Raw genomic sequence first — 63,051 nt, forward strand, 5'->3', positions numbered from 1 at the left:
TCTTTATCCACAGGGTTCTGACTCTGATCCGACCATACACCAGATCAAATTCATTCTGAAACTGACATATTATCCGGATCTGATATTATGGGTCTTATCCGGATACTATGGGTCCGGTTTAGTTAAGAACCGGGTCTGAGATCCGATTCATTTGCAGCCCTGCCCGAATCACCGACTCTAGGTAAATAGCCCAATAGGAGGACACTTTTGTCATACCACAAAACGAGAGAGAGAGAGAGAGAGAAAACGACGACGCTAAAGTCAACGTTCTCTGACCGTGGTGGGGTCCACCGCCTCAACTGGGCCCCGGCGCGGGCCCCACCGAGACGTTTGCCACACGGTCAACTGTCTCAATTGTCTCTCGCCACCTCTCTATTAAGTCAGTTGCCAACACACGCGTCCATAGGCCATTGGTGCCACGTCTGCACAGGCGTGACGAGGTGCTCGGGGGCGTGGGGACCGCGTCGGGTTCCGAGGACGGCGAGCAGCTTCGGTGCTCTTTTTTTTTTTTGTCTTTTCTATATATTTATTTACTTTTGTGTGTTGATTTTGCCGAAGCATAAGTTAAGATAGCGTGACATTCTTCCATTTTCTCGTGGTTTTTTCAAATACATTTTCATTTGCTTCATTCTTTTTTTTTTTTTTGGGTAGAAAGCTGAGAATAATCCGAGCTCTCTCTCTCTCAATCAATTTCGTCAAAGGGGTAGTTGTGGAAGCAGACCTCTCTCTCTTTTATTATTTTGTTGTTGTATTAGTTTGGGAGTTTTTTTTGTTTTTCTTTCTGAACTATTCGGCTTTTGTTTTGAAGGTCTCTCTCTCTCTCAGGGGTCCTAGGGTTTCGCCATTAATATATGATGCCTTTAATCATCGATACCTGTAGGAATTGGCCCCAACGAATCTTGGGTTTCTCTTTTGTTATGTTAGATTTAGGTTTTGGGGAATACCCACTAAATCTTTTCCTTTAGATATATAGGAAACCCACCTAAGGAAATCTTTCATCTTTTTTTTTTTCTTTTGCCTTTTGTGTTGATGATAAGTTTTTGAGTGGACTGCTATTAGTAATGTATAAACGCTGATTTCATGATTTTATGGTTCGATCTTTGTGTTTGAGGCACACCCATTTTCAGATTCTGTGAGATTTCTGCTACTTTTCCCCTGGTTGTCTTTTGGGGTTTGCTGTATTAGGCGTATCTAGATTTTGGGGTCTCTATATTTATGTTGGCCTTTTGGAGAAAGATGGTGGTTTTGTGTTTCCTGAAGAAATAGTGTTGTGGGGAGGTATTCCCATGGTTGTTGTTGTGGGAATAGTGCTTTGAAGATTTTGGGTAGTTGGGATTTGCTGTATTTGGTGTGAGTGGGGAAATGATGGAGGAGGTGGAGGAAGCAAACAGGGCAGCAGTGGAGTGCTGCCACAGAGTGGTAGGTTTATTGGCCCAACCCCAAGAGAGTATGGAGTGGAAGAGTGTGATGGGGCTGACCGGGGAGGCTCTCATGAAGTTCAGGAGGGTGGTGTCCCTCCTCAACCACAAGATGGGCCATGCAAAGTTCAGGAGGGGCAGCACCCAGTCCCTATCCAGCCAAAGGATATGCATGGAGAACCCCAAGCTGAGCATGGACCCTGCTGCGCCCAGGGTCTACTCTGAGCCTGCCCAGTTCCCTCCTCACCCACAGGCACCAAGCGCCCATTTGCAGTTCCTCCAGCAGATGAAGCTCCAGGCTGATCTCATGTACAGGAGGAGCAACAGCGTCGTAAACTTGAAGTTTGACAACTCTAGCTGCACCCCAACCATGTCCTCAACCAGGTCCTTTATGTCATCCCTCAGCATGGATGGGAGTGTTGCCAATATGGATGAGAAGGTGTTTTGCCTCATCGGCGGCAGCGCGTCGTTGCAGGATCGGATCAGCCACAAGCAAAAGAGGAAGTGCTCTGGAAAGGGAGAAGATGGTACTGGTGGTAAATGTGGAGCTAATGGGAGGTGCCACTGTTCAAAGAGGAGGTAAGAATTGTTGGTGGTTGCTTAGTATTGGTTTTTGTTTATTAGTTTTGGTTGGTTTTGTGGGTCGTTGATGATGTGGTATTGGATTGAAGCATGCATTCATTTGCTTGCGTGCAGGAAGATGAGGCTTAAGAGATCCATCAAGGTGCCTGCTATAAGTAACAAGCTTGCTGATATCCCTCCTGATGAGTACTCGTGGAGGAAGTATGGGCAGAAACCAATCAAGGGTTCACCTCATCCAAGGTATTCATTTCTTCCTTGTTTTGCTTTTGTTGTTGGTTGTGTGCTGTTTTGTTAATTGGTCCTTGGACAAGGTTGGTGACTCTCTAGATGGTCTCTTTATTTGTGTTCAGTTGTTATTGCAACATGTTTTGGTCTTGACTAAGTTTTGGTGAATCCTTGATGGGTGGAATTATGGATTGCTTTCAAATAGTCTGTGATTGTTTGCTAATTTGTTATGGTTAACAGGAGTATATACAAGTATGGTTGCATGATATTTCAGATGATTTGGGCAGCTAAGCCAAGTGTTGCTGATGTTAGGATAGATGAACCCTTTCGGTAGATTTTGTTCCTAGTTTTATGTTGTTCCCAGGCATTTTCATTTTAGATATAAAGTGTGTTTGTGTGCTGACTCTGCTGAGAACACTGATTTGGCCAGTCTAATCTCCTCGTCTTCCACATGATCAACATGCATGCTCATTGCACTGATCTCTGGAGTTGAATATCTCATGGTTCAAAGCAGAGATTGATTGCTTTCTTTGACCTTAAATGTTGGAATACTCTTTCAATTGATTCAACTAAAAACCTTACATATTGTGAAGAAAAATGTTATTTGTCATATAAGATTCAGCACTACCTCATGTAATTCATACTCAGTCGATTAGGTTGTGCAAAGACTTGGAATCAACAGATGAACCCAAGTTTTTTAGAAAGTCCCATTTGCTTGAGATTCATATATGTTCTTTTGGGATTAAAACATTTCTTTTTCTATTATAAGGTCGTTTCTTTTGCAGCTGAAGTGGACAACTGATTTTTATCTGTGCAGGGGCTATTATAAGTGTAGCAGCATGAGAGGCTGCCCTGCAAGAAAACATGTAGAGAGGTGTTTGGAGGACCCATCAATGCTTGTTGTCACTTATGAGGGTGAACACAACCACTCCCGGTTATTGGCTCAGTCTGCCCATTCATAGGTCTTATCAGACGCACTTGGGTCGGTTCGAGGGATGTGCTTTCTGGTTCATAACTGGTGATGCTTGACCTTGTGTTGTAAATAATGTATTATTCAAACTGATCATACCGATGATGCAGCAGAGAGATTTCTGGGGAATTTTGAAGGTGGAGATAGATTGATGGATAGCTAATTGACCTTGGGATAAAAGAAACATGTAAGAATTCTTCATGGTTGTTGCATCTGTGGAGTGAGAACTGTACAAGTTCCAAATGAATTGCTTTGAAAAGTCTGTTTCTAACTTAAATATTCAACAATATGTTTTGCACCACTATAGTAAAATCACATGCTTATATGGTATGAAACCAAACAAAAGGAAGAGTGGTAGTCACTTACGAATCACTGAATCTGTGATTTAGAGCATGTAGGATCGATCAACATGCTGAAAGTTATAATTTAAAAGTATCCTCATGATTTGTTATATCCTAGTAATAATTATCTATTCTAGTTACATTCTTTGCCTTTTTTGTCGAGATGGTATGCTAAACAAATATGGTGAGTGTCAACTCATTGCTCTTTGTTGATGTCTGATATTGTTGAGGGTGGCAGCTTTCTTGAAATTTTCATGTGGGTTGTACTAGGAATTTCATCCATGCAGTCTGTCGTTGATCATTTGGCGGGTTTAAAACCTAGAACTTGTTTTGTAAGCTCACAGACCCTCCACTTCATTTTCTACAAACTATGCATAGTCATTTGATCCAGAGAACGAGTACTTTTATATCAAAAGCTAATTATAGGAGTTGATTCTGTTCATTTTTACATGGTCTATGTTGTACTAATTATTCACCATATCTGTTGTCCAGCTTAGGCATCCTTCTAATTTTTACTGTTTGGAATGGGTTGCAAAGCATTCCCCTGCTTTTATGTAATTTCAGGATTTTCAGGTAAGCATGATACTTAGCATATACTATCCTACATGCTCTGATAAAGTTGTTCATTTGACACTGACTAAGCAAATCAACTTATCATGAGAAAGCAACCAAAGTAGATTTGGTTAGTTCTAGGAATGTGGTATTCGATAGGCGTCCTGGTTCACACACAGGAAGAACTTTTAGCAGGACCTACACTGGGAAGTATGGGAGATGTCAGATTTGGATGCTCTAGGCATCTGCACACTGGCTTTTCTCAAGATCATTGTATATTCAAATGTAAACTAAAAAAAGCATCAAACCTCATGAAAGTATTGAGAGAATAAATCCCAAGTTACTAGAATGTGCCCTTTTGGTGCTTCTTCTCATCTTGTACCTGACTAGAAACTTGTATAACGACTTTCTAAAGGTGATTGGGGTCCATTCTAGAAACAACAGTAGAGGTCACTGTGGTAATTGGGAAACTTGCATTCTTAATTGTTTGGTAACTGTGGTTGTCATGTACATATAATGACTCAACCTTGAAGATGACTTGAGCATTGAGACGGTTATGAGGCATTACATAAGATTATGTGCAAGATGACGATACAATAGTGCCTAGGAGAGAATGCCCATGTGGAAACAAGTTGAGTGCAGCAAATGCTTTATGTTATAGTTGCATCATTCACATTGGAGTGTTTTTTGTCGCATCATTCACGCTAGAGAGCAGTTGCTTATAGGCGACTTATTGGATCAATAATATATATATATATATATATATATTTATATATATATTATTGAAGGTTTGTGAGAGCCAACCGTATTTTTTTTCTCTATCATGGTTCCCTCTTTTTATGGTTGTTTCTCTTCGAAGGCATAAAAATACAACAATCGGTGATTATCTTTTTTTACTGTATCACAGTGGACAGATTTGTAATTTGCTTCTGTCCCGTTTTTTCTTTTGTTTTTTCTGTCGAGAACACCAAAGGAAAAGTTCGTTTAAGTCAAAAGAAGACACAAAAATCAAAATGCTGATAAAGTCACTCTAGCGAAGAGACAAACAACTTGAAATTCAGATCTCTGCATGCAATGTATAGAGAAGATTAGAACTCCCTTTATGTTATTTTTTTCGTACTTTTTGAGTTTCTTTTGGGAATGCAAATTGACCATACATCACCAATGAGCTGGCACGGTGGGAAACTGGTGAACTACCTCAGGGCAAATTCAAGAGGGGCTGTATTTATCTTTTGTTTTTTCTTCAAAAGGGACTATTTTTCTTCGATAACAGGTGAAAACCACCTCGCCCATGAGTTCATTGGCATAAAACCCCAGGTGAAAGTACTCATTTTTTCGATGATAGAAGAACAAAGGTGATCCACGTCACAGAGGCATTCCATTTTGGTCGTATCCCTGTTGAGCACACTGATTGGGACACGGATTCTTACGATTACTGTTTTAATATCTTTAGTGCTTTTAATAATATTTTAATAAAAAATAGCATTTTTAAATATTAAAATATCCAAAAGAGTTTTATTTTGGGATTAACAATTAAAGAATTCTGTGTCCTCATGTCCCACTTATGAAAAAAATCTGGAACTCGCGAGTCTAACCTGCATTGTGTCTTTGTAACATAGAGGGTGATTTTCTTTTTACTTGAATTCTGAATTGCATTTTCAGGGGAAGTTGTTTCTCTTGGCTGCAATTTGATGTGGGGTTAAACTTTTACTCGACCATTCAGATTTTCTGGTTGAGTGGAAAACCTGCCTTCATCTTTTCTGGTTTCTGTGATCTCACTAGCTCTTTGTATTTTCCTTTGTACCATTTGTTTTCCAACATTGACCAAAGGATTCCCATTTCTCTTAAAATAACCCGTTTGATTGACCAGAAAAGCCAGAAAATCTAGATATTCGAACATGGTGCCATGATGGTCCAACTTAGCTGGAAATCATGGGTGTGGTGCATCGACTCAACACCACCGCACGGATGTGCTTAACATGGTCTGTTTGCGACAATCACCCTGTTTTTCCATGGACAGGGAAAACAACCTCTAGAGTCAAGAGACCCTGGTGGTGTAAACCCAGGCACACCCCTCAACCTCAGGGAACCCTTGCTTTGGCTTGTGCAAGGGGCATAACGTTCGCAAGAATTGGATCCCGACTACCCGTCTGACAGCCGAGGCCCGTTCCAACTATGCTAACCCCTCGGATTGTGCATTTTCAACATGAAAATATGATTTTTTGAAGCCGTAAAATTGTTGCATTATTGCGGGCTGTTTATTTTTCAAGGCATTGAAAAACTTGCTTAGATTTTATCGCACCATCCAAAACCTGTTTTGTACCAAGCTTAGTAGTTCACATCTTTAGGGTCTGATATGTAAACAAAAGAAAAAAAATGGTGAACAAATGGTGTTTTCAAAGAGAGAGAGAGAGAGAGAGAGAGAGAGAGAGAGAGAGAGAGAGTCTATTTTCATGTTTAATTTGGTTTTTCTGAATAATGACAAACCATCAGATTGGTCTCCTTTCAAATCATGAAATTAGTAATTGTAATATCATTGATATCTGGTCGGGGTCTGCCTAATCCCTGCTTCCTAATCCAAAGAAGAAAAAAAAACTTGTTTTGTTGGTGCAAATGAAACATGTTTATTATGCTTAGGCTTTCAATTCACCCTAATACATTTTAAACATCACAAAGTTTGTCATCGTTAAGTAATCAAAGTATAATTTCTGGACTTGGAAAAGTACACCCGAATGTGATTGCAAGATAAGGATTGAATCTTTTTAAAATGACCTCATACCACTTGGATGATTTTAAAATTAAATTCAAACTTCTTTTTTCAAGTTAAACTATAGAAGAATAGACTGACTAATGAAATCCCAGGTTGGTTGTTTCAATGCTTGTTATTAATTTCTTTTGCACCAGCATTATGTCATCCCATGACTTAAGTCAATCAAATTATGTTGCAGTTGGGTTAGGGATGGCAGTGGACGGGGGGAGGGTCCCTGCTCGCCCTGTTTGAACCGGGGATGGAGTACATGAAACAGAGAATGGATCAGGGATGGAGGTTAAAATAAAAACCCATGGGGTGATGGAGGCGGGGATGGACATACTCTTGCCCCTGTCCCGTCCCCCATCCCCGATCCCCATTAAAGAAATTACTATCATACCCTTATATATATATATATATATATGTAATGTAAAAATCTTTCTGGAATCTCTCCTCTCTTCTTTCTCTAACGAGCTGTGCGAGCTTTCATTTATCTCCTCTCCTTCCTCTAACAGCGAAAGACGACAACGATGGAAGGATCGAGAAAATGACTCCCCGTCCTGCCTCATCCAGTTTGAACCGGAGATGGAGAACATGAAACGAGGAATGGACAGAGGATGGAGGTTAAAATCAAAACCCGTGATGGGATGAAGGAGGAATGGAGGGCAAAATTTTGAGACCGGTTCACTGCCATCCCTAAGTTGAGTTTCAATTGATTATTAAACTTAAAAAGTTAAAATATTGTTAGATGCTTCACTATTTCAAAGCTGCACTGGAGCTTGGTGTTTTAACGCATAAATGCTTCCATCTGTTTCAAATGCCCTTTTAAGTTCCTAGTATGAAGTCAGCTGATAATTTTCAGTGCTGAACAAGTTAAAATTGCACATTATTAAATGCTAGAGTACCATTTTCTTTTTTCTTTTGTTTTTATAATATGTTGTTTGAGTATTTTACAAAAGCTGCTTAACTTATCAGCTACTTACAAGGAACTGCCTAATGTTTCAGTAATTACATTTTAACCTTCATCAGAATGCATTTCAAATACGTGCTTGAGGTATAAAATGACACTTATGTCCTTTTATAAAACAACTCAACCTGTGTCATCATCTTATTGTCTTTTGTTAAACAAATAAAAGACGAGGGCATTTAGTCACTTTCTTTGACTAAAACAATGGTCAACTGAATGCTTTAAAAAACCAAGCATGATTTTGAAACATAAATCATAAAATAAGGGAACTAAATGTAATTACTGAGATGTTAGGTGGCTAGTTGTAAATAGCAGATAAGTTACTCTGCTTTTACGCAAATATTCGGTTCAAATATTCGCTGACTTATGCTCATGATATTTGAACCTAGACCAACCTTCTAGCGGCCTAGGCCCCATCCCACTACACCAAGTAAATAAATTTACTATTTGAAGATACTATAGGTAGAGACAAAGCATACCAAATATGAGGATGCACAAGAATTTTTCCAGTTTGAAGAATGAAAGGAATCTTGTGATTTATGGGGGAAAATTGGCCAAACAGCTGAAGCTTGTATGTCCCTTAAGGCTTAAGCATTTCCTCCAAATAACATTTTATCAATAGTGCAGGTGGTGATAGATGGGATAGCATACCAAAATGTGTAATTGTTAAAAATAGGGGTGCAAATTGGTGCCTGCCTTTTTCAAGTTTTCTTGTTTTTTCCTTCCCAGTTGACTATATAGCTAGGTAGTGCTGTCACATTGACAAGAAGATATTGGCAAAAGATGTGGGGGTGCACAAGGGCATCTTCTTACTGTCATTTTCCTTGTGATGGTAACATAACCAAACCTAACTCCCTGTCTCTCTCTCTCTCTCATATGCAGGAAAGTTCCAAAGCTTGATTATCTATGGAAAACTGCCAATCAATGAAAAATAGGAATTAAATTGCAAAAAGTTGGATAAAAAAATCAAGATTCAATCGTTTCCCCTCTTAACAAAATTCTCTAAATCACTATTTATGTATAAAAAAAGGGATACCCCTAATTGTAGTCTGGACCCGAGATGGGTTCAATATCTCACCAAAAACCATAATCTAAACACCAAGATCTAAACATCATAAATAGAACTAGAAATCAAGAACAGATCCAAATGGCTCTGGCTGTTCTCTCTCTCTCATACGGAGAAAAGAATATGTGTTTTTGTTTAATAGATAATGGAGGACCATATATGCAAATGGGCGGCAAAGACACAACCTTGGACTCTGGCTCCACTAGCACAATGGTAGAAAAGAATAAGAATCAATTGCACATAAGGTGTTATTAGTTTAGGTGAGATTGGAAATTTGGCAACCAAATCATCACATGACCCCACCAGACAACCAGACTATTATTGCCATGGTTCACGCTTTGTGGTTAACGTTAAAAATCAGGCCTCAAGTGGTGTTTCTTTTAAGCTCTCTTCTTTTGCCTAGTTCTATTCAGGTTATTGTCTCACCACTTCTAAAATCATGTCTTATATATATATATATATATATATATATATATATATATATATATTTTGCTGTTGAGATTCTTTTTAGCTTTCTATTGCGATGAAGATCCGAATTTCCCCCCTCTTTTATCTCTATCATTTTTGCATTTTCTTTCTTTTTTCTTTTGATGGGTGTTCTCTAATTCTCTTCTGCTGATGGATTCCAATGTCCACTGTAGGGCAGCCTTGTTAGTTCTGAAATGGTGCAAAAGTTATATACATTTTTGTGAATACCAGGCTAGTAGCAGTTGCTTGGGGCATACACGTCTTCTTTTTCCCGTTCTCTTCTTGGTAAAAGATAAAAGGGTGTGTATTGTAGTCCATGTAAAGCTGATTTATAAATTGGGATGTTGAATCTAATATAGCTTCCAGGTGCATTAATTTCTCTCAGGGATGTTTCTAGTTCTCTCTTATTGGCTACTGTAATGTGGCATTCTGTATGGGATTCTGACAATGTTTTTTCTTTTTACAGAATTGTTGGATGATACTGAATAGCTTAAACTATTTGCATGACGGGCGTGGTACACAGGTGAGATGAAGCATGATTTATTTAAACTTTCCGCCTCCAAATGCCCATGAATTCAGACAACTGTATTTTATGCATCCTTTATTTAATGGTACTGGAGGAAGTGTTCAAAATGATTTATCGGTACACCTATATCAGTTAATGTGGTCTTCTGACAGCAAAAAATTGTCATTTTTTACCCATTAAATATTATCACTGGCACAGAAACTGTGCCAGTCAAACTTTATCACTGCCGGAGTTTTGCGCTATTAAAAACATTTTCACTGGCGCATTTTTTAGCCGGTGAGAATAGGTTTTACAGGCACTTAAATTGCAGTAGTAAAACTGATTTTCAGTGATGAATGTAAATCGCGCCAATAAAGACTTTTACTGGCGCAAAAGCTGCATCAGTAAAAATCGCCGAGAGCCAAATCTCTTATGGCACATTGTTGAAGGAAAAACAATGCTCATGCCATTGATCATGGTCAGACATGAAGACCCATATAAGGCACCGAGGCCCACATGAACGAATCCCGGTCTGCATCGATGGCACCCTTACAGTGTCGCAGCGCTAATAGGCTGTCCCCAGATGCTGCAACATGGCTCTTTCTGCAATAAGTTTGGTCAATGCTGCATAAAGAGGTCTTATATTATGAAACAGTGTTGGATGATGGATGATCCACACATGCAGCATAGCCCAATTCATGTGGTCTGTGGAAGCTACCCAGCTACATGCAGTAGTAGCATGTAACATGGTATCCTAAACAACTCAATAGCAAGAGAGGGTATATGCCCCCCCCCGGATGATTCACTGAATCCCACGTCTGTGTTCAGGGCTTTGAATGAGCACCACGTATACAAGCACATGTGACTCATATTCTCGTGTATGTTGACATAACTTTGCATCGGACTCTGGTGTTGTTGCAAAGACTTAATTACCCTTTTTTGCTATTTTTCTCATAAAGTGATGGTTTGAGAAAATGACAAAAATGCCATTCATTCAAAAAAGAAAAAACAAACAGTTCAAAAAAAGGACAAACATGTTCTCCATCCAGAAAGTCGAGGATGATGTTGACTCTTCAAAGTCTTCTTCTTCTTTCTCCGTTCAAAAAAAGGACAAACATGTCCTCCATCCAGAAAGTCGAGGATGATGTTGACTCTTTAAAGTCTTCTTCTTTTTTCTCCGTTCAAAAAAAGGACAAACATGTCCTCCATCCAGAAAGTCAAGGATGATGTTGACTCTTCAAAGTCTTCTTCTTCTTTCTCCGTAAAACACTGTAAAACCCTCTCTCTCTCTCTTTCTCTAGAAAAGAAATCAAGAGAGGCAAAGAGTTCTCCCTGAAGAAGGCCATGAACATCAACCATCTCACTCTCTCTCCCTTCTCTCTCTACTTCCGTGCACATCCAACAAACGATCCTACATTGCTCCATCAAACACCGACTGACCTGCACACTGACTGTAGCATCGTTCAACTTGAAGAGTTGTGGAGTCTGATTCAGAGTTTTTGCCCTTACAGGAGAAGGGTTTGGGGGCTCCTCCCAGCGTGGGTAGCATCGTTCAACTTAATTCGTTGTGGAGCCTGATTTAGAGTTTTTGTCCTTACAGAAGGGGGGTCCGGGGGCTCCCCCCCGGCGCGGATCCCGGACCAAATTTTTTTGGGGCCTTATATAATTTTTTTATTTTCTTTCTCTCTTTTAACTATCGAAAAAGAGCAATAAAGCATTTTGTTTAATCGTGGGGCTCATGTTTCCTTCGGTTGTTTCTTGCTTGAGGTTTTCGTAACACCGCTTTCCATGATTTTTCTATTTTTTTGGGGCCTTCCAACAGCGATTTGTAGTGTTATCGGGCTTTCCTACAGCAATTTGTAGTATTTTCGGGTCTCTAACGAGCCCCACAATGATTTATAGTGTTATTCGGCTTTTCAACAGCGATTTGTAGTGTCTTTCGCAAATCGCTATAGCGATTTATAGTGTTTTTGGATCTCACTATAGCGATTTGTAGTATCTTCCGTAAATCGCTATAGCAATTTATAGTGTTATTCAGTAAGCAAATCACTGTAAATCGCTACCCGAATTAGGACCAACTTGTCAGGGCCATATCTCCCTAACCGGAGGTCATATTCCAAATCCGTAAAAAGTGGTGTCTTCGTTATTGAGTCTAGTTTATTCATGTAAATTTTAAGCAATTTATATTGTAATTTCATTCTCCATTTTAACTAAAAACCAGACCCTTATTATTTTATGTTATTTGAGTTGCACAATACCATTCTCGCTTGACATCCACATCTTGATTCTGGCATGCTCCCTGTTGGATTTTCCATTGATTTCTTTCAACCTTACTTGGAACAAACATATGTCTTTCTCACCACGACACTCTGTGCATTTTTTGACCATGACACCCGAGACCCGTGCCGGGGGGAGCCCCCAGACCTTCCTCCTGTAAGGGCAAAAACTCTAAATCAGGCTCCACAACGAATCAAGTTGAACGATGCTACCCACACTGGGAGGAGCCCCCAAACCCTTCTCCTGTAAGGGCAAAAACTCTGAATCAGGCTCCACAACGAATCAAGTTGAACGATGCTATCCACGTTGGGAGGAGCCCCCAAACCCTTCTCCTATAAGGGCAAAAACTCTAAATCAAGTTTCACAACTCATCAAGTTGAATGATGCTACCCACGCTGGGAAGAGCCCTCACACCCCCCTTCTGTAAGGGTAAAAACTATGAATCAGACTCCATAACTCTTCAAGTTGAATGATGCTACCTACGCTGGGAGGAGCCCTTAGACCCCCCTTTCTATAAGGGTAAAAACTCTAAATCAGACTCCACAACTCTTCAAGTTGAATGATGCTACCCACGCTGGGAGGAGCCCCCAGACCCCTCTTCTGTAAGGGTAAAAACTCTGAATCAGTATCTACAACTCATTTAGTTGAATGATGCTACCCACGTTGGGATGAGCCCCCAAACCCTTCTCCTGTAAGGGTAAAAACTCTGAATCAGGCTCCACAACAGTCAATGTGCAGGTCAGTCGGTGCTTGATGGAGCAATGTAGGATCTTCTGCTGGATGTGCACAGAAGCAGAAATAGAAGGGAGAGAGAGTGAGAGGGTTGATGTTCATGGCCTCCTCCAGGGGAGATTTCTTTCTCGGATAATCCTGCAGTGCAGAGACTGGGTCTTAAATAATCATCTTCGGGGCACTTAAGTCTTTACAACCACTCCTTTTCAAGAATCGTCATTTTTTTTGCACCAATGGAGGAGAGGGTACTTAAGTCTTTGCAATCACATCAAACTTCAATGCTAATTAATGCTGACAAACATGGAGATACGAGACGCACATGCTTACATACGTGGTGCTCTTTGGGACCCCCGAACATGAGATGTAGCTAACTGCCCTGTTCGGGGGGGGGGGGGGGGGAACATATAACCTGCTTCGCAATAGCAAGCTTATCTCACCTGTGGATGTGAATAGTACAATTTTGAGTAGGATATCTAACCAAGCCGAAACCTGTCTAATCAGGTTAGTTAACCCTTACCAGATATATTATAAAAAAAATTAAAATAAACTTGCTAGATATGATTTAGGTAAATGATCAGCTTTGTTATGATGTTTTTGTACCCATATATGAAAATCTGATCAAGATGTTATGATGACAAACAATTAAAACAAAATAACGGTTGCTAAATACTCGTGAGGAACAGAAAAAAAATCATATTTCTCATGTTTTTATTCATAAAATATTAACAAAGATAAATAAATAAAAAATAGAAAATATATTAAAAAAACATAGAAAGTATATAAAAAATAAAACCACCATTTTTTCAAGAAAAATAGCCGATAGAAAAGCATAGACATTGTGATATTTACATTTTATCATGTATAACACCATAGGCTCCCAGGTAACTGCTTTTTGAAAGAGAGAGAGAGAGAGAGAGAGAGAGAGAGAGAGTTTCAATAACATTGCCAAAACAGAAGACCCCTGGACCAACAGAGAGTTGGACCCAGGACCAGCTGGAGAAACAAAGCATAAAAAAAACAAAAAAAGGAGTTAAGCTTAAACAATCGCAGCCAACAAACCATGGAACCCCCCACTTCCCCACTGAATGTGAATGACAACAAGGACATCATAGTTGATCTGGTGCACCAGCATCATCAAGACTACACGCCCACCCCTATAAATCACGTTGTTTCGTGTAGTCCAAATCACCCACCACAAGGTGAACAACAATGTTCTCCAGATGAATCTCCATTTTTTGCTGCACCTTATTTGAAGGGGACCCCGAATGAGATCTTTGAAAATGGAGTCATTTCTGACTTGCACCTCAGGAACCATCCACGTAGCTTGAAACATTTCTTGCGTGATGGGGCAGTACCAAAAGAGGTGCTTTGTGGATTCTTTTTGTGACCCACACAACATGCATTTACTAACCAATTGAAAGCCCCACGATTTTAGGTTGAGTTGGGTTTGTACACGATCATGCAATATAAGCCATGCCAAGATCCTAGATAGTGGACTGGGGCCATTTCCCCACAGTTGATCCCTGGAAACCAATCGACTCCAGGAGGATGCAGTGATCCATAAACCTTAGCAATGGTAATTGCGCCGGATGTGTCCCTTGCCCATTCAAAGAAATCTGGTGAAGTCTCCTTGAAATGTTTGCACTGTGTGAGGACTCGCTTCCATGCTCCATAAATGAGAAGTCAGCATGCTTATCATATTCAAACAATCGATTAAATCCCCTTGATGAAGGTGATATTTGCATCTAAGAAAAATAGCCCAGGGATTCGAGGAAGACTTCAAATCAGCCCACCATTTGAAAATATTGGCAATATTCTGAGCTTAAGGTTCAGAACACCCAAGCCTCCTCGCTGCGCAGGTTGTGTTATCAATGGTCATGCAATTAGGTGCTTCTTCTTTCCGCCAAGACATCCGTTCCATAGAAAGCTTTTTAAAATCTTATTGATCTCTTTGACAACCGAAGAAGGCATCTACAACACCGTTAAGAGATAAGAAGGCAACGAGGAAAGTATATACTTTATCATTGTAACCCGACGTGCTATGGATAGATATATGGCCCTCCAAGAGCTTAATCGATGATGAATTGTTTCAATAACTTTTGTCCATGCCGGGGCACGCGGTTGAGCTACTTGTAACGGCAACCCCAGGTAGGTGGTCGAAAACTCCTCCACCGGACAACCAAAAATCGTAGATGCTCCCGCTCGAGTGTCTTTGTCGGTGTTGAATAGATAGATGAAACTTTTTCTTTCATTTATGTGCAACCCTAAGATAGTAGCAAAAATCTTTAGAATGAGAAGCTTCATGGTCATTTGTGGTAAAGAAGCTTCTCCAAAAATGATAATATTATTTGCAAACTAAACCACATGCTCGGAAAAACCATCGAAGGGAATGGGGTTTAGAAGTCCTGCTTCGACTGCTCTGTGCATCAAAACGACAAGCCCCTCAGCTACAATATTAAAAAGCAATGGTGATAAGGAGCACCCTTGTTGGAGCCCGCGCTCCACCGAAAATGACCCTCTCCTTTTGTCATTCACCACTACCACTGCTTCATCCTTAGAGATAATCTCTTTGATCCATCATTGTCATCTTTGCCCAAATCGCATAGCTTCTAGAGTCTGAAAGAAATAGGTTCATGACACTGAATCGAAGGCCATAAAAATAACGAGCTTTAACATATTAAAAGGCCTTCGGCTACACTGCATAGAATGTGCCACCTCAGATGTAATGATGTATCCATGCATGATGCTTCTAGCTGGGATGAAGGCGAGCTGGGTGTGGGGAATAAGAGATGAGATGACACCTTTCAGTCTCATTGCCAATACCTTAGCAATGATTCTTCTTAAAGCACCCATTATTGAGATCGATTTGAAATGTGCTATGTTCGTCGATGCATCCTTCTTTGGGACCAGCACCATCATGAACTGATGGTAATCAAAGGACAATCTTGTGTTCTGGTGAAACTCTGCAAAAAGAGCGTGAAGGTCTCGATTGACTGTCTCCCAGTATAATTTGTAAAAGTCAATCGAGAAATTGTCCAATCTCGAAGATTTGAAATCGGATAGATTCCTAACAGCCTGCTTGATCTCCTCTAAAGAAAATGGTACATGCAATTATTGAGCACGGTGAGACGACAGAAAGCGAAAGTGGAGAGTGCCTATATCCCCACCTTCATTGGCAGGATGTGAGAAAATCTGAGCATAATAATTGCTGATGGCCGGTAACAGTTGATCCTCGATGAAAGTTCTTCCTTCGATTGATATAGATTGGATTATGCACAAACGATAGTGATCAGATATTGTTTGATGAAAGAAAGAGGTATTGGCATCACCTAATGCCAACCATCGGATCTTTGATCTCTGTCTCCATTTGATCTCCTCCCTAATTTTCCATTCAATGATCCGATTTGTAAGATCCCCCATGCTTTCTTTGATGGCCCACTGTTGTGTTTCAGGCGCATTGGGGTTAGAAGCCAGGTAATCCTCTAGATTTGATAGCTCTTATTCCCATTCCCCCAAATGAGAAAGATGAGATGCCCCTCTCTCTTTAATCCACTGAACAATTTCAGTCGTCAATCATTTCAATTTGACACATAATATGATTGCAGCCCTAGATGTCTGCACTGACTCCGACCAACTTCTTTAAATAGTAGAATTGAATTCAGCATCTTTGACCTACCATTGTTCAAATGAGAAGGGTCTCACCCTCGTGAACCCCATGCCTTAGGTGAGAATCAATGATGCATGATCCAAAATCGTACGTGGCATTAAACTGACTACAATGTCATGAATTTGCTCTATTAAGCTGACATTTTCCAAAACTCGGTCTAAAACCCTCAGACAGGGTTGTAAGCGCTTGCTGGACCAAGTGAAGCGCTCTCCAATATGATCAAGTACAAACAAGTTGTTATCTATGAAAGTTCGGAAACCCTGTATAAATGGATTCAGAGAAACCGGAGTGCTAGAGTCATTGCAACTAAGCAAACAATTGAAATCTCCTGCAAATAGCTATGGTTGGGGGAAAATCGTAATGATACGCTGAAGATCATTCCAAAAAGTAGGCCAGAAAGCCAAAGTGATAGGGCCATACACACAAGTGAGAACCACCTCTGAGACTGGATGGGGCAAGGGGAGGTGTATGGATATAGAGAAATGCCCCAAATCGACAAGCTATGCTGGAAGGCCAGGCTTCCACAATGCTAAAATGCCTCCTTTATGCCCTTCTACTAGCTTGTATGCATGTCCTGCACCTCTTCAAATAGAAGCCACATCTACTAAGGAGACAGTCTCCATCTTAGTCTCGATAATGACTGCAATGTCTGCCCTAGTCTCCTTGGGCCACTGGGATAAGAAGAGCCTTTTCTACAGGCAATTTATGCCTCGTAAATTCTAACATATGAGTTTCATGGCTATCAAACTTGAAAGGCCCTTGGCCTCTTGGGCCTAGAGGATCGTCTCGAAGGTGTGATACAATCGTAAACATCTGTGTTCTGCGCCATTTGCTTGGTTCTCTTGAAGCTATTCATGCGTCTCGCTGGTAGTTCAACACGTTCGTTCACCGTCTCTTCTAAAGCAACAATCTGCTCCTGTGGCATACGGACCTACAGTTTCAAGAGCACCTCTCCAATGGGCATCCCCAAAATTCTTTGTGCGGTCCTTCCAGATTGGCATTGAGCAAAGTCATCCCTCTCCCTCGAACGACTATAACTCGACTTCGAGTTTGTATCGAACTCTAGAGTAGGCACCCGATTATGAGGTATGAAATATTGATCGGAACCTGAAGTATGCAATGTGCTAAAAAAATCAGACAGGAAGCAAAAGTTTATTATTGTCCTTATAGGGCCAATAGATGTACGCAGCGAGAGTGATCTCAATCCGATATCCACTGAGAAGATTCCAGATGATCGATGTCGCATCGTCCGCTGAAGGCGGCCCTTGAGTGCTAAAAAAAGCCCCACTCCCAGTGGGAGATGGAGCGGAAATCTCAATGGGGGAGAGTACAGAAATCTCAGTAGGAGATGAAGCGGAAAGGAGGGAGCTTCCGGTGGGAGCGGATGAATGGCCCCCACCGGACAAAAGCAAAATCAGCAAAAGGAGCAGGAGATGGACGACATGATGGAAATGCAGAGATCCCTGCAAAGATAGTTTTGTGGGCCAATATTGTCGCCGAAGGAAGTTTTAAGCAGAATCCGACCTTGGAAGTGCTTTAGGCAAGTTAAGCCTGCATCCACCCAACGGTTAGAATCTCGGCTGGAAGATATTAGCAAAATCCTCATTATGATTCCTTTCAGCCTCTCTCATTGTGGGATAGCTCAAATTCATCGATGGAGCAGTTGGCAAATCAAAAGCTTCCCCATGCCATATTTGGGACTTTCCCTTTTTAAGGGTGCATTGAAAAGGACTATGTGTAAAGCTGATTGAGAGATTTCGCTCTAAACTTGAAACTTGGAATGGTAAACTATAATCATGGCAGCCTGAATTGTTCTAATCAGGTCGATTCTTCAATCCTTTTCGCTCTATTGGATGAGTTGATTCCAGCTTCCTAGTGCAACTATTCAAGATATAGCAAAACTTATTTGGAAAGTTTCTTCGGGATGATGATGAGTCCCGTAAGCATCAACATCTGTTAAGAGTTTGAGGGAGGGCTGGACATAAGGAAGATTGAGGAGTCAAATGTATCAACTCTTACAAAATTAGCTTGGATGTTGTGTCAATGGCAAGAGACCCCATGAACCTTACTAGTTAAGGCCAAATACTTGCAAAAAAAATCCTTATGGGTTCCGTGGAAAACTCAGACCTCGTCACGTGGATGGAGGGGGGTCAGAGTTGGGGCAAAGGCCTTAAGGAGGGTGTTATATAGGTAGTTGGGGAAGGGGATTTGATTGAGTTTTGGTTTGACCCTTGGATGCTGCGGGGTTCCCTCCTTCTGCATCTTCCTCAGAACTCACAACAGGTAATGTACCATACCCTGCGTACTCTCTCTCTTTCAGATATTATAGATAAAGGGTCTTCCCATGGAATCTATGAATGAAGTGGACAGGCAGATATGGCATCCTGTGGAGGAAGATGAGATGCAATGGGCATTATCCAAGAAATTTTCAATGAAAAGTGTGAGGGAGGGTATTCGAGAAAAAGGTCAGTAAGGTGTGGAATAATAAAGCTCCTCCAAGTGCATCTCATTAAGGAAATTGCTAACTCAAAAATGCTTACAACGGTTGGGTTCTCAAATGCCAAGCAGATGCACGCTTTGTAAATGAGAGGAAGAAACAGAACCATCTATTTTTGAGATGCTCTTAGACTATGCACATAGGGGAATCCATTTCAGGCCTATTTGGGACACACTGGAAACCGGGGGTGGACATCAAAGAAGATTTGATAAGATGGTCAGATAAAAAAATTAAGGATAATCAAATCCAAACATGCAGGGACATCACCCTTCGGATAATCATATGGGTAATATGGAGGGAAAGAAATAAAAGGATTTTTGGTATGTCATCCCAATCCTGGAAATAATAAGGCAACGCAAAAGGTGAAGGTGAGGCTACGAACATAGAATAGGATGTATTACATAAGGCCAAAACATGAAAATCCAATATCTTCCCAAAGATAAGAAGACAATAAAATGTAGATGGGAATTTAAAATCAAAACAAAGAGTAATGAATCTAGGTTAGTTGTCAAAAAGGTATTCTCATGAATACTGTATAGATTATGAGAACTTTTTCTCCAATACTCTATAAAATCACAATTAGGACTTTAGTTACAGTAACATTCATTAGAAATTGACCTATATATCAGTTAGATGTAAAGAATGTTTTTCTAAATAAAAATTTAAATGAAAGAAGTCTACATGAATCCATGCCCTAATCTAACTATTGAAAATGACATGATTCTTCGAGCATTCAGAACACCCAGTAACAATAGCTATCAAATTGTTGTTTTTTGCGATCATGAGATCATCCCCCATTAAGGTGAACCAAGATCAACATCCAAAGCATATACCAAGAGAGATGGTAAATTGGTTATACAGTGCCCAGTCCAAGTGGACAAATAATTGAAGCAGGCTGCTCTCCAAGAAAGGAAAGATAGAGGAAAGGGAGTGTCCTTAGTGACAGAAGATTCTTCTGAACACTGGCATAGATGGAAGGATTATTATTGAAACCAGCAGGGTGGACCCAGTCCATAGATTGTTGAAATCACTGGAAGGGAGGAATTCCAGGAGGCCTAATCAACACATTGTACAACTTTGATAGAGTCCATATTAGTCACAGCCATCGTAAAGGTTTTTTTTTTTGTGAGAGATTTAGCTAGAGGGGGCATGACAAAGTCAGAGAAAGATCACCCCAGATTGATAAAAGGGTGAAATTTTGTATAGTGGATACTTGAAGTTAGAATTAATGAACTGGTGGTGGTCTGCCTAACCCCAGCTTGCATATCAAAAAAAAATGTATAACACCATAGAACCCTAAGCCTCCATTTTGATAGTCAACTATCTATTCAGCTATACTAGATTACATTTTAGGATATATTATATAGGTAAAACTTATATTTATTTGAGCTCATGCGAGCTCCGTGATCAACTCGTTTAAGCTAAGCGAGCTGCCCGTGACTCGACCTACTAGCTACGCAAACAGAACACCAATAAGATTATGGTACTGCTGGGTTCATCTTCTACATCTAGTGCTCTCTGCTCACCATAGATACTAGAGATGGACCATTTGATCAGGACCCTTTGAAAAAAACTTAGAGAAAAAAAAAGGCAAAGCAACAATGATGAAGGAAGGGCCTACCTTTCATGACGTACGATTCTTAGCAGTTTTGAGCAGAGCATGATATATGCGACAACGTAATGACAGTTTTCAAACTTTTTTCTTTTTCTTTTTTCTTTTTTCTTTTTTCTTTTTTCTTTTTTCTTTTCTTCTTTTGCTTATTCCCGTTGCAGACTGCAGAAATTTTTTCAAATGTGAAGTAGCCGTTGAAACCTTTTCACCATAAAACAACAACAGTACATGGATCAAAGTTACATTGAATGCCAAGATTCCTAAAAAAAATGGATGGTAGTCCAACACATTTTGTCACTTAATAAGGACATAAATCTCCTTGAGTACCAAAATAGGTGAAGGTTGGGAAAGCAATGTTGTCAGTATCGTATCCTATGGAATTGGCAGAAAATTGATAGGCTTCACTCATGAATCGGCTATTTTTTAATGGCTTTATGTCCTGCGGAATCGAAATCAGAGCTTCCTTCCACAGGAAAAGTTCTAACCAAAAGATTGAAGGAACGTGGTGAGCGTGTCGATCGATAGACGAGCAATCACCCTATCAATTCAAGGGAAACAGGAGAGAAGCGAAACCGTGATTCTAAAACACTGGTTAACAAAGTCATTAAACCACTTAGATTCAATCTAGACGGTAAATCCTAGATCAGGACATTGAAATCCCCTACTCACATAATTAGCAATCCAGCAAGTTACTTAAGAGTTTACATTCAATATCTCTATTTTCCTTTCTCCTAGGTCTATGCAGCTTCTTTTACTCTTCATCACCAACTTGATAGGAGGTAGTGAGAAAAGACTTTGCTTAGGAGACTTAGAATATCAATTACTAACATAAAAAATAGAGGTCTGAAAATTTTTCCTAGTAGGGTGTCTGTTTCATGCCCTTTCCTATGAAAGAGGCTCTCTTTCATAGGAAATAGGGCATCTTTCCTATGAAACATGAACGAAAATGTCTATAAGAAATATATTGTGGATCCCACATAATAAATACCAAAAAACAGCTTTCCAGTCAAAATGGGTTCACACCTTCCTCCTAGAGAAGCACTTTCCCTCCAAAGTGACCCTTTCAAAGGAAAAGAGGGCTTCTCTTTAGTGGCAGTGTAACAAACTCCTACTAAAAGATTGTGGAGCGTTTATCTTTGCTGGTAGGACGTCGATGCAGTATTATTTTTAACAGCCAAGCATAGTGACAAAAGTTTTTATAGGCAATTTCTCGTTTTTAAAAAACTCGCAAGAAATTGAAAAAATTCCATAAATCTTGTGTTTTTTTCGGCAAAATCTCAGCAAAAAAAATAATTAAAAAATCTATAAAAGATTTTTTTATAAGAAAATATTAATAAAAATTATTTAAAAATAAAAATATAAGATTTTTTTGTGATAAATAGCCGTTTAAAAAGTAAATATCGTGTTTAAATAGCGGTATTTATGGTTTTTCATAAATCTCACGATATTTTGAAAATCTCACGACAAATTGCCGTTTAAAACTTTCAGGCAATTTCTCGTGATATTATAGCGAGATTTTCATAAATCTCGCGATATTTGTCACACTGCAGCCAAGAAGTAACCAACAGGGAGCTTCGCTTGTCTGGTAGGAGCATTGAGTGCAAGTAACCTTGTATGGGGACGTTGCAAGTTCAAATCCCAATGGTATGGTTTTATATCTGGTGGGGGGTCTCCCCAACTCCAGCTTACCTATCTGAAAAAAATCAGTCAAGAGTAGTGAATTTTATTTTATTTCATTTTATTTTTCTTGTTCCAATTTGATGCATCAGTGTCCTAGTCTCTATCCTGGGACGGTTTTCCTGGCTTGTCTTAATTTAAGCCAAAAAACAGCACCATATGTGTCACATAATCATGAATCTATTTAAGTACCTCCTACAATAGCTTAGAATTGGTTAGGGTGCCTAATTATGATAACCCATGACCATGATATTGTTGTTAAATCCTTACAATAAATGAAATTTTAGATTAAAAACATTGGTGCACTTTATATGACCATGTCAATAATTCTTACCAGGCAATTATAAGTTTACCATAGGCCAGATATTGCTAGAGTTGTATTATTTGGGTGGTTTTAAGTTTGAATATTGTTAGGGGCTACCTACTAGGTTAAAAAAAGGAAATATTTATACCCTTAAGATATTTCCAACGGCGTAATTAAATTAACTTATTGTTATCCAGACATTCTTCTAGAAGGTCAACCATGTTGAGAAAATTAACCCTGCTTAGTTCATACTCTGATGCCCTCCAAGCTAGGTTACACGAGATAGATTCATTACATAGATAAGCTTGCCCTTTAGGATGAGGGCATCATTCATACCCTAACATACAAATGAATGTTCTTTTCCTATTTTTTATCTATCTTTTTTTCTAATTCACATTTTCTCTCCATCTTTTTTTTCCCTTTTTGGATAAACCGGGAAAACCACCTCACTCACTACTGAGATCATTGGTGTAAAAACCTCAGGTCCTCTTTGCCCACCTGGGAGTATACTGAGCTTTAGTCTCATGACAATGGCCGCACACACCTGTGGGTTTGAACTCGTGATATCTCTTCAATTTGATGACATTCATGAGTGTCCCCTTACCAAATGAAACACACACACACACACACATATATATATATATAAGAGAGAGGAGTTGGTAGATTTGGCGATCCAAGAAGAATGCCAGGTTTATGGATGTAACTAAAATATGGGACAGATCCATCAGGGTTCGGATATAGGTCGGCATATGCTCAAACTGGGCCCTACCAAGTTCAAATTCAAGTGCCATCTTGTTGATCCATATACATGTGAAGGAGATCCAGTTGAGATCCTACTTGCCTAATACCACAATAGACAAAATTTGTGGGCCCCTATCAGTAAAAAATGGATATGGATCTGATCCAACCGAAGTAAAACTTGATCCATTTATAGCCTAGGTTCAACCACCAAGTACCCTACATATTACCTCTTTCAATGGAGATTGTTCTAGAGAAGACAAGGGATAGCCGACTACCAATTAAGGTGTTCTTTGGCAATAATGCAGCCGTATTTCCCTCCCTTTAGATATTATCCTGACCTGAGTCCTCACACATCTTCACCCTTTCCCTAGTCCTACACCATAATGCCCTATGCCCAAAACCTAAATCTATATCATGGATTCCTCTTACTAACCCTAACCCTAAGACTTGTTTTAAACTAGCCCTAGACTAGAGTCTAACCTCAATGATGCTTTGCCGTAAATGCTTGGCCTCCTCAACTAGTACAATTTTTTTACAACATAGGGCATGGAAATTCAACTTAAGGTTTAAAATATTATGGTCCTTATCTACTTAGATTCTGAACATGGACTATTTAAGAAAGTGATAAATGCACTAGAGGTAGATAGGTTTAGGTCTAGGGATGCCAGTGGATTTGGGGATTTCATCGAATCCTATGCACAAATTATGGTTATGGACACGAGTACGATACCACACTCAACACAAGATCATAAATTTATTGAAAAATATGACACAAGGACAGTTTTTTTTAATCGTTTAATCAATTTAAAATTATATTTGATATTTTAATATATTAAATATTTTTTATTAAAACATTATTAAATTTTACTAAAAAACTTTAAAATTAATAAAATAATGCTTGTACGTGTCTAATCATGTCACAGTTTATCTGGTCGTATCCCCTAAAAGCAGGACCTTAAATAGTGTGTCCCCGTGACAAACTTAACCAGTTCAGATTCGGGTTGGATCTAGCCATACCAAATCCGACTGATCCAATATCAGATAATCAGACTCTGATTCGGATGAGAAAAAGCTAATACTGAATCTGAAAAAATACATATAATGGGATTCAAATATTTGTCAGATTTGGTAATAAAATCCTAAACCAAATCCCAATCTGACTACTAATGAGATTCAGTTTCCTTAACCAAATCTGACTAATTGGATTCAAAATCAGGCTGGATATCAGATAAATCCAATCCATTGACATCCCTAGCTTAAACAAGGGGACGAGTGGTTCAGTATTTTGAGAAATCCATTTGATTCTATCAACATCTTTTGTCGAACTTAAGTTGTTTAAACACATGATACTTCGCACCTTGTCGGGTGATCAATGTGACTTGTAATGCAACATGAAGCGAAAGCAGGGAAGAGTGTTAAAAAAATAACTGGGACATGGTTGTGAAGTAATTATGCAAGTGCATGAAAAATTAAAGGAAAACATATAAAAAAATATAAAGCGCAAGTGGAAGCAAATAAGAAATGACATGAACACATGTATAAAACCATATAAAACCAACATGTAAGCTTGTTATAAAAAATTTATTACGAAAAACATATGAAGTTAGGGGGAAAGCGAGTGGGAAGTGATAAAATGTGAGAGAGAAACATAAAGTGAAAGAGAAAATGATTTTGGAATCGAGAAGGAAGTCAACTTTCCATTAAAGGGAATCGGGTTTCTCGTATTTCTGAAGCAAAATTTTCAAAGCTTTTTCTCCTTTGAAAAAGTGAGGAGTTTCCCAATTCTAAAGTGAGCTTTCTCGTGTAACAAGAAGCTTCTAGTAACTATGGTTTTAAGTGGTAGGAGGTTTGCTGGTTTAGATGCTAAAGGCACATAATCCTGGTCAACAAATATTAGGAGGGAAAAAAAAAAAGAGAATCCCAATTACATCATCATGGCTTCTCCCTCAACATATGTTGCAAATCACATCAAGCAAAACCCCTCTTAGTCCCACCAACATAACCTAGAGAAAAATAAGAAAGAGAAACCAAAACCTTTTTTGTTTTCATTTACCATTACTCTACAATCCCATCTAATTAGAAGTCAAATTAAAAATTAATGAAAAAGTTCACTTATTCGTTTCCTCTTCTTTAATACACTAGGGAAATATTGGCTACTCTTGTGGGTTCCAAATCCCTTAGTTGAAACTGATAGGGGAAGATTTTTTGACTAAATCTGACCCTATGGACGTGGGTAGAATGGTCAAACTAGGTTTAAAATTTGGTATATTGTAAGCTGTTGATTTTTTAACTCCCTTAAAGTCTGAAATGCATAAAAAAAAACATGATCTAAAGGCCGGTTTCTACTAAACCAAACATGTAGATTACATCCTGAGGGTCAGATGTGCAAAACCCACAATAGCAAACACTTTTACTTCTGCTTTGGCCCAAAAAAAGAAATACATTTGATATCTAGGAACTAGCATTGATGATAACAGCAGCCAAAACTGAAGACGAAATAGTAGGGAGTAAGAATCTGAAGGAGTGCGCATCTGTTTGGTGTATGACAAAATGCTTGTGGGATGAACAAACCAAACACTCCCCAAATGTTTGCAATTTTAAGGATGTCCAAACATCCACAGATGTCGAAGTGCAACATGCAAACCAAGATTTCATCCTCATCAACTTGCACAGGGCAAGAGTTCTGGATGCATCACACTAATACTTTAAACAGTTCAGAAAAAATAGCCACATGGTTAGTCCCTGAGAGTAGCTTTTAGTCATCCATGCAGGGTATAATCGAGCAGTACAATCTATAGAGGATCTTCCATAAGATGGTCAATCAAGGACAAATTACTCACTATTTATCTGTTTCAGTTTCCAAAATGGCGCACTTTATATAAGAGGCAGCCATCTGCTAAGCAAATGAACCATATACAACTTTCTGCAAGTCAGGATGTGCATGGTAGATGGGCTCCAGGCCCAGCCTGAATCAAATGGGTCTTGTAAGCAATCAGCTGATGGTATATCATATAAACAATCACTATCAGTTTTATGATAAGCTTAAATCTGCAATGTGAAAAGGATCCGAGTCATGTACCATATTGGCAACCAGAGTGATAGACAGCCACAAGACAAACACAGAAGGATACTACGCTCAAAGCCTGGACCTGTTCAATTAGAAATCTTCACAACTTCATTGGTATGATAGACATTAAATCAAGCTTCCATGATAGAACAGAAAATACAACCATCTTGATAGTTCACTGCTTCCAATGAATTCTTCTACCAAAGAACTTCATCACAAATGGAAAATGAAACAAAATTGTTCAGAACAAGCAGATTGAACCCCTCCCCCCACCTCCATCAGTTCTCATCAGCAAATGGTACATGCAAAATGTTCTCAATTGATCAAAACTGATCATCACCAATAGAATAATATCCAAGAGGAGAGACCAGCAATTGCAACAAGGCCGAAACTGTAGGTATCATTGCCTCCTCCCTCGTCCTTTCTTAGATGTTTGTGTTTCTGCTGGTTCTTTCCCCGATGCTTCAGTTGTATCAGCTGCAAACATCCAGGCAATGGAACATCACATTCAAGCTCATAAAGCCCTCACATAACCAAGTGAGATAAAAATGGCTAATGCCAGATAAATTTAAAGTTTCTTCAGAGAAGGCATTATAAATTGTATGTACCATCAGGACCGCGAGCCATTAGGGTAAAAAAGATATTGTTCAGCTTCTCCATCTTTTTAGCATCTTGTGCCTGGTCTGTCTTATATTTAAGGCACTGCAGCAAATAAAGTTAAATTGCATGTATAAAAAGATGAGAATTTAATTGTAAAAACTAAATGATGCATGATGTATGGGATAATGAATGTGGCTGTTGATTTTTCAGATGTTCAAGTATGAACAAAGTGTAACAGGGACACTTATAAAAGGGAAACACACCCACGTCGGTGTCAGTGCAACACTTGGGCACGGCTTCTGCAGTGTCGCCAATATGAGACTATAGGAAGCCCCTTCAAAAATTCCAAGCCAATATGAGACTGAGGGATATATCTACGTTACTATTTATAAACAACGAATGCATCTTATAAATATTTATAAACAATAAACAGGATTAGATTATTGTTGTGGTTGGTTGCAAAATAGTTTAAAATATTTCTTAAGATAAAATAAGATTGCAGGTGTGTAGATTGCATGTAGGTTGGATCTACTCGGGTCAAATGAGTTTACTGGACCCAAAAGTGATACTACAAATCTAACATAGGTCCAAACTATAATGAACCAAGTTGACAGTAGGGACTTTATTTGAACTTATTTAGAATCAAAGAGCTTAGTTCAAACCTATATGGGACTTTAACTGATTCTATTTAAACTGATGCAATAATCAAATGTGTCAAGGTTGGGTCAAAAGCTACGTGGATCCACAATGATCCATATTAGAAACATGAGTTGGATATGGTTCATTACACGGTTGCCAGACTAGAAAGCGGAAACAGGAAACGATATGCGAAGTGGAAGCGAGAAGCGAGGAAAAGAAAAGAAATATAAGAATTGAATGGGAATCAAAATGAAACACAAATAAAAACTAAAATAAAAGTGACAAATATTAAATTTCATGTTTTTTTAGTGTAAGAATTAAATTTTTAACAAAATCTAAAAATGATGACTACCAACTTAGAAAAAACATGGAAGTGAGTGAGAAGAGAGAAAATGCAAAAAACAAGAAAAGTTAAGAAAACATATAAGAAGAATAGATGAAGCGTGTAGAAAGTATACGAGAAGTGTGGAGATTCGAGGTTCTCATCAAGTTTCGGAAGCGAGGAGTATCGCGCTTTCTAAGCGAGTTTCCCACCTATCTAAGAAGCTTGTGGTAACTCTGGTTCAATCCATGAATCCTAGTAGATAGAAGTCAATCTTAAATCTGTGTCTAGCCATACTAGTTTTTACTATTGGATCCTTATTCAATAAACTTGAGCTGAATTTGTGATGATAGTACAATTTAAACAAAAAATATAAATATAAACACAAAAAACAATTCCAATATTCACATAAACAAAGGTATCTCAGCTTATTTTTTGTGTATTGTAATTAAGAAATAACCAGTTCATCCAAAAGATGTTAAGATATGTGCATTCATATATATTCATATATTTATATATAAATATATAAACCTATGTAAACTGAAATACCCATCAAGGGTATTTCGGTCCTTTCACTAGATAGGCATCAGCCCATTAGGCCATGGATTTTTGTATTTTTATTTTTTCACTTTTTTACTTTTTCATTTTTTTGTCTTTTGTGATTGGGACAGCTCCATATAGCTATTGGAGCTGCCCCAACAGTCATAAATATGACCGTGACGCAGCCCCAACATCCATATGGGGCTGCCCCATATGTATCCTCATGTATTATAAATAGGTCCCTCTAGACCTTGTGTCTTCATCTCTTTAGAGAGTGTCTATGCAATATCAAATTTGTTAGACCCTTGTGTGGGTGGTTTGAGGATTCAATCAAGTATTCTACATTGAAAGTGTGTTCTTGCATGTGTTGGATTCAATCCATTTCATTACAAAAGACAATTGTATTGTTTAAATAGACACTAAAAAATTAAATACATCCAAACACTACCTAAGAGACTCTGCTTGTGTAAACAAAAGCCACATGCAAGCAAATATGAGACAAAAGAAATTCCACCAAAGGTAGCAGCAGTTTCACCCTATTTGATGTAGCTGCTAAAACACCAACTCAAAGTTCAAAACATGGACACAAGCAACCATAAATTTGTTAAGATATATATATATATATATATATATATATATTAACACTCTCCCTCAAACTTACGGGAAAATAACTGAAAGTTTGCTAATGAAAAAAATAAATCGAAGATCAGGAAGAGCTTTGGTGAAGAAAACTGCCAACTAGTACTCTAATGTGACATACGACAATGCAATAATTTCTCTTAGATATTCATCAAGTACATAATGACAATCCATCTCGATATGTTTAGTTCGCTCATGAAAGGTGTGGTTGCTTGCGATGTAAATTGCACTCTTATTGTCGCAACACATCATCGAATGAGTGAAGATGATTATTTTCATATCATTAAGAAGACTTTGAAGCCACACAAGCTTCATAGTTGTAGTCATTGCACGATATTCAGCTTCAATTGAGGATAATGATACTTTATATTGTTTCTTGTATCTCCATGAAATCATATCAACAACAACAACAACAACAACTACGCCTTCATCCCAAAACAATTGGGGTCAGCGATATGAACCAAAAAAGAAATTCATTTTGGGTCTTCCACATGAATCCTTTTCCTCCAATCATTTCTATCCAACGCCATGTCCTCGGTGAGGTTCAAAGCATTCATATCCTTTCCTATCATCTCCATCCAAGTCTTCCTAGGCCTACCCCGACCTCTTTTAACTAATATATTTTCCCATTTCTCCAACCTTCTAACTGGAGCATCATTAGGCCTTCGCCGAATATATCCAAACCACCGTAAACGATTCTCTCGCATCTTATTTTCAATGGGTGCAACACCTACCTTCTTACGTATCTCTTCGTTCTGAATCTTATCTTTTATTGTATTTCCACACATCCATCTAAGGATCCGCATCTCAGCTACACTCATTTTTTGAATATGATGTCTCTTGGCAGCCCAACATTCCGTACCATATAGTAAAGCGGGTCTAATAGTCGTCCTATAAAACTTTCCCTTCAACCGCAATGGCATTCTACGATCGCACAGCACTCCAGTAGCACTTTTCCATTTCATCCACCCAACCTTTATCCTATGATTTACATCTCCATCAATTTCTCCATACTTTTGAATGATGGATCCCAAATATTTGAAATAATCATTCACCGGTATATCTTGCTCACCAAGCTTCACTACACTCCCATCACTACTTCGTTGCTTACTAAACCGACATTCCATATATTCAGTCTTACTCTTACTCAACTTAAAACCTCTAGCTTCCAATGTCTGTCTCCATAATTCTAACTTAGCATTAACCCCAGCTCTAGACTCATCAATCAAAACAATATCATCAGCAAACAACATACACCACGGTACATTTTCTTGAATTGATCTCGTAAGCTCATCCATCACTATCGCAAATAGGAAAGGGCTTAAAGCAGATCCTTGATGTAACCCAACCGTTATCGGAAAATTGGTTGTCACCCCTCCACAAGTGCGGACATTGGTTACTACTCCTTCATACATATCTTTAATTATACTAATGTACTTGAGAGAAACACCTTTCTTCATCATTGTCCACCAGAGAACGTCCCTAGGTACTCTATCGTATGCCTTCTCTAAATCAATAAAAACCATATGCAAATCTTTGTTCCTCTCTCTATATCTTTCAATAAGTTGTCTAAGAAGATGTATAGCTTCCATAGTTGATCTTCCAGGCATAAAACCAAATTGATTCTCCGATATCATGACAACCTTCCTCAACCTAGACTCAATCACCCTCTCCCAAAGTTTCATAGTATGACTCATGAGTTTTATACCACGATAGTTTGTGCAATCTTGTATATCACCCTTATTCTTATATAAAGGCACCAAAGTACTCTTCCTCCACTCATTAGGCATCTTATTTGTTCGCCAAATCAAGTTAAAAAGATTTGTCAACCATTCTAAACCTTTCTCTCCCAAGCATTTCCAAGCCTCGATAGGTATACCATCTGGGCCAACTGCCCTTCTTGATTTCATTTTCTTCAAAGCCTCTGCAATTTCTTTCTTTTGAATCTTGCGCATGAAGTCACGATTTATCTCATGAAAAGGAATGGAGAAGTCTCCAAGATCTTGAGCATGACTATCATTAAATAGCTTATCAAAATAATCTTTCCATCTCTCCTTAATCTCCTCATCTTTGACTAAAACCCTTTGCGTTTCATCTTTGATACATCTAACCATACCCAAATCCTTCGATTTCTTATCTCTCATCTTTGCAAGCCTATAAATATCCTTCTCGCCTTCTTTGGTATCCAACTTGTCATAAACCTCCTTATATACCTTAGCCCTCGCGTTTCGAACTTTTTTAGCTTCCTTCTTTGCTATCATATACTTCTCCAAATTCTCATTATCACGACTCTTACTTAGATTTCTATAACACTCTCTTTTAACCTTAATAGCTAATTTGACATCCTCGTTCCACCATGATGTATCCTTACCTAGTGGTGCACCGCCTTTAGACTCACCCAATACCTCCTTAGCTACTTTTCTCATACCACCCGCTATCTTATTCCACATTGATTCTGAATCCTCCTCGAGACACCAATCAACTTCCTTAACTACCTGCTCTACAAACATTCCTTGTTTAGCTCCTTTCAGAGCCCACCACTTAATTCTAGGATCTATCCTATGTCTATCCCTTTTGCGGCATTGTCTAATTCTAAGATCTAAAATTAAGACTCTATGTTGTGTAGCTACACTTTCTCCTGGTATAACCTTACAATCGATGCAACAACCCCTATCTCTCTTTCTAAGTAGGAAAAAATCTATCTGACTCGTATTAACCCCACTTTTAAATGTTACTAGGTGAGACTCCCTCTTCCTAAACCAAGTGTTTGCTAAGATCATATCATAGGACAAACAAAAATCTAAAATCCTTTCTCCACTTTCATTTCTTTCTCCTATACCATAGCCTCCATGGATATTCTCAAATCCATCCCTACTAATGCCTACATGTCCATTAAGGTCACCGCCGATGAAAAGCTTTTCTCCATAAGATGTCTCTTGTACTACTCCATCTAAATCTTCCCAAAATTGATGCTTAATGGAATCATCTAAACCTACTTGAGGTGCATAAACACTAATAATATTAATAATATCCGTACCTAATACTAATTTAATAAGTAAAATTCTATCACCCTTCCTACGGACCTCAACTACATTATCTATAAACTGACGACTCATAGCAATCCCTACTCCATTCCTATTCCTATTTATTCCTGTATACCAAATCTTATATCCCCAAGGTTCTATCACTTTAGCTTTCTCACCTACCCATTTGGTCTCTTGAAGACATAAAATATCAATCTTTCTCCTACACATAACATCTACTAACTCTACCAACTTACCAGTTAAAGACCCTATGTTCCAAGTGGCTAACCTAATTTTATGGTCTTGGACTAACTTCTTTACCCCCACCCGTCCAACAAAGTGAGGGAACCCTTGCCTATTTGACACCACACCCGGGCGCCGGTGTGACGCGTCGCTTCTGGGCGACGACCTAGCAACCCTTGCACATTTATCACTGCCTCCGGGCCTAGAGAGTACAGCGCGTCGCTCAGTAGGGAACGCCCCAACGAAATTCTCATATTGGTTCATTTTCATAGGATATGACAAAGTTTTTATGCTGGCTGTCACAGGCCTACCGCAACCCTCCTCCTTTATCCGGGCTTGGGACCGGCAGTGTATAACTACACAGGCGGAGTTTCCATGAAATCATATCATTACCTAAAAATACACAAAAACCGGTAGTTGAGACTCTATCATCTGGATTTACACCCCAATCGACATCAATATAAGCATGTAAATCAAATGAAGAAGATAAGGATATAAAAAAACACCTTGGTTATAGTATTCTTGATGTATCTGACAATTCTCAAGACAACACTCATGTGTGCAGTGATAGGAGCATGCTAAAAATGACTGATGGAGTGAACCGCATGAGCTATATCTGGTCGACTGATGGATAAGTATGTGAATGACCCAACAAGTTGACAGTAAGGAGTAGGATCTTCGAGTAGAGTCTCATCTTTCAATCTCAATTTTGTATTAATTATTTTTAGGGTTTCTATCTTTTTATCATCTGAAATACCAGACTTATTATAAATGTTAGCAACAAGTTTCATTTGAGAAATAATGTACCCTCTTGGAGAGTACGCAACTTCAATACCTAAGAAGTATCTCAAGAAACCTAAATCAGACATATCAAAGTTTTATTTTAAAATATTGTTAATATCATTTATTCCTTGTTTATCACTTTCAGTGATAATCATATCATCTACACAAAGTAGAAGAATAACAACTATAGAACTTGTACTTTTAACAAAAAGAGCAGTGTCAGTATAACAAGAATGAAAACCCAGATAAGTTATTACATTACTAAATTTATCATGCCAAGGTTTTTGAGCTTATTTTAGACCATATAAAGTCTTTTTAAGTTTAAGAATTTTACCTTTTTCAATACAAAATTTCAGCGGAGGATCCATGTAAACCTCTTGTTTAATTAACCATTTAGAAAAACATTTTTCACATCTAGTTAGTAGATGGGTCATTTTTTAATAGATGCAACGGCTATGAGAGTCCTAACGCTGGTCATTCTAGCTACCGGGATGAATATTTCTTCATAGTCAATAACATACTCTTGAGAGTACCCTTTGGCCACTAACCTAGCTTTGTATCGCTCAAGAGACCCATCACTCTTAGTTTTAACCTTAAAACCCCATCTACATCCTATACATTTTTTTATGGGTAATAAAGTTATTTTCCATCCATTGAGGAAAATTTTTGGCCTCGTTATAATGTGATGGTTCATGATAGGAATGCAATGCAATTAAACATGATCTATATTTTGGTGTTAATGTGTCATAAGGTATAAACTTATTTGGTGGGTTGGAGATACGATTGAATCTCCTAAAAGAGGCTTCCTCTAATGTTGAATTTTGAGAATATTTTTCTAAAGCATTTAGAGGATTCCTTTGTTCATGTCGGGTATAAGTTTGCATAGGTTTATCAATAATATAATTATTTATAGGTGATTCTTCATGGACATTATCATCACCATTTTCATTGATATTTAAGGGATTATCCCCTATGTCATCCAAAGAATGATCACAAGAATTTAACTCTTCTAGTGGCAAGAGGTCAAATAAAAATGTATAATCAACTTCATTATTTTCTTTGGTCTTCTCAAAACCATTTTCATTTTCCAAAAATGTTACATCTTTAGAAATATATAGTTTGTTACTCTTAGGATCAAAACATCTATATCCATTTTTGTTCTCTCTATACCCATGAATATACATTCAATGGCTTTTGGAAACAATTTATCTCCTTTATGGAAAAGTATAAAACACTTACAACCAAAGATCCGCAATCAATTGAAGTCGGGTGTTCTTTCAAATAATTTTCATGAGGAGATATGTTTTGCTAGGATGATGGGACCATTATATTTATCAAATAAGTTGATGTTAGAGCGGCCTCGACCCAAAACCTTTTTGGAATGTCTTTAAAAATAAGTAATGTCCTGGTAGATTCTAAAATGTGTCTATGTTTTTTTTCGGTTATTTCATTTTGTTGAAGAGTTCTAGGACATGATTTTTAGTGACAAATTCCATTTAATTCTAAATAATTTTGAAATTCATTTGATAAGTATTCACCACTCGAATCAGATATAAGAATAGAGATGTTGCTTTGAAATTGATTTTTGACAATCATATGAAATTTTTTAAAGAAAGAGAAGACATCGGATTTAAAATTAAAAAAGTATATCCATACATATCTAGTGAAATCATCAATAAAGGTAACATAATATGAATATCCTCCTTTTGATATGACGAGAGAAGGTCCCCAAACATCCAAATGCACTAATTCAAAAGGTCTCTTAGAGACAAAGGTTCTATTTGCAAAGGGAGTGCAATTCATCTTTCCAAAAATACAATCTTTGCAAACTAATTTTTTTTTATTGCAAATTTTTTCCCCAAAGGAAAAAAGAAACATATTTAAGAAGCTTGGATGCCCAAGCCGTTTATGCCAAGTTTTAATATCTTAATCTTTGACATAATTACAAAAAGAGTTTAGAGGAAGGTTTAGATAATTCATATAGTAGAGATCTTCCTTCTTATGGCCTTGTCTAATCTGCTTCTCGGGCCGGAGATCTTGTATGGAGCAACCCTTACATAAGAAGGAGATTCCACATCCATGATCGAAAATTTGTGAGACGGAAAGAAGATTTAAACTTAGTTGAGAAACAACTCTTACTTTTGGCAAAAAAATAAATTAGAGGAATTTAAAGTTCCAACACTTTTAATTTGTAAAGATGTTCCATCGACAGTTGAAACATAGGATGCTTTTGAATTAGTGCATAAGTCGAATAAACCATTCTCAAAAGGTGTCATATGAAAGGAGACCCCTGAATTAAGAATCCAAGAAGACATACCTGGAGGAGAAAATGAGGCTATTGTGGCACCCGATGTGGATGAAGATTTGAGTAGCATTTGAAGTGCCTCCGATAATTAAGCAAGAGAAAGAATCTTTTCCTTTAATTGGTTCTTTATTCCTTGGTGTGGTTTCTTCAACGGAAGCAACTTTGTTCTTTGGGTTTTCATATAACATGGGACAATTAAGTCGTATATGACCCGGTTCATGGCAATAATGGCAAATAACCTTCTTGTAGCCTCCATTATAGTTATTTTGCCTCCCAAAGTGTGAAGATTTGTATGTTTTGACATGATTGTCGGGCTTGGACACAACTAACACTTCATCTCATCTTTTTATCATACCAAAACGAGTCTTCTCTTGGAATATTTTGGCAACAGCATCTTCCAAAGGAAGAGGTTTAAATCAATGAAGGAAAGACAATCTAACTTGTTCATATTCAGAACTAAGCCTATGTAAAAATTGAAAAAAAGTGTTCTCTTTTTATTTGCTCTCTTCTTAGTTCAACATCTTCACTAGCAACCCACTTGGGTTCAAGAAGAGATAGTCCATCCCATAAGTGACTAAGAGTGCTAAATAATCACAGACACTAATGTCCCCTTGTTTAATGGTACATATTTTTTCTTCAAGAAAGAATTGTCTTGCAAGGTCTTTTTGTGTATAAATACCTTTCATGAAAAATCATGCCTCGTTTGCCTTGTAAAATTTAGCTATATTGGCACATATCTTGAGCTCAACATTATTCATAAACCATGCAAGGATCTTGGCACGTTTACTCTCCTAATCTTTTATCTTGGATTGATGATCCTTAATAGCTTTTATGTGAGCATTTCCTTCAAGAGCTATTTCTTGACCTCCTTCCATCTTGGTGAGTTTGAGTTGAGGTTTTGTAATAGAGACCATCACATATCCTCAAAGCTTCTTGCCTTTGAGGTTGTTCTCCATGGCAGATGCCCACATCATATAGTTGGTACCATTTAACTTGAAGGAGAAATCAATCTTTTGCTCATTCTCCATTGTGACTTAAAGAGAAGAAGGACAAAGAGTATGGAAGAGATCCTCCACTTAAATTGAGTCAAGAACTTGATTCCCAAATCACGATCTTTCAATGGTCACTTTTTAAGAAACCAAAAGCACAACTTTGCTCTGATACCATGTAATGAAGTATGCGAAATTACAAGTGTAAGATGCAAAAGCATCAACCAAGTCCAATGGTGGACAAATACAAAGGCACAATAAGCACATAAGCAAGAAGTCCAAAAAGCCTCAAAAGGCAATGCCAACAAGTAAAGAATAAATATTATTTAAGGAGGCTTATAAAATACATGAAGAGAACAAAGGGAAACATCCTCTATTTATACACAATAAAGAGAGAGAGGGGGAGACCATTGGGAGCTCCCCTTATAGAGTCATTAGAGAGCTCCCAACGGTCATATTTATGATTGTTGGGGCCCCAACGACTCCATGAGTGGGGCCCCAAATGGTATTAACAAAAAGAAAATAAAAAGGCAAAAATTACATTAAAAAGAAATACAAAAACTAAACTAAGAAAATAGTTGTTTCTAGAAAACAACTATGAGTACATGTGAAAAGACAAAAATGCCCCTATCGAGCAAACTAGAACAAAATGGATTATATATATATATGTATATATATATAAACAAAATTCAGCATTACCATTCCATTCCAATACCCACTTTTCGAAAGAACGAAAAAATAAATTCAAGTCAATCGAGTCAACCTTTTTGCATATCGATTTTAAGAAAGAAAAAGGAAGCCCTTCCTACAACTACCGAACATCTTAAAAGCATAAGGGTACCAACTGCAAAAAATTGGATGTGTGATAACTTTTTCTTAATCAACATTGTTGTCATGTTAGTTGAGAATGTAATTAAAAATTTGTATGGGCATTTGCGTAGAGTTTTCATAAAAAAGGAAGTGTTACATGGCAGATTGCAAGTTTTTGACAAATTAATTACCATTCATAATTGCTCTCTCTCTCCCCAAAACATTTTTTTCTTCCTTTTTAAGGGCTATAAAATGAAAATGTTTTATAATGCTTTAAATTTATCAATATATTTATGATTCCATTATTTTTTTCAATCTTAATAAACGTATACGATGTAAAACTTTTCTTACTATTTGAGTTATCTTTTAGGACCCAGCTATTAAAATATATGTATACTATATATATTATTTCTCTTTTATCTTTTGTAATGCCCACTAGGGGTGATTTAGTCTTTTCCTTCCATGTAAAATACGCATGTCCATTAGGGTTGTTTTTTAGTTTCTTTTTTATTTTTCCTATTTTTTGTTTTTATTATTTAGTTAAACAATATAAAAGGACCCACATTAGAACCGTTGGAGACTCCACGACTCTATGGGAGCCCCTTTGGGTCCCATTTTTTGTATAAATAGGGGTGAATACCCCTTCGATTCTTAATACTTTTTCAAGCATTTTTTAATACATTGTTACTTATATTTTTAGTTCTCTCTTCTCACTTTGTGTGTGTTTGGTGTTTGCCCTTTATGGCACATTGTATTTGGTTCATTAGTGACATCTTGCTTATGTATTTGTGCCTTCTTATAGTCACTTTGTGACATTGTTTTTGGCACTTGTATTTTATTACATGGTACCAGAGCCCCTTAGGTGTTTGAACACTCTTGGGACTTCTTCCTTTTGTATTTGAGTGTGATTAAGCTTCACACTCTTGTTCTTCTTCAACTCTTCTGCAATGGCCAACAAAGATGCAAGATTAATCTCTTATTCAAATTGAATGGGACCAACTATAGAATGTGGACAGTCGCTATGGAAAGCAACTTCAAAGGTAAGAAACTTTGAGGATATGTAATAGGCACAGTTCTGAAACCACACTTAAAGCTCACCAAGAAATAAGGGAATGAAGAAAAAGCCTTAGGTGATAAAGAAAAAACCAAAGCTATTGAAGAATACCAATCCAAAGTTGAAGATTGGGAAGTGAGCATGCCAAAATATTGGCATGGTTCATAAATAATGTGGAGCTCAAGATTTGTGCTAATCTAGCAAAAATTAAAAAGGCAAATGAAGCTTGGTCCTTCATGAAAGGTATGTATACTCAAAAGGATCTTGCTAGGCATTTCTTTTTACAAGAAAAAGTAGAAGAACCAAGCAAGAAGATATGAGTATTAAAGGCTATTATAGTACTTTATTTCATCGATGGGATGAGTTTGCTCTCCTTGAACCTCAATAGGAAGGAAGTGCTATTGTCATAAGGCAAGAACAAATGGAGAGAAAGATTTCTTCAATTTATTCATGGGCTTCATCCTAAATTTGAACAAGAGGATCCCCTCTTCATAGGGCTTCTACTCCTCTTAGTGAAGTTCATGTCGATTTATGCCAAGAAGAAACTTGCTTGGCTCTTAAAAAATACTTTAATGATGTTCATATGGTATCTAAACAGGAAAATAACATGAAGACATATAAACCTCCTCACTTTTGAAAAAATAACAATGGTGGAGGAAGAAAAATTGTTTATCATCATTGTAATGTACCGGGACATCTTAGACCCAATTGTCCTAAGCTTAAAAAAAAGGCGGCTTCCGTTGGAGATAGTCCAAGCAATTCAAATAAAGAATCAAGAGATGAAAACATAAAGGACTCTACTGCTCAACTTACGGAAACTCTCCAATAATTCAAGAGAAACAACTTTTTCACACCTTCCACCTCTGATGTCGTAGTCTCATCAACTCTCGGTATGTCCTTTTGGATCCTTGATTTAGGTGTCTCCTTTCATATGATTCTAAATGCATCTATTTTATCCAAACCAAGCTTTAATTCTTTTAAATCATTCTTTTGCACGGCCAATGGAACATCATTAGATGTCAAAAGAATGAAAATCCTTGAATTTTGAGCAAAGACAAAGAATTTTATGTTCCAAAAATTAGAATCATTCTAAAACTTAACTTAAATATTTTCTTCGTTTCTCAAATAACCGATTTTGGATGTAGTGTTTTTTTTTACCTACCAATTGCTATGTGCAAGATCTCTAGTCCGAGAAGTAGATTGAGCAAGGCCATAGAAGAGGATACCTATATTATATGGATTTTTTGTCCCTATCATCCAAATCATTTTGTAATTATGTTCAATCTAAAGATATTGTCACCTGGCACAATAGGCTTGGTCATTCTAGTATCTCTAAGTTGTATCTTTTTCCTTTATTTAAAAAATTTGTAATGAAAAAGAATTTACATGCACCGATTGTATTCTTGAAAAAATGCATTTTCTTCTTTATCCACATAGCAATTTTATTTCTAAGACACCATTTGAATTAGTACATTCGGATGTATGAGAACCGGCACCCGTTATGTCTAAAGGAGGATATTCATGTTTTGTTGTGTTTATTGATTATTTCACTAGATACACTTGGGTTTACTTTATTAAAAACAAATTCGATGTTTTTTCACTTTTAAAGAATTTCATATCCTTATTCAAAATCAATTTCAAAACAATATAACAATTTTTAAATCTGATTCCAGAGGAGAATATATGTCAAATGGATTTCAAAACTACCTTAAACAAAATGGCATTATTCATCAAGGATCTTGTCTTAAAACTCTCCAACAAAATGGCCTTTTGCCGAAATAAAACATAGGTATCTTATTGAAATAACAAGAACTCTTCTTATTTCTAAAAATGTTTCAAAGAACTTTTGGGTCGAAGACACACTTTCCGTAATTTATTTTATAAATAGGATGCCATCATCATCCTTAAAAAATGTTTCCCCCTTTGAAAATTATTCAAAATATCTTCGAGCTTCAAAAGATAAAGAAATTTTAGTTGTAAATGCTTTGTTTTTTTTTAAGGACAAGATAAACTTTCACCAAAAGCTTTTGAACGTGCTTTTATTGGCTATGGTGAAAATCAAAAGGGATATCGGGGTTATGATGTTAAAAATAACAAACTTTATATTTCAAGAAATGTGACTTCTTGAAGAACAAAATGGATTTGAATCTCAAAAACCCAAGAAAGATGTTGATTATTCTTTTCTCTTTAACTCATTACCTAGAAATGAGTCTAAAGATTCTAATGATACTATTTGTGATAATGTTTGTAATGACAATTCTCATCAAAATGATGATTTGCTTCGTCAAAATAATGATTCTCCTAACAAGAATCCCAATAATTTCCACGTGTATACTCGGCAAGAGAGAAATGAACATAAAAATGCTTTTGACATGTACCCACAAAACTTTTCCTTAGAAGAGCAAGTAGAAGAATCCCTACCTAGGCGGTCTTCTAGAAGTAGTAGACCTTAAAAATCTATCATATGAATCCTTTTCCCTAAATTATAGAATTTGTCTAATGAAGATCCACTTCTATCATGAGTCTTCTAACTTTAAAGAAGCCAAGCAACATCCACATTGGATTGATGCTATGAAACTTGAATTAGAAGCACTCAACAAAGCTAACACGTGGACAATTGTATGTCTCTTTTTAGGAAAAAAGGCTATTGGATGTAGATGGGTTTATAAAGTCAAAACTAAGAGTGATGGGTCATTAGAAAGATACAAAGGTAGGTTAGTTGCTAAAGGGTTATTAATATATATATATATATATATATATATTTTGTATATATATATTTTGTATATATATATATATATATATTGTCTTGTTTGTCGTATAGGGCATTTTCATATTTTCACATAGTTGTTTTCTAGAAACAAACTATTTTTCTAGTTTAGTTTTTATATTTATTTCAATGTAATTTTTATTTTTTAATTTTTTTCTTTATATCATTGGGGCCCCCACTTATGGAGTTGTTGGGGCCCCAACGGTCATAAATATGACCGTTGGGAGCTCCCAACGACTCTATAAGGGAGCTCCCAATGGTCTCCCCTCTTCTCATTTGTTGTGTATAAATAGGGGATGTTTCCCTTTGTTCTAATGTAGCTTTTCAAGCCTTCTTTAATAAAATTTTCATTCTTTACTTGTTGGCATTGTCTTTTAAGGCTTTTTGCTTGTATCCTCATTGTGCTTTTATATTTGTCCATTATTGGACTTAGTTGATGCCTTTGCATCTTTGACTTGTAATTCTGCATACTTTATTACATGGTATCAGAGCAAGGTTGTGCTCTTTGAAGGTGACTATTGAAAAGTCGTGATTCGGGAATCAAAGCTTTTGCTGCAATTTAAGTGGACGATATCTTTCATACTCTTTGTTCTTCTTTTCTAAGTCTTAATGGAGAATGAGCAAAAAATTGATCTCTCTTTCAAGTTGAATGGTACCAACTACATGATGTGAGCATCCGCCATAGAGAATAACCTCAAAAGCTTTGGGGATACGCGATGGGCTACATTCCGAAACCATAACTCAAACTCACCAAAATGAAAGGGCGACAAGAAAAAGCTCTAGAAGAAAATGCTCGTACAAAAGCTATTGAGAATCACTACTCCAAGATAGGAGATTGGAAAAGTAAACATGTCAAGATCCTCGCATGGTTCATGAACAATATTAAACTCAAGATATATGCCAACATAGTCAAATTTCGCAAGGCAAATGAGGCATAGTTTTTTATGAAAGGTATGTATACACAAAAAGATCTTGCAAAACAATTTTTTCTCCAAGAAAAAATTTGTATCATTAAACAAAGGGATATGAGTGTCTTTGATTACTTTAGCACTTTTAGTCCCTTATGGGATAAACTATCTCTTTTTGAACCCAAGTAGGTTGCTAGTAAAGATACTGAACTAAAAATAGAGCAAATAAAAAAAATTACTTTTTCCAATTTTTACATGGGCTTAAGCCTGAATATAAACAAGTAAGATATTCCCTCTATAGATCTAAGCCTCTTCCTCTAGAGGATGCAGTTGCCGAAATATGCCAAGAGGAAACTTGCCTTGGTATGATAAAAAGAGGAGACGAAGTGTTATTCGTATCCAAGCCTAGCAATCATGTGAAAACTTACAAGCCTCCACACTTTGAGAGGCAAAATAACTATAATGGAGGATACAAGAAGGTCATTTGTCATCATTGCCATGAACCGGGTCATATACAGCCTAATTGTCTCGAGTTATATGAAGACTCAAAGAACAAAGTTGCTTTCGTTGAAGAAACAACACCAAGGAATGAAGAACCAATTAAAGGAAAAGATTTCTTTTCACTTGCTCAATTATCGAAAGCACTTCAAATGCTACTCAAATGTTCATCCACATCGGGTGTCGCAATAGGCTCATCTTCCCCTTCAGGTATGTCTTCTTGGATCCTTGATTCAGGAACCTCTTTTCATATGACACCTCTTGAGAATGGTTTATCTGACTTATGCACTAATTCAAAAACCTCTTATGTTTCAACTACCGATGGAACATCTTTGCAAATTAAAAATGTTGAAACTTTAATTCCTCTAAAAACTTTTTTGTGTCAAAAGGGTTGTTCCACAACTAAGTTTGAATCTTCTTTCCGTTTCACAAATTTTTTATCATGAATGTGAAATCTATTTCTTATCTAAGGGTTGCTCCGTGCAGGATCTCCGGTCCGAGAAGCTGAATGGGCAAGGCCATAGGAAGGGAGATCTCTACTACATGAACTATCTAAGCCTTCCTCTAAACTCATTTTGTAATTATGTCCAAGATAAAGATAATGAAACTTGGCATAAACGACTTGAGCATCCAAGCTTCTCTAAGATGTATCTTCTTCTCTTTGGAAAAAATTTTGCAATAAGAAAAATTTAGTTTGCAAAGATTATATCTTTGAAAAAATGAAATTCACTACCTTTCCAAATAGAACCTGTCTCAAAGAGACCTTTTGAATTAGTGCATTTGAATGTTTGGGGACCTTCTCCCATCATATCGAAAGGAGGATATTTATATTATGTTACCTTTATTGATGATTCCACTAGGTATGTATGGATATACTTTCTTAATTTTAAATCCGATGTCTTATTCTTTAAAAAATTTCATATGATTGTCAAAATTCAATTTTCAAGCATCATCTTTGTTCTTAGATCCGATTCGGGTGGTGAATACTTATCAAAAGAATTTCAAAATTATTTAGAATTAAACAGAATTTGTCACCAAAAATCATGTCCTAGAACTCTCCAACAAGATGGATTAGCCGAAAGAAAATAGACACTAGGACACTACTTATTTCTAAAGACATTCCAAAAAGTTTTTGGGCCAAGGTCGCTCTAACATCAACTTATTTGATAAATAGAATGGTATCATCATCTTTGCAAAACATATCCCCTTATGAAAAATTATTTGAAAGAACACTAGACTTCAATTGATTGCAGATCTTTGGTTGTAAGTGTTTTGTGCTTTTCCACAAAAGAAATAAATTGTCTCCAAAAGCCATCGAATGTATATTCATAGGTTATAGAGAGAACTAAAAATGATATAGATGTTTTGATCCTAACTTTTTTGGAAAATGAAAACGGTTTTGAGAAGACGAAAGAAAACAATAAAGTTGATTATATATTTTTATTTGACCTCTTGCCACTAAAAGAGTTGAATTCTTGTGATGATTCTTTGGATGACATAGGGGATAATTGTAATGAAATATGCGGAAAAACTAAGAGTGCATTAAGCACTTACAACATTCACTAATGAACAAACAAAAGGGCTAACACCCAAACCCACAAGAGACAACACAACATAAAAATATAAATGTCTCTTATTGAAAAAGAGAGAGAGCTCTCAAGAGTGAAGAATACAAGAGGGGTTCACCCTTATATATACACAAATGAAGGAGAGGGGGGATGGCCATAAGGCCTTAAAAGGAGAGCCACCTAGGGGCTCCCCATGTAGTCGTTGGGAGCCCCCAACGGTCACATTTGTGACCGTTGGGGGCCCCATCGACTCCATGGTGGGGCCCCTTTTGTGTGAGCAAAAAACATAAAAATAAAAAATATAAATTACAAAAAAGAAAAGGGAAAATAAAAGAAGAATAACAAGTACCCCTATCAGGTACTTGTGAAATGACTAAAATACCCCTATCGGGTATTTTAGACAATTACATATATATATATATATATATAAACATATATATATATGAATTACATGTATTTTAACACCCTCCCTCAAGCTTTACGGGGATATAACCGAAAGCTTGTTAAGGAGAAACAAAAAACGAGGAGCAGCAAGGGCCTTAGTGAAGAAGTCTGTCAACTGGTACTCAAATGTGACGTAAGGTAGGGTTATGGTTCCTCTTAGGTATTCATCACGTACGTAATGGCAGTCCATCTCAATATGCTTAGTACGCTCATGGAAGGTGTGATTGCTTGCAATATAGATTGCGCTTTTGTTGTCACAACACATCTTCGAAGGAGTGGAGATGACAATGCCCATATCACTGAGGAGACTTCTTAGCCACACAAGTTCCATGGTTGTAGTGGTCATAGCACGATATTCCGCTTCCGTTGAGGACAAGAATACTTTGTGTTGCTTCTTGCATCTCCAAGAAATCATAGAGTCACCTAAGAAAACACAAAATCCCGTAGTTGAGACCCGGTCATTGGGATTTCCTCCCCAATCAGCATCAGTATAAGCAATTAAATCAAGTGACGAGGCAGAGGAAAGAAAAACTCCCTTAGTTATGGTGTTTTTGATATATCTGACGATCCTTAAGACTGCACTCATGTGCACGGTTGTAGGAGCATGTTGAAACTGACTGACAGAGTGGACGGCATGAGCTATGTCTGGCCGAGTGATGGATAAGTAGGTTAGAGACCCAACAAGTTACCGGTAGGGAGTAGGATCCTCGAGAGGTGTTTCATCTTCCAACCTTAATTTTGCATTGATGACTTCTGAGGTTTCTGTCTTCTTATCATCGGAGATACCAGATTTGGAACAGATGTTAGCAGCAAGTTTCATCTGAGAGAGAATGTACCCTCGAGGAGAGTACGCTACTTCAATCCCTAAAAAATATCTTAAGAAACCAAGGTCAGACATGTCAAAAATTTCTTTCAAAACCTTCTTAATATCATTAATGCCTTGCTCATCACTTCCAGTGATGATCATATCATCAACATAAAGTAGTAAAATAACTACTGAAGACCCTGCACTTTTCACAAACAAAGCAGTGTCAGTATAACATGAACGAAAATTCAAACTTATCATTACATTACTAAATTTATCGTGCCAAGCCTTTGGGGCTTGTTTTAAACCATATAATGCCTTCTTAAGTTTGAGAATTTTATCTTTACCAATACACACTCCTGGTGGAGGATCCATATAAACTTCTTCATTTAATTCGTCATTTAGTAAAGCTTTCTTAACATCTAGTTGATAGATAGGCCATTTTTTGACTGATGCCACGGCGATAAGAGTCCTAACACTGGTCATCCTAGCTACGGGTGCAAAAGTTTCTTCATAATCTATACCATATTCCTGAGCATATCCTTTTGCTACTAATCGGGCTTTATAGCGTTCTAATGAACCATCACTTTTAGTTTTAATTTTGAAGACCCATCTATATCCAATCGATCTCTTTCCAGTGGGTAATGAAGTTATTTCCCAAGTTTTTGCCTTTTCAAGGGCACTAAGTTCTAAGTCCATGGCTTCAACCCATTGGGGAATGTTTTTGGCTTCATTATAATGTGAAGGTTCATGAAATGAGTGTAATGCAATTAGACATGCTCTATATCTTGGAGTTAGGGACTCATAGGAAACAAACCTATTAGGAGGATTGGAGATTCGGCCGGATATCCTTAAAGAAGTTTCTTCTATGTTGGACCCTTGAGAGTATTTTTCTAAGGCGCTCATTTGAGCTTGTTGACCACGCCTAACATAGGTTTGGATTGGTCTATCACTTTCATCTTCAATATTGTCAAGAGGAACATCCTCTAGGTCATTCAACGACTCATTAGAGATTTCCTCTTCTTGAGGAGTCTCATCTTCTTGGGAAAGAAGATCAAATAAGAAAGCATATTCACTTTCGTCAATATCTTTAGTTTTCATAAAACCATTTTCATTTTCCAAAAATGTTACATCTTTGGATACATAGAGTTTGTTATTTTTCAAGTCAAAACATCTAAAACCCTTTTGATTTTCTCCATATCTTAAGAAAACACATTCAATAGCTTTAGGAGATAATTTGTCTCTTTTATGAGTAAGGACAAAACATTTACACCCGAAAATTCAAATAGTTTTTCATATGGAGATGTATTTTGTAAGGATGAAGATATCATTCTATTTATCAAGTAAGTTGAGGTTAAGGCTGCTTCGGCCCAAAAACTTTTTGGAATTTCTTTGGAAATAAGGAGTGTCCTAGTGGTTTCCATGATGTGTCTATGCTTTCTTTCGGCTAAACCATTTTGTTGAGGAGTCCTAGGACACGATCTTTGATGACAAATTCCATTTATTTCTAAATAATTTTGAAATTCATTTGATAGATATTCTCCACCTGAATCGGATCTAAGAGTAGAGATATTACTTGAAAATTGATTTTTGACTATCATATGAAATTTTTTGAAGAAGTCAAAGACTTCGGATTTTAAATTGAGAAAGTAGATCCACACATATCTAGTGTAGTCATCAATGAAAGTAACGTAATAGGAGTATCCTCCTTTAGACATGACCGGGGAAGGACCCCAAACGTCAGAATGGACTAACTCAAAAAGTCTTTTGGACACAAAGGTTCGATTTGGAAACGCGGTGGATTTCATTTTGCCAAAAATACAACTCTTGCAAACAAAATGTTTCTCATTAAAAAATTTCTTTCCAAATGGAAAGTACATTTTTGAGAAACTTGGATGTCTAAGTCTTTGATGCCAAATTTCAATATTTTTATCTTGGATATGGTTACAAAAAGAGTTGGTGGGAAGTTTCAAGTTGCTCATATAATAGAGATCTCCCCTCCTGTGGCCTTGCCCAATCTGCTTCCCGGACCGGAGATCCTGTATAGAGCAATCCGTAGTTGAGAAGGAGATTTCACATTCATGATCACATATTTGAGCAACAGAAAGGAGATTTAAATTAAGTTGAGGTACTACTCTCACGTTTGGCACAAAGAAATCTTTAGAAAATTTAAGGTTCCAAAACTTTTTACTTGTAAAGATGTACCATCAACGGTTGAAACATAGGAGTTTTTAGAGTTATTACACAAATCGGAAAGCTCATTTTCAAGAGGAGTCATATGAAAGGAAGCTCCAGAATCAAGGATCCAAGAAGACATACCGGGAGGAGAGGAAGAAGCTATGGCGGCACCCGAGGTTGATGGAATCTTGAGTAGAGTTTGTAGTGCTTCCGATAGTTGGGCAAGAGAAAAAGACTTCTTCCCTTTGATAGTTTCCTCCTTCTTTTGAGTAGCTTCTTCAACGGAGGCAACCTTGTTTTTAGGTGCTTCATTCAACTTAGGGCAATTAGGTCTTATGTGACCTGGTTCTTGGCAATGATGGCAAATGGCTTTTCTATAGTTGCCATTACAATTATTTTGCCTTCCAAAGTGTGGAGGCTTATAGGTTTTTACATGATTGTCGGGTTTAGATACGGCCAAAACATCATCTCCTCCTTTAATCATGCCAAGACGAGTTTCTTCTTGACATATTTCGGCTATGGCATCTTCCAAGGGAAGAGGCTTAGATCTATGAAGAAGGGAAGATCTAACTTGTTCATATTCGGGCCTAAGCCCGTGTAGAAATTGGAAAAAGTGTTCTTTTTCCATTTGTTCTCTTTTTAGTTCCACATCCACACTAGAAACCCACTTTGGTTCTAGTAAAGATAACTCATCCCATAAGGGTCCAAGAGTGCTATAGTAGTCTCTTACACTCATTTCTCCTTGCTTGATAGTCCGGATTTTTTCTTGAAAAAAGAATTGACGAGCAAGGTCTTTTGAGTAAACATACCTTTCATAAAGAACCATGCTTCATTAGCCATCCGAAACTTAGCAATGTTGGCGCAAATTTTGAACTCCACATTGTTCACGAACCAAGCAAGAATCTTCGCATGCTTACTTTCCCAATCTTCCACTTTAGATTGGTGATCTTTAATGGCCTTCATGCGAGCATTTCCTTCAAGAGCTTTCTCTTGATCACCATTCATCTTAGTGAGTTGGAGTTGTGGTTCCGGAATGGTGCCCATGCCATATCCCCAAAGTTTTTTACCTTTGAGGTTGTTCTCCATGGCGGCGGCCCACATCATGTAGTTGGAGCCATTGAGCTTGAAGGAGAGATCAATCTTTTGTTCCCCTTCCATTTAATCACTCACAAGAGAACAAACGAAGAGAGATACAAAAACCAATAATATAACTACTCAACTAGCTATATTAAGAAGAAGAGCATACACAAGGCTCTGATACCATGTAATGAAATATGCGGAAAAACTAAGAGTGCATTAAGCACTTACAACATTCACTAATGAACAAACAAAAGGGCTAACACCCAAACCCACAAGAGACAACACAACATAAAAATATAAATGTCTCTTATTGAAAAAGAGAGAGAGAGCTCTCAAGAGTGAAGAATACAAGAGGGGTTCACCCCTATATATACACAAATGAAGGAGAGGGGGGATGGCCATAAGGCCTTAAAAGGAGAGCCACCTAGGGGCTCCCCATGTAGTCGTTGGGAGCCCCCAACGGTCACAAATGTGACCGTTGGGGGCCCCATCGACTCCATGGTGGGGCCCCTTTTGTGTGAGCAAAAAACAAAAAAATAAAAAATATAAATTACAAAAAAGAAAAGGGAAAATAAAAGAAGAATAACAAGTACCCCTATCGGGTACTTGTGAAATGACTAAAATACCCCTATCGGGTATTTTAGACAATTATATATATATAAACATATATATATATGAATTACATGTATTTTAACAATAATCCCTTAAATATCAACGAAAATAGTGATGGTAATGTGCATGAAGAATCACCTATAAATAATGATATTATTGATAAACATATGCAAACTTATACCCGACGTGAACAAAGGAATCCTCTAAATCCTTTAGAAAAATATTCTCAAAATTCACCTTTAGAGGAAACCTCCTTTAAGAGATTCAATCGTATCTCCAACCCACCAAATAGGTTTGTATCTTATGACACATTAACACCAAAATATAGGTCATGTCAAATTGCATTGCATTCCTATCACAAACCATCACATTATAATGAAGCCAAAAATTTTCCTCAATGGGTTGAAGCTATGAATATAGAACTTAGTGCTCTTAAAAAAGCTAAAACATGAAAAATAACTTAATTACCCATAGGAAAACAATTTATAGGATGTAGATGGGTTTTTAAGGTTAAAATCAGGAGTGATGGGTCTCTAGAACGTTACAAAGCTAAGCCAGTGGCCAAAAGATACTCTCAAGAGTATGGTATTGACTATGAAGAAACATTCGCCCTAGTAGCTCGAATGACTAGTGTTAGGACCCTTATAGCCATTGTATCTATTAAAAAATGGCTCATCTATCAACTACATGTGAAAAATGTTTTTGTAAATGGTGAATTAAATGAAGAAGTTTACATGGATCTTCCGTCGGTGTTTTGTATTGAAAAAGGTAAAATTCTTAAACTTAAAAAAGCTTTAAATGGTCTAAAACAAACTCTAAAAACTTGGCATGATAAATTTAGTAATGTAATGACACATATGGGTTTTCATTCATGTTAACCTGACACTACTCTTTTTGTTAAAAGTATAGGTTCTATGGTTGTTATTCTTCTACTTTACGTAGATAATATGATTATCACTGAAAGTGACAAATAAGGAATCAGTGATATTAAAAATATTTTAAAAAAAAACTTTTATATGTCTAATTTAAGTTTCTTAATATACTTCTTAGGTATTGAAGTTGCGTACTCTCCCTGAGGGTACATCCTTTCTCAAATAAAACTCGCTGCAGATATTTGTATTAAATCTGGTATTTCAAATGATAAGAAGATAGAAACCCCAAAAGCAATTAATGTTAAATTGAAGTTGGAAGATGGAACTCTACTCAAAGATCCTACTCCTTACCGCCAACTTGTTGGGTCACTCACATACTTATCTATCACTCGGCCAAACATAGCTCATGCATTTCATTCTATCCGTCAGTTTCAACATGCTCCTACCACTATGCACTTGAGTGTTGTCTTGAGAATTGTCAGATACATCAAGAATATTATAACCAAACGGTTTTTTCTATCCTCATCTTATTCATTTGATTTATATGTCTATATTAATGTTGATTAGGGTGGAAATCCCAATGATAGAGTCTCAACTACAGGTTTTTGTGTGTTTTTAAGTAACTCTATGATCTCATGGAGATACAAGCAGCAGCATAAAGTATTTTTATCCTTAACTGAAGTCGAATATCATGCAATGGCTACTACAACCATGGAGCTTGTATGGCTTCGAAGTCTTCCCAGTGATATGGGCATAATCATCTTCACTCTTTCGAAGACGTGTTGCGACAATAAGAGTGCAATTTACATCACAAGCAACAACACCTTCCAAGAGCGTACTAAACATACTGAGATGACTGTCATTATGTACGTGATGAATATCTGAGAGGAACTATTACATTGTCGTATGTTACATCAGAGTACCAGTTGGCAGATTTCTTCACCAAAGCTCTTCCTGCTCCTCACTTTATTTTTCTTAGCAAACTTTCGGTTATTTCCCCATAAATTTGAAGGGGGTGTATATATATATATATATATATATATATATATATATATATATATATATATATATATATATATATATATATATATTGTCTAGTTTGCCCTATAGAGGCATTTTTGTCTTTTCACATATCTAAAAACAACTATTTTTCTAGTTTAGTTTTTATATTTATTTCAATGTAATTTTTACTTTTTTTATATATCATTAGGACCCCCACACATGGAGTCGTTGGGAGCTCCCAATCGTCTCCCCTCTCCTCATTTGTTGTGTATAAATAGGGGATGTTCTCCATTGTTCTAACGTAGCTTTTTAAGCCATCTTTAATAAGATTTTCATTCTTTACTTGTTGTCATTGCCTTTTAAGGCCTTTTGTATTGTCTCATTGTGGACTTCTTGTTTGTATGCTTATTGTGCTTTTGTATTTGTCCATTATTGGACTTAGTTGATGTTTTTGCATCTTTGACTTGTAATTTTTGCATAATTTATTACAAGGGTATGCATAAGAATATGAAATTGATTATAAGAAAACCTTTGCTTCGGTTGTTAGGATGACTAGTGTAAGAACTTTAATAGCCTTAGCATCTATTAAACAATGGTTTATCTACCAATTAGACGTCAAAAATAACTTTTTAAATAGGGACCTTTGTGAAGAAGTTTATATGGATCTTCCGTCGAGTCTTGAGAAAAAATTCTTAAACTTAATAAAGTTCTTTATGGTCTTAAACAAGCTCTAAAAGCTTGGTATGATCGTTTTAGTAAAGTTGTTCTTGATAGTGGTTTTATTTTTTGTTATATTGATATTGCTCTTTTTATGAAGAATGCAGGCGATCACATAATTATTTTATTGTTATATGTTGATGATATGATCATCACTGAAAATAATAAAAAGGGCATTGAGTTTATTAAAAATGTTCCTAAAAATAATTTTGATATGCCTGACCTTGGATTTCTAAGGTATTTTTTAGGGATTGAAGTTGCATATTCAACTCGGGGATATGTTTTGTCTCAAATGTAGCTTGCATCAAATATTATTGCTAAATTTGGCTTAATTGACGAAAAGAAAATAAAGACTCTAGAAGTAATCAATGCTAAGATGAGAGCCAATGATGGACCTCCTTTAGACTAAACTCATGAGACAACAATGCAAATTTTTTTTTTTTACAAGTCCAACCATTGGGGTTGATCCATATACATAATCAAATCCATATACATAGATTGACCATTGAGGAAAATATGCATTTCCAGCATGGTAGCTGTTGCACAACCGATAAAGCTGAAACATGTAAATATTCACCATTGCATGGACATGTAGTTCGATTAGCATATAGCGAAATAATGCATTCGCATGAGCATAAACAACCAAGTCTAAATCAATACCAAACATATTCAGCTGTAAAGACATATAACAAGATAGGTTTGAAATCATAAACTGAAGGACCATGTACTTCGGCAGAATTTGGACCAGATTTGAGAGCTTTATGCACACGGCAGATCTGACCTAGTCTGCATACATATATTACAACAGATCTGGACCAGGTTTGCACACTAATGAAACTCGACAGATCTGCCGACACATGTGAATCAGCAAGCCTGATCAACACCAATCATAACATGTATCTACATGTCAACAAATATGCAAGTCTGATCCAGGCATCAAAATAGCATGTTGTAGAGTTGATAACAGTCAACCAACATAGGATACAGTTAAATCTAATCAAAGTCATCCGATTATCGTATACATAGTCTGACAATAGTCAACCTAATAGCATAAATTCAGATTTGATAACAACCCCCAAAAATACTAGTAATCAACTCTGATATCAGTCAACACAACAACAAGAATCAGATTTGATTATAGCCCACTAAAAATACTTGTAATCAAATTTGATATCAGTCAACACAATAACATAAATCAAATTTGATTACAGCCTACCAAAAAATACTTGTAGGCAATTCGGCAGACCACCATCAAACTTACATAATCAGATTTGATAACTTCATAAAAAAAATATCTATAGTAGATCCAATTAGGCTACACTCACACGGCAATTAATCTTTTTCTTCCACGTAAAATACACATCATTAGAGTTGTTTTTTAGTTTCTTTTTTATTTTTCTTATTTTTTGTTTTTATTATTTAGTTAAACAATGTAAAGGAGCCCACATTAGAGCCGTTGGGATACACCCCAACGGTCACAAATGTGACCGTTGGGGGGCTCCCAATGACTCTATGGGAGCCCCCTTTGGTCCCATTCTTTGTATAAATAGGGGTGAATGCCCCCTCCATTCTTAATGCTTTTTCAAGCATTTCTTAATACATTGTTAATTATATTTTTAATTATCTCTTCTCACTTTGTGTGTGTTTAGTGTTTGCCCTTTGTGGCACATGGTATTTGGTTCATTAGTGATAACTTGCTTATGTATTTGTGCCTTCTTGCAGTCACTTTGTGACATTGTTTTTGACACTTGTATTTCATTACACCAGCCATAAGGGAGGGCCGATTATCTAGTTTGTATAAATGCAGCCCTATAATTTTGGAAGCTAAAATGACCAATTCACAAGAACCCGCCTCTTTTGGAATCAAAGCCAATAATTATTACCTGAAACTCTTCAAATCATGATTTGTTTGACATTGTTTCCAAAACATTTAACAATCTCTACTCCACTTGCATTTCTAAATTATTAGAAAAAGCAAATGTCAAACCAAGCTTTCAAATTTCACCATGGTCGTCGCCCTTCCGCGCAAGCCAACGCGTAGCATAGGCCCCGGGGCAGGGGTCCTAGCCTCAGAGTTTTATGTTGCCGGCACAACGACCAAAGGTATGGCAGGCTGAATCAGTGCAGCCAGGTCTTCAGTACGGGCACAGTTTCTTAGGGTTATAAATTCAAAAAAAACAACAAGCTTTCAACTTTCACCATCAAGATATAGCACCACTTTAGAGTTTAGATTTCCCGTTCTTCAAAAAATCAAAGGTAATCACTAAGAGGCTATTACCTTCTAATGTAAATCTCAAGTTGATCTGTGCCTGAAATTTTCCTTCAAAATAAGATAGATCGGGCCATTTCCAAGGAGTGTCCCAACTAAAACATCATTTAACTGGAACACACAATAATACTGCCCATGCATGTCGAGAGACCTACCAGAGGCTATAAAATGGCATGCTGATATAAATTACTCATTGATAATGCATGTTTGTATAAATTATTCATTGTTTTAAAGCTTTTTTATTAGATTTAAGGATGGATGGAGAAAGAGACCGAAGAGACAGAGATGACACAATATCAAGATATCGCCAACCAATTGAGATAGAAAAGAGATTATTGAAGTCTTGGACTTTTGAGTTGGCAATTCACAATGGGATATATAATTACAAATGCTATGATGTAGGCTAAAGCAACTCCGCACCACGATGTAGTCAATCTCATATTGCAGCTAATGTTGGTGGTGAGATTATTGTCAGTCTCCAAGACATGAATAGAAGAAGGGCACAGCAACTGCCAGAAGCCATTCCACATTCTGAAAATGAAATATTCAATGAAGGTGACCCATCATCACCGTCACCAACTTTAGAAATTTAAGAAAGCTCTCAAGCTTATGAATAATGGAGAAGATTAAGAATAAAATGTTAAAGATTTACATTCAAAACTTTTGGAAGTAGTTTAGTCTTAAGGTGTTGAGAGATAGAGTTCAGAAAACTAGAATATTTTTTCTTATGACAAGGAACCCCTGTCAAGAACCGGGTCACTTAATGGGTGCTCACCCCCCTAACTGCTCCCTCGCGCAAAGTAAACCCCAGATGGGGTCACCGACACAGAAGCCCTTATGGAGCCCACCAGTTAAAGGCACCAACCCATCTGGTGGGAGTCAAACCTCGGACGAAGGGGTCAACACCTTCTCCCCAGGCCCGCTGCCACTCAGGCGACCCGGGCAGGTGTGAATACTAGAATATTAGGATGTTAGATAAAATGTTTTATAGTTTTATGAATAATGAACTATGATCTTAGAGCTCGATTTAAGATAGGCTTGAATGTTAAGGTTGTGTTTTACTTAATTATAATTACAATTGTTGACTTTGCTCTGTTGTATATTTGCTGCATTTTTAGCTTCATATATAATCACTATTATGTGATTTTTTTCAATTTTTTTTTATATTTTAAGTTTATATTATACAAATTTACCATTTTAAAGATACATTACGATACAATACTATTTTCTTGCAATTTTGGTAAAAGTTATGCATGCATTCTACAGTATTGGTTGAGAAACAATTGCACATCAAATCATGAGTTTATAAAGAGAAGTGAGCTGACATTTGGCATCGTGTCAATCCAAGTCTAAGTGTCCTTTACCAAAAAAGTACCTTGAGTTCCATGAGATAATACCAAAGTTGCTAAAGACGATCATGAAAAATATTATTTGTTTCTTACACTCCTTAATCAACATTTCCTAACTTGTGGAAGCAGCCTCTATGGGTTTTGACACATGCCCAAGATGGCACAGGAGAGACTTGGTTTCACAGTAGTAATCAATTTCCAAAGACACTGCAATTTCCACAATATAACTAACAGTCAAATTCTTTCATTCTCTTCCTTAAACAGTAGATGCACCTTCACAAAGAGTAAGACAGATGAAATCAAATAAAATAGAACAAGTTTCATGCCACTTACATAACATATGTACAACAGAAAATTACACATAGCCACATGATCACCACAACTCAATGGATTTAGGATCATATTGACCATTGCTTCAAGAACAACATAAACATGAATGTCAGACATGAATTCATGGCTTGAGTCATCTAGGTTCTCATCCTAGCCATCTATAAATTAACTCCGTGCAACAGGTCACCCCTAACTAAAGCTGTCTAAGTTAGTTGCCACCCATTTATGTGCTGCTATTGAATGAGAGATGTACATAATGACCTAGTTTCAACAAAACCATACGTCTATACCCCATGAAGGAATCCATAAAAGACTAGCATTTAAAGCAGCTCCAGTCTGCCCCTCCCTCGCACTCCAAAATATAGGATATACTCAGTATGACCGTTGTGATACCACTCTACGCACAATTTCCTTAAACAAATCAGGATGTCATAGTAGAAACACACTATTCCTTCCACATCATACCCATGTATAAGCAATCATCAAAATTCAACAGAAATTCTACTAACAAGCTAAATAACATATTAACCACAAGTAAATACTATGGGATGAGAGCACGCAGGGTACAAAATCTCAGCCTCTTTCAGATACAAATTGGGAAGAAGATTCGTTTAAAACCAAGCCAGAATTTTCTCCTTGTTCCCAAAGTATGTCGTAAAACACAAGATCAAGTCCAAGTTTTTTCCAAGAAGACTACAAATACCTATGCAAAATAAACTAACGACACTGCAATTTCTTGGCTCACAGTTATTTTCACAAGCACAACACTCCTATCCAGCAACAATGGAGCCTTTCAGAGTTGGCCTCTTGGGGTCTTCACCACCCTTCTAACAATTAAAAACAGAAACGCAAGAAAAAATCTAGGAAACAAAAATAGGCCTACCTACAACCACCTCATACTATTCAATGTGCATATCAAGCAAAGAATTCCAAGAAAATCACGCCATATTTATCCAATTTCAGAGACACCCAGCAACAAAATAGCAACAAATCATCGCTCACTACAATCGAAACAATGAAAAAAGGATCACCAGCAACTTGGGTTCGCACCTGACGATTGTCCGTGACCTTGAGCACCAATTTCCCGTCGCAATGCCGATACTTCATCACATATCGCGACTACCCAATTGGGGAAACGGGAAGAAAAATCAGAAATAAGGCCTAGAATTCAAGAAAGGAAGAAGAGAAACGAGCAGGGGAAGATCGAGGGAGCACCGATTGAGGGTCCGCGCGGAAGAGTTGGACGGATCTCTCAACGAACTCGTCCCACGAGTGGATGTACACCATCTGTGGAAGGACTTGGAGACCACCACCAACTGCAACAAAGGATCGAGAAGAAACTATGAAATCCGAATTCGTTCTCCCCACTAGGGGTGTCAACGGGTCGGATTTGATTCGGACCCAGGTGGAACCAGATTTGGGCCCAGTTTTCGGGTATGATATCGGGTCTGGACCTGGACTCAGATCTAATCGGGTCCATCATAAGAAAAATCATACCCAGACCCGATAAGAACTGCATGAACCAGACCCAGTAAAACCATAATTTTTATCATTTTACATTGAAATTTTGTGGGACTTAAGAACTCGAGTCGGGTCCGCATCTGGTATAAAATTTCACAAACTATATTCTGGTACATGTATTAATCGAACCTTTGAATCCGAACCCAGGTCTTAATCGGATCTTATTATTTATCACCATACCCAGATCCTATAGGGTTTGGTTGGGGTGGAGTCCAGGTAAACCCGACCCGTTGACACCCTGGGGAACTCCCCACCTCGGACTGGGAATTTGCTCTCTTGGGAATCTTAGAGGATTTTGGACTTCTTCTGCGTTTAGGTCTCACAAACATCAGTTGGGTTCCACTCATCCCTATGTCAGCCTCTATCCTTATGCCCCTCTTAAATCTTAAGATGCAAGTTGTTTTGATCAGATCTGACCTTACAGATGAATTCAGTATGATCGATCTAAATAAGAATCAACCCTCGAATCACATCTTTTTCAATAAAAAAAAATATATGCTTCTTTGAATCACAAAAAATTATGTTTTATCTTTTTTTTAATCACCAAAAATTCCTGCAGATATGTTGAAAATTCACCCATATTCTAAAAATATTGTCATTCAGTACCACCGTAAAAACATCTTCTCTTATATCCTATATTGTGTTTTTGTTGCCACATGTGAGGAGGAGGGATGTCAATGGATCGGATTTTATTCATATCTGAGAGAACCGACTCTGTTTAGACATTTGGTAAGCCAAAACCATATCCAATTGCAATCAGGTGCAGATACGGTTTTGATTTTTTTCTACCAAATCTGGGGGACTTCCAAATTTGGTTACATGTAAAACATTGGATTTAGTATGAGTTTTCACCATTCAAATCCATTTAGCTAACATCTCATTTCTCGGATCTGGTATCGGTCACATCCTACCCGAATCAGAAGTTCAGACCATTTACATACATCCCTACTTGTGAGATTAATGCAAATGAGATGCACGAGTCACCAGAATATGAGAACTGAAATATGGGAACTAGAAATATAAGCATTTCCAGCACTTTTTTTGCAAATCCAAGGATGTGGATGTACTTGACATGGTGAATTTGTTAGGAATCAACCATTGGATTTTGTATTTTCGATGAAAAAATACGATTTTTGAATGCTTGAATATTTTTGAAGATTATGAGCCATTGACTTTAAAGACTTAAAAAATTATTTTTTATGCTTCAAAATCGGATAATTCAAGAGCGGGTTTTTTATAAAACCAATCATGCACATCACATCTGTATGGTTAGATTCAATAGAAAAGAACAAAATATATATAAAGATCGTGGTTCACACATTAGTTCTTGTATTCTAGTGATTCTGAGATGCACTATCATAGATAAGTCTTTGGTGACATAAGCACCATAGTTGTTTAGACTCAATCTAACGCTGTAGTTGTGAGCTGCATGTTTTATTTAGTGAGACCATAGTGGCAAAGGTTTTTTTTGTCAAAAAACTCGCAAGAAATTGGAAAAAATTCATAAATCTCGTGTTTTTTTTTTGGCAAAATCTCGGCAATAAAAAAATATAAAAAATATTTTTTATAAGAAAATATTAATAAAAAATATTTAAAAATAAAAATACATTTTTTCATGATAAATAGCCGTTTAAAACGTAAATATCGCATTTAAATAATGGTATTTATGTTTTTTTCATAAATCTCACGATATTTTGAAAATCTCACGAGAAATTACCGTTTTAATCTTTCAGGCAATTTCTCACGATATTATCACGAAATTTTCATAAATCTCGCGATATTTGTTACGGTGGTGAAGACCACCTCGTGGATCACTAGAATCTGATGTATGAGCGGATTTTTTTTGCAAATTATAATTGCAATGGCTGTAATTTTTTCCAGCTAAAAAAAACTATAATTTTTTGTTGAAAATCCATGATCCGAGGACCGACCCCCCTTTAATTAAAACACGTAGAACACATCTAAGGTGTCAAATTTGCGCCTATGAGTTTTAACTCATTGATATTGTATGGACATGCAATGAAATTAATTGATTAAAAATTTTGTCTGATTTGAACCAATTTTATAAGTTTTTTGAAAAATCGATTCACTTAATGAACCGATGTTAATAACATTGATCATAACTGAGGGTCTTTAGTTTGAATGTCACGGTTATCCCCTAGCTTGCATATCAAATTATTATTAATAAAGTTTGCAATATTTTGTGTTGTATTTTCTACTTATGTTCTTATGTAATACTTTATGTTTTTTTATTCTATAAATGCTATTTTTTTCTCTAGAAAGCTCATATTCTGAAAATAGCATGAGACTTCTCCAAGAATGGGATATTGTGACATTGGCCTAGAAAAGCACCAAGATGGGCAAGCCCAGCTAAAATCAACGAGGTTCAGGCATAGTCATAACATTGGAGCTGCCTGAGTCAAGTGTCTGGTCTGTAGGTATGGCTAAGGCTGTCAACAGTTTGTGTCCTAATGGGTTCAGCCAGTTGGTTGCTTGTAGATTTGGGCAGTCTTCTCTCTAGGTAGGTAATCTTGACCTAGACTTAGATCTTTCTTTTTTCTTGGGCACGTTTGGAAGCGAGAAAGATGTAGAAAAAAGTGATGTAAAATGCTGACCCTTCCAAAAAAGAGACTTTTTCGCTGAGAAAGTTTTTCTAAAAAGTACACTTTTTATAGGAAACATTCCTCCACAAGGGTGGAGGAATGTTTCTTACCAAGAGAATTTATTTTACACTCCCCACCACCCATCACCGCATCTCACCACCATCTCACCATCACCACCACCCACCATCACTGCCACCCTCCTCCTCCTCTCTCTCATTTTTCATATTTTCTTACTATGTTTTTCTCATGCTACACAAACAAGTGAAAAGCTTTCTTTTAGAAAACTTCTCATATCCAAAACTCTCATAGGTGGCGTGTCACTGTGACATATGGCTGGGCACAAGTTGTTTCTGCTTTTTATTGTTATTGCAACATAATAAATATAAAAAAAGAAAGCACGATTTTTTTTAACATATGAAACATATTTATATAATTTTTTAAAGAAATTCACGATCCTGCTTGGAGTTACTCTGCATCAGCAATTGAGAAGGTGCCTAGAAGTACATCACTTGTAGCAAAGTGCAAGTGAAGGGGGCCCTTGTGGAACTAGCCGTTGGCAGCAAACGGTCAATTTTGGCGTCATACAAAGAGATGGGTACACGTGTCAGTCCAACCACTTTTTTGAAAACTTCTTCCACCGACGCCTCTCTGGCTCTCTCTCAACAGCCACCAAGAAGCTCTCCTATTGCCTCCTCTGCCTTTTTTACATCTTTCAGCAGGTAAAAAGAAAATACAGAATTAATGAATAAAATATTATATCAAATTGACATAATTGCTAAGTTTAAATGGGGCTAGATAAGTGTTCCAAATAATCCTTGATCTTTGCTAATCACTTTTTATCCCATCAAACCTGTGTTTGGATTTGTTTCAAATGGAATAGAGGAAATGCAGCACCCAGGTAAAGCAGGTTATTAGAAATTGGGAAAAACCCACCTGAGAATAATGATTTTCCAGCCTTCTCTTAGTTGTAAGATGGTGAAAACAGGGAATTGGATGGAAATTGCCAATTAGATCAACTTAGCCAGGAAACTAATGCGAATATGATTGATGGGAATTGGGAACTTCCATCTTTTCTCTAAGGCACTGCACTTCATGGTGAGAAAACCAGCATACAAAGGAAATAAAGAACTTAAGGGAAAGCTAGGTTTCCATTGATGATTATACACACGGTAGATACATGTATCTATACAAGAGAAAACTTAAAATGTCTACGCACAAGACTCTATTATGAGATGACGATAACGATTATCGATCCTATCTCCTGAAACTTTATCTTCTGGAACTCTATTTTGGAATGTTTTGAAACTCTAATATGACTAGAGTTCTTAACATCTACTCTGGAACTCTAATGTGACTAGAGTTCTTAACACTCCCCCTCAAACTAGTGCGTGGAGATTGCATACACCAAGTTTGTCAAGAAGATGAATAAACGCTTCCTTTTTCAAGGCTTTGGTAAAGAGATCTGCCACTTGATCTTGATTGCGAATTTAACAGGTCCAAATAATGCCTTGAACCAGTTTTTCTCTCACAACGTGACAATCAATGTCTATATATTTGGTGCACTCATGGAATACAGGGTTTGCTGCAATGTGCATAGCCGCTTGATTATCACAGAATACCGTGACTGATTGTGAGTGTTCAATGCATAAGTCACTTAGCAATAGTTTAAGCCATACAATCTCACACACAACATTCGTCATGACACGATACTCTGACTCAGCTGACGAATGAGAGATGATAGCTTGCTTCTTTGTTTTCCAAGAGATAGAAGGACCCAAAAATATGCAATACCCTGTTACAGAGTGTCGCATCTGAGGGCAGGCTGCCTAATCCGAATCGCAGAATGTCGTAAGGTGAAGTGGATTATTGCTATGCAGCAAGATTCTTTGTCCAAGTTGTGACTTCAAATATCGAACTACTCGGAGAGCAGCTTGTAAGTGTGGGAGTCTTGGTTGTTGCATGAATCAACTCAAGACATGTACTGCAAATTGGATGTCTGGCAATGTAACACTCAAATATATCAATTGTTTGACTAACCGATGATAGTGACGAGGATCATGAACTGAGTCCCCTTGTTTTGAACTCAATCCATGTTTTTGTTTCATAGGAAAGGAGACAGGTTTGGCACCAAGAAGGCCCATCTCAGTTATGATATCCAAGGCATACTTTTGTTGGGATAAATAATTTTCTTTATCTGAATGAGCGACTTCAATGCCAAAAAAAATACTTAAGAACTCCCAAATCTTTCATGTGGAATAACCGTGAGAGATATAGTTTCAGATTATCAATTTCTCCTGGACTATTACTAGCAATGACAAAGTCATCCACATCGATTAAAACCACCACAAAAACACAACATTTTTTATACGTATAGAGTGAATGGTCTGCATGAGATTGCTTAAACCCAAAACTTTCAAGAGCATTAGAAAGTTTGTGGTACCAGTTTCGCAGTGACTGCTTCAGACTATACTGAGATTTCTATAATTTGCATACATGATTCTCCCTCTGTTGGGCATATCTCGGAGGAATCTTCATATAAACATCCTCATGCAAGTCTCCATGTAGAAACGTGTTTTGAACATTCATCTGACAAAGTACCTAATTGTGAGCAGCCGCAATTGCAAGTAAGGTTCTTACCATGACCATCTTTGCAACCGGGGCAAAGGTCTCATTGTAGTCAAGGCCCTCTTGTTGTGAGTATCTTTTGGCAACCAATCACGTCTTATACCGTTTGATTGACTCGTCAAACTTATGTTTCACTTTATACACCCACTTACAACCGATAGGTTTCACGTTATCAGGTAAAGTGGTGATAATCCAAGTATTATTTTATTGCAAAGCACGTATTTATGAGTGCATAGCATCCTGCTAAACTTTATGTTGAACCACTTCTTCAAAGGTATCAGGTTCATGAGTAGAAGCTCTAGAGGCTATAAAAGAAGAGTGGTTACTTGAAATTTTTTTGAAAGAGACATACATTGACAATGGAAACCGGGTACTTAACTTAGAACCTTGTGTTGAAGATGTATTTAGACTTAATGAAGAAATCAACGAGCAATAGAAATCCTTTAACCACGTATTGGGTTTTCTTGGTCGAGATGATCTTCTAAGACCACTTTTGATGAAAGATGTGGGTTCTGTACCGTTGGAGCTCACGATTTCTG

General features: G+C 37.2%; 2 protein-coding genes across 2 annotated transcripts; one reads left to right on the forward strand and one right to left on the reverse strand.

Annotated features, from left to right (window-relative positions):
• The first annotated feature begins 645 nt into the window (after positions 1-645).
• LOC149831536 (putative WRKY transcription factor 21) lies at positions 646-3,482 on the forward strand. The gene is made up of 3 exons (XM_090012115.1): positions 646-1,997; positions 2,115-2,240; positions 3,043-3,482. The coding sequence occupies exons 1-3, from the start codon at positions 1,363-1,365 to the stop codon at positions 3,185-3,187; spliced, it is 906 nt and encodes a 301-aa protein (XP_089868241.1). The 5' UTR covers positions 646-1,362; the 3' UTR covers positions 3,188-3,482.
• A 23,052-nt stretch (positions 3,483-26,534) lies between these two features.
• LOC149831537 (signal recognition particle 9 kDa protein-like) lies at positions 26,535-57,085 on the reverse strand. The gene is made up of 4 exons (XM_090012116.1): positions 56,979-57,085; positions 56,814-56,882; positions 27,026-27,119; positions 26,535-26,894 (listed from the first exon to the last, which is right to left on the reverse strand). The coding sequence occupies exons 1-4, from the start codon at positions 57,048-57,050 to the stop codon at positions 26,818-26,820; spliced, it is 312 nt and encodes a 103-aa protein (XP_089868242.1). The 5' UTR covers positions 57,051-57,085; the 3' UTR covers positions 26,535-26,817.
• Positions 57,086-63,051: the final 5,966 nt, after the last annotated feature.

This window comes from Nuphar pumila, chromosome 7 (genome assembly GCF_984573655.1).
Source record: "Nuphar pumila chromosome 7, dmNupPumi1.hap1.1, whole genome shotgun sequence".
Classification (NCBI taxonomy): Eukaryota; Viridiplantae; Streptophyta; class Magnoliopsida; order Nymphaeales; family Nymphaeaceae; genus Nuphar; species Nuphar pumila.

Coding starts and splice junctions, on each gene's coding strand:
- LOC149831536 (XM_090012115.1), top strand. CDS start 1,363: ATGATGGAGGAGGTGGAGGAAGCAAACAGGGCAGCAGTGGAGTGCTGC. Junction 1,998..2,114: donor TGCCACTGTTCAAAGAGGAG/GTAAGAATTGTT, acceptor GCTTGCGTGCAG/GAAGATGAGGCTTAAGAGAT. Junction 2,241..3,042: donor AAGGGTTCACCTCATCCAAG/GTATTCATTTCT, acceptor TTATCTGTGCAG/GGGCTATTATAAGTGTAGCA.
- LOC149831537 (XM_090012116.1), bottom strand. CDS start 57,050: ATGGTGTACATCCACTCGTGGGACGAGTTCGTTGAGAGATCCGTCCAA. Junction 27,120..56,813: donor AGGTCACGGACAATCGTCAG/GTGCGAACCCAA, acceptor TATTTGCTGCAG/TGCCTTAAATATAAGACAGA. Junction 26,895..27,025: donor AATGGCTCGCGGTCCTGATG/GTACATACAATT, acceptor GGATGTTTGCAG/CTGATACAACTGAAGCATCG.